General features: G+C 40.0%; 4 protein-coding genes and 1 long non-coding RNA gene across 5 annotated transcripts; 4 read left to right on the plus strand and 1 right to left on the minus strand.

Annotated features, from left to right (window-relative positions):
• Window positions 1-4,751: 4,751 nt before the first annotated feature.
• Window positions 4,752-7,657, plus strand: tbx3b (T-box transcription factor 3b). Its single transcript, XM_037778304.1, has 4 exons — window positions 4,752-5,163; window positions 6,019-6,286; window positions 6,869-7,015; window positions 7,168-7,657. Exons 1-4 carry the CDS (start codon window positions 4,961-4,963, stop codon window positions 7,282-7,284), a joined length of 735 nt encoding a protein of 244 aa, XP_037634232.1. The 5' UTR covers window positions 4,752-4,960; the 3' UTR covers window positions 7,285-7,657.
• Window positions 7,658-10,167: 2,510 nt separating this feature from the next.
• Window positions 10,168-14,919, plus strand: LOC119493199. Its single transcript, XM_037778349.1, has 3 exons — window positions 10,168-11,073; window positions 11,180-11,637; window positions 14,459-14,919. Exons 1-3 carry the CDS (start codon window positions 10,998-11,000, stop codon window positions 14,759-14,761), a joined length of 837 nt encoding a protein of 278 aa, XP_037634277.1. The 5' UTR covers window positions 10,168-10,997; the 3' UTR covers window positions 14,762-14,919.
• Window positions 14,920-15,867: 948 nt separating this feature from the next.
• On the plus strand, window positions 15,868-16,783 carry LOC119493472. The gene is made up of 2 exons (XR_005207972.1): window positions 15,868-16,466; window positions 16,566-16,783. It is a non-coding gene; the product is annotated as an uncharacterized LOC119493472 (long non-coding RNA).
• A 1,548-nt stretch (window positions 16,784-18,331) lies between these two features.
• Window positions 18,332-24,426, plus strand: tm2d2 (TM2 domain containing 2). The gene is made up of 4 exons (XM_037778308.1): window positions 18,332-18,728; window positions 20,523-20,610; window positions 20,687-20,802; window positions 21,769-24,426. Exons 1-4 carry the CDS (start codon window positions 18,472-18,474, stop codon window positions 21,980-21,982), a joined length of 675 nt encoding a protein of 224 aa, XP_037634236.1. The 5' UTR covers window positions 18,332-18,471; the 3' UTR covers window positions 21,983-24,426.
• Window positions 24,427-25,925: 1,499 nt separating this feature from the next.
• Window positions 25,926-32,305, minus strand: htra4 (HtrA serine peptidase 4). Its single transcript, XM_037778382.1, is given in 9 exon segments — window positions 25,926-25,958; window positions 27,845-27,914; window positions 28,139-28,221; window positions 28,224-28,289; window positions 29,328-29,360; window positions 31,915-32,001; window positions 32,004-32,072; window positions 32,075-32,121; window positions 32,224-32,305. Coding segments are annotated over 9 exon segments (570 nt in total).
• Window positions 32,306-72,089: the final 39,784 nt, after the last annotated feature.

The raw sequence follows: 72,089 nt of genomic DNA on the forward strand, positions 1-72,089 counted from the left end.
AACTGTGAGATTGTTTGTATTTCCCTACTTAGATCCCACTCATATTTTCTACTTCAATAAAATTACAATGAATACTTGTAGTAATACAATATGATACTCCAGAATGATTTAATTAGTTCAGAGGAAATCTCCTGAAGGGAGTTATGATATAACACACTGCAGTCTGATGGTGACTTTCTCATGGCTTGTCTTGCAGTCTTCAGTCTCTTCACCCCGAGACATGTGGCCGCTGTGTGTGTGTGTGTGTGTTTAATATCATCTCTTTTAACACCTCTGCTCTGCTGTTAAACTACATTCCTCCCACCTCCGAAGCCCAACTATGTTCACTCACACTAACCTGTTACCGTTAGGCCATTCATCAACGTTCAACTGTCCAAACATGAGAGGTGTTAGGGAGACAGTGCGGCCAGAGCGGTTTGGAAGTTTTCCAGTGACCCCGACGGTGGAGAAGATTTCTAGTCGGAGGACATAAAGTGCTGCAGGAACACGACAGGGAGACTTGATCAGAGGTGCGTTACATTAATGTCAAAGAGATTGTGAATAAGTTGTGCTCGATACTACAGTTGACTCAAGTTATTTTGGATGCACTGACTAAAAAGTATTAACGGTATCAAAAGGGGAAAAGTTGCCAGCACGCCACAACGCAGCGCCTCTGACTTCCTGATGGACTGAAACATTTGCTAATGTTTGTCTTTTTGAGTTTTGTTTTCATCTTTCAACATTTTGTTTTCCTCTTCACTCTCATCTTTTTTTATTTCCTTTTGGACTTGGTAGCCTCAGTGGCTGCAGGTCCATTTGTTGTTTTAATATTCTCATGATCTCACAACAGTGTTCTCAATGCAGTGGACTCATGAAGATCACTTGTCACTCTATTTAGATTAAACCCTGATGGGCAGGTTGGCACCTTGCATGGGAGCCTCTGCCATCAAAGCGCTCTGAGTGGTCGGAAGACTAGAAAGGCGCAGTATAAGTGCAAGTCCATTTACCATATTTTAAAGGGACTATTTGTAACTTTCAGAAATGTTTGTTAACAGCGACACCTGTGGCCCTTAAGTCAACGAAAGTCAACGTCGGGCTCGCGCTCAAAACAGTGAGGCGACACACGTCATCTAAAACCACAATATCATTCTATATTTCACCTGCTTGGCAGTAATGTTAGCTGACCAGACGAAGGTCTCTCCATTAATCACTGCTGATCCTAGTGTTAGCTTTTCCTGCTTCAACAAAAGCGGGTCGGTGTCGGGGCTGAAGCAGGAAGAGAAACTTTATCGTCTCCGACCACGCCCGCAGGGAGACACCGGCACCCGGTCGGAGACGATAACGTTTCTCGCTGTGGAGCTCCGTCACTTCACAAGACACGGAAAACCTCTGTTGGTCTGGAGGAGCTGCAGCATTTATTTCTGCACAAACGTCCACTGTACATTCACTAGATATTCTCAGAGCTAAACTAACTCTTCTGCAGTGTGGAGTGAGCGCTCGTTCACGTCTAGAGGTGGAGCGAGACAGCGAGAACGCGCGCTGTGTGAGTGAAGGCAAGCAGGCAGAGGAGTAGTGACTCCGGCCACACGCGAGCGTGCATATGCGAGCGCGACCCGGTACATTTATACACTTAAAAAGTTACAAACAGTCCCTTTAAGTAAAGAAACCAAGCATTTAACAAAGCAGGGACTGATAGCTGCTCCAGCCTTATGGATCATATCCCCACACCCAAAACGGGCCGTCCAGTAATGGGAAGGTTTTATGGGAGTGTGTTACTGGGCAGTGACCCAGTGGAGATCTGCGGGTTTATCCTCAGTGACAGGTTTCACACGCAGCTTGTGGGCCAAACCCACAAATAACAGCCAGGCGTCTTGTTTGCCATCATTCTCGTTCCTGTTTCAGATTACTGACTGGCTCTTTGAAGTTGGCTGATGGACAGGCAGGGTTTTCCCCTGCTCCTCTGCCAGAAAAAGATTGGGTCATCAACAGCTCCGCCACCCACTGCATATCTTGAATGACCTCCGAATAAGACGTGTGCTTACTTAGGCATCTGATCAGAGAGCCGTCGGGAAACTATAACAAAAGGTCCAAGTGTGAGGTATTTCCTGATTTCACAGCAAAGTCCTCGCTGAAATACAAGCCTCGGTGTGATACTTTTAGAAAAACTGCTGTTACCCCTTACCATTGTTTCATCAAAGGCCACGACTTAGAAGTTATAACAAGCTATAAATAAGTGGACAGACATTGACACTGGACTTAAACACAGTGACTGCAGCTCTTGTATTTAATAAGGAGACTAATAACTACTAAATAAAACTATTTTCATCATCAGAAGTCATTGAGAGTCCTTTTTAAAAAAAGCATCACACATCCATGTCAAAGATGGCCGATTGAAATCATCCCAATCACACTTAATGCTTTTCGGTTAAATACAATCAAGTGAAGACACATTATGAGTGAAACTAGAAGTACTTAATAATTTGATCCTATTAGACATTTCTGTGAAGTTGTATAATTAGCATATGAATTCTTGTGTTATGGCCAAAAATGTGTTTTGTGAGGTCACAGTGACCTTTGACCACAAAAATCGAGTCAGTTCATCCTTGAGTCCACGTGGACGTTTGTGTCAAATTTGAAGAAATTCCCTCAAGGTGTCCCTTAGATATCCCGAGAAGGGAACGGACATGAGGTCACAGCGACCTTGACGTTTGACCTTTGACCACCAATATCTGATCAGTTCATCCTTGAAACCAGGTGGACGTTGCCAAACGTGTTGAATTTGGCGACAGGCATTCCTGGGATTTTGCGTTAAAAAGAATGGTCGAACGTATGGACAACCTGAAAACATAATGCCTCTGGCCACGCCTGTCGCCGGTGTGGAGGCATAAAAAAATATATATATATTTCTGGGGTTCCCGTGTAGCAAGCAGATATCAGGGCCAAAACACGATAAGATAAGATACTTTATTATCCTAAGGGGAATTTTTTTCTTGGACAATATACAATCAGCTTAAAATACCAAAGCCAACAAGACATTACAGTGGTACACCAAAGACACTGTAGAAAAATATATCAAATATATCACATTTTTTTAGATAAAAAAAAAAAGCCATTAGACATAATACATTAGACTCTTCACAGTGCCTCCTTCCTGTGAACTACAGAACCAACGATCCACCTGTTTTCTTGTTGAGTAGTGTTATAGACATTGGGAGAAAAGAAGCTTGAAGCGGTTTCTTATACATGTGCTGCTCTGTAACGTCTCTCTGAAGGTTATGATTCATATTCAGAGAACAGAATGTGTGACGGGTCCTTCAGACTTCTTCTGTGTGTGACAACAGGACTCTCGTAGACCATGTTGAAGGGACGGATAGTCATTCTGTCACTTTCAGTGCTGCTTTCACCATGTTATTGATTCTTGATTTTAACTGTGAGGGTGCCGTACCATGATGCCATACCATATGTGCTTCATCATATTCCATCCATTTCTATTCAGCATCTTAGTCCAGTGTTGGATCCGTGGGGGGGTATTTACCACACAACTTTGCTCCGTAACCACGACCTTTCCTTCATCATTAGATGGAGATGAATGAAGCCAATGAAGTCCGCAGCAAAGCAAAACAAGATTTCAGATTGTTTTTTGTATTAAAACGTGTGCGTAATTGTCTTTTTCCACACTATGGTTTTATGTGACTTCATATTGAGCAACATCTTCTCATGTTGACATAATGTAGAGCGCCTGCAGTGCTTCACATCACGGGTGGCACATATGTATTCTGAACCTGCCGCCCTCACTCACACAAAGTCTTCCCTAGGACGTTCCTACGCTGTCATGGACCATTGAGCAATAAAAAAGCCTGTAACCAAACCCAGAGCTTAATCCAGCCGGGACAATTGCTGGCAGAGGCTACAACCTCCACAGATCTGAATCCCTGCAGACTGTCCTCCCATGCAGCGCTGCATGGGAGGAGAGACCACAGCAGTGGAGCTAATCAAACCACAAGTCGCTGGAATGGTGTAGGAGGACAGAAAGTCAGTGTCTGTACCATAATGTTGGGTTGATGGATTGATGGTGCTCATCACAGTGTTTATGGGGGACCCTCAGATGGGGCAACACACAGAAGAGTCCATTATATGTTGAACTGATGGGGAACAAAGTTAGAGATGCTCATTTCTGTGTCTGATAGAGTCAGAACCAAACATGCAGAAGCAGCGTTCAGTTTTTATGCACCAAATATTTGGAACAAGCTCCCAGAAAACTGCAGGACCGCTACAACTCTGAGTTCTTTTAAATCAAAGCTTAAAACTTTCCTGTTTGCTGCTGCCTTTTATTAAACCAGATAATGATCTTGTACTGCACTAGAGCTTTTTATTCTATTTTAGCTTCTATGCTAGCTTTTATTTTTAGCCTGTTTTTATTTTCTAATCTTTAATGTTTTTATAACTGTTTTAATTATGTCTTAATGTTCTTTTGCACTTTGTCGCAATGTTCTTGAATGTTTATGTAAAGCACTTTGAATTGCCCTGTTGCTGAAATGTGCTCTACAAATAAAGCTGCCTTGCCTTGCCTTGATAAAGTGTTCTATGTGCAGAATTGGTGCAGGTTTGGTGTGTGGCTTTATGATTAATAAAACTGGAATGTAATCCCAAATTGTCACAAACAGCTCCATCAGCCACGTGAAGAAACTTAAGGCAGCATTTTTCCTGCAACATAAAGTGCAATACAAGGGAAACTCCACCCACTGCTGGGCGTCATACTCCAGTCCAAACGTGTCAAGGAGCAAATCAGCTTGGACACATGCAGGCTGGGAGGCATCTGACCACACTGGACAAAACATCCAGAGAAAAAAAACACAGTATTGATGCTGCTACCTTTCAGTGACTTTACACATATGCAGAAACGTGTATCCTGCAGGTATCACCAAGTGTAACCCGACAAGAGTCGTGCGTAAAAGTTTCCTTTTTTTTCCCTTTGCAGACCATGCGCAGCTTCTCGGAGCCGTGCACAAGAGTCGGAGATGCAGCCCTTCACGGGACTATCTTGGCCGGACCCTCGCTGTCTCATGAAATTCAGGAGGAAGGGGAGATGACAGAGGATGAGCCGAAAGTTTATTTGGAAGCCAGCGACCTTTGGACACAGTTCCACAGATGTGGCACTGAAATGGTCATTACAAAATCTGGAAGGTAAAGTAAAATGTTTAAGAATTACGCACGGTGGGGGAGTTTTTACTAAATGCACACTGTTAAGAATTTCCCAGTAAAATAACAGTAAAGAACTGGCAGCAGGGTTGCCTTTATGTTACTGTAAAATTAACATTATTATAATGTCGCTGAAATTTACAGCTTTGTACTGTTAATGAAAAATACAGTTCGAACTGGTTGTTTTTTTATTAATTTCACAGTATTTTACAGTTAATTTACTGTTTAAAGATACATTATATAGCTGTTTTTCACCTTTCTTTTACATTATCTTACTGATTTGTTTTAATGCACTATTTATTTTGTACATACATTTTAATAAACATTATTTTTTTGCCTAGATGAATAGACTTAGCAGGTTACAGACATAGGAATAGTCACAGTAAATACAATTAAAGGCACTTGTTAGGAAAAAGGCTATAATAGACTTGTTGACACTTTTCCCAAAATGTCTGTAGCTGGCTACAAGCACAGAATGCAAACCAGAACAACATGTGAGTGAAGAACAATAAAGCTAATTCACTGATTTTACAATCATGTACAATGTACAAGCCTCACATGTGCAGATCAGGTCCCAGAATTAAAAAAATACTGCATGAAACTGTTACTGATGATACTTTAGACAGTTGATCAGCAGTAAAGTGATGTTTCTTAAGAATGCATTATAGTTCAGTTAAAAAACGGCCTTTGAGCGTAATTTAACAGGTTTTCTTTTGTATTAACAGTAAAGCACTGTTTTTTTAGCAATAACAGGTTAATACTGTTGAAATCCTGCTGTAAATTAACAGCAATTGTTTACAGTGCAGCATCACACCGTTATCTCTTCTGTCCTCCCTGCAGGCGCATGTTTCCGCCGCTCAAGGCCAGCTGCAGCGGGATGGACAGACAAGCCAAGTATATAGTCCTGATGGACATCGTGGCGGCTGATGACTGCAGATATAAGTTTCACAACTCCCGCTGGATGGTGGCCGGCAAGGCGGACCCGGAGATGCCCAAACGCATGTACATCCACCCGGACAGCCCGGCCACCGGCGAGCAGTGGATGTCCAAAGTGGTCAACTTCCACAAACTGAAACTCACCAACAACATGTCCGATAAGCATGGATTTGTATGTTTGGATTTTACCTTTATAATAATAATAATAATGATAATGATAATGATAATAATAATAATAATAATAATAATAATAATAATAATGATAATAATAATAATAATTATAATTATAATTATAATTATAACCAAGATGCTGTCAGGCAATCTGTTTAAGGCCCGTTGAGGGCCTTTGTGGTATTTTCTAGTGTTTCTCAAACATTGCAATAGATTTGCTGTAATGCAGTAATCGTGTTGAATTTAATATGATGTTGATGTTTTCTTGCTCATGTCTTCACCATAACCGTTTAGTTCATTTTTAAAATCATGAAACAAGACTAATAAGCTTTTATTTCCCAAAACATTTTTTTTTTGTGATCAATTTTTTATTGGTATTTAAGCATAATTATATAGGGTGGGGTTACAAATTGATAGATCACCAATAGAGTAAAACAAATATAATCACGAATGTCCATGTGCTAATCAATACAAAATTGGCAAGCAGCTACAGAAAACGAAAAGAAAAAACAAACAAATAAACAGGAAGAAGAAAAAGAACAAAATATGTTTTTATAACTTCATTATCATTTTTATTTTGCAGACAATTCTCAACTCGATGCACAAATACCAGCCAAGATTTCACATAGTGAAGACAAATGACATCGTGAAGCTGCCGTACAGCACCTTTAGGACATATGTCTTCTGTGAGACAGAATTCATCGCAGTGACAGCTTACCAAAACGACCAGGTACAGTAAGAGGTGCTGCATGCGCTCAACTTTACAAAGAAAAAGACGCTCCTATTTACATTTTTTTTTAAAAACAATTTATATAATTCTGATCAACCAGATATATAATCAGTGATGTACTTTATCTTGCCTTCCCTTTGTCCAATTTTCAGATAACGCAGCTGAAAATAGACAACAATCCTTTCGCGAAGGGATTCAGAGACACTGGCAACGGGAGAAGAGAGAAGAGGCGAGTTAAGAGTCATTCATTCACTCACATCACAACATAAGAACTAATAGATATCACCGTGAAACTTCCCAAGGTGAAAACTTAAATTAAGAAGATCATTTTTTGTCTTACAAGTTTTCTGAAATAATATTTTTTTAAATATGCAAATTATGCATTATCTTATTAAATATGTGCTAATTTGCATTAATTTCCAGCACAGAAATCTGAACATCGGATAAAACCAGGTTCAAAATTATTGTTTAATTTTGTTGACATATTAGAATCAAAGGTTTTTATAGAGAGAATTTGGGATATCTCTTTTTTTTTTTATCACTCCATAAATCACACAATACTGTCAACAGCCATAAAACATCAATTTTCTCCATGTTTTTAAGGAATCAAATGTTGTATAAATCAGGCTATGAATGACATATGAACAAACCCCTCTCTAAAAACCTTCAGAATATAGATAGGAATGAAACTGGAAAGTGTGTTGGATGTAAGTGCTGCTGAAGTGGAGATTTGTAGCTCAGTGTCTGAGAGAAAACGGCCTTTAAAGATGATTCCACACATTTTGAAGACACTGCAGGTACATACACTGTTAAGAATTTCCCAATAAAATGTGACATACTCAAGTTTTTCTTTTCCTATCAGGAGTATGGATAACGTAAATTGTTAAGAATTTCCCAGTAAAATAACAGTAAAGAACTGGCAGCAGGGTTGCCTTTATGTTACTGTAAAATTAACATTATTATACTGTCGCTGAAATTTACAGCTTTGTACTGTTAATGAAAAATACAGTTTGAACTGTTTTTTTTTAATTAATTTCACAGTATTTTACAGTTAATTTACTGTTTAAAGATACATTATATAGCTGTTTTTCACCTTTCTTTTACATTATCTTACTGATTTGTTTTAATGCACTATTTAGGTTGTATTTTTTACATACATTTTAATAAACCTTATTTTTTGCCTAGATGAATAGACTTAGCAGGTTACACACATAGGAATAGGCACACTAAATACAATTAAAGGATTTGATGCGCGTGTGCGTAAAGTTTGTTTGGAGCGCCCGCAGCGCGGCGCGCTCTGCTCCTGTTTACCTGCTGTATTACCTCAGGTAACCAGATCGGCTTGTGCGTGCGCGAATGTTGGTTTGAGGGAAAGGACAACGCATTTGGGCTTTACAGGGTAAGTTAAGAAAGAAAACGTAAACAGAAAACTGTTCTCCAACTTTTCATTGTGAAAGAGCAACAATGAGTCATGATCATTGGTCGTTGACCAGAACTGTTACTTCATCATTCACTCACTCAATCCGGCCGACCAGTCCTGAGACTAACCAGGCTCTCTCTAAAGAGGAGGTCTGAACCTGGTCCCCGCGGCTCCTGTTGCGAGAAGGGCTGATAGTCCTCATGTAGCTCAGAGGAGAGCCGGTCCGAGCCTCTACTCCAGACTGACCCTCTAGTCAGAAAGGAGCTGTCCTCTAGGCTGACCTTCAGTGACCTTCAGTCAGCCTACAGCAGAGGTTCCGGCCGGATCTGCTCCGGACAACCTAGCTTTTCAGCAATCTCCTAGGTAGGAAATTTGAACCTGATCGCAGCGCGGGTCCTATAAGTAAACTTTTCGAGCGAGGACTGTGACGTCAGTCATGACGTCTGTGTTGTCATAAAGTCAGTCATAACATCAAAGCCGATGATCTCCGATCAACCAATCAGTGAGCTAAATGCGATAGTTTATTCAACGTCAGCATAAACATTATTTAATGATATCATGAATAGCTCTGACCCAGAATCAGGGTTATTAAATGACCGTATTCCAATGATGAAATCTAGTCATTTAAATGCTGTTGAAACAACAGTTATACTGGATGTAACCTGGACATTTAATAACAACATGTTGTGTGGAATCAGGTCGGAATGTCATAGCCCTTTAACATTGTACGTAGTAATGTGCAGAAATTGTCAGGAAATAACAGTAAATTAAGATGAGCAAAATCAATATAATGACAAGTTGTAGTATACTATTGGGTAATTATAGAGTCAAATCAAAACAAAATCTCTTTATGACTTTATGACAGCTGCTAAATCAGGCCATGTGGCAGACGGATGCTTTGGATAAAAATATAATCAAAAATGGGTGTAAGGTGATCAACATTCAAGTATAGTATTGATACAATTCTGCATGAGTCAAGGTTTACCTATATACCACTTTTTGTAATAACGTTTACACATCTGGCAAAGTGTGCTGGCAAAAAGCAGAGATATCATACATGCTGTTATTACTCATATCTTGGGCGGGGGGGGGGGGGGCTGCCTGTTCTGGGAGGCCGGTGACGTCACACACACACATATATATTTATATATATATATATATATACATTTATATTTATATATATATACCAGCTTCAGATCTCCTATGGAGAGAGAGCCTGGTTAGACACAGTACTGGTCGGCTGACGTGAGTGAGTGAATGAGTGACTAAGTTAATGTGACATACTCAAGTTTTTCTTTTTGTATGGATAATGTAAATTGTTAAGAATTTTAATGGCATTTTAATGTTGCAATTGGTTCATAGTGGAGCTATTTTTATTGCTGCTGGGTAGTTTTTAATTTACATCATTGCTTATACATTCATTATATGTTTGTATGTAAAACCTTCATCTGTAAAGACTGATAACTCAAGCTGTCAGATAAATGTAGCAGAGTAAAATGTACATTTCCCTCTGCAATATAGTAGAGTAGAAATGGAAATACTCTATTAAAGTACCACAAAATGATACTTAGCCACAGTACTTCAGTAAATGTTACTTAACACTCCCTTATAGACTGTGTACTTTTTTCGATTCAGTCCGGTGGCACTTACTATATTACTACTTCATTTTGTTGTTTAGTTGTGTGCAGGGCCGTAGCCAGGATCCTTTAAAATACTGATCCTCCAGTGCACCCCACAAAAAAAAATCTGTCCCGACACCAAAAGACATAAAAGTCTAGAAAGTGTCTAAATAAATTATAGATTTATCAAATTTTTTTTTTTAAGTTCAGCCATATTCCCTGTAAATCTTTATACAACATGAAGGTTGAAATGTTTTTTTCCTCTGTGCCAGGAATAAAATTCTAATAGGGAAATATACTGACTAATTTATTTATTGTACTAAAAGTTTAAATACACTCTTGAGTCTAAAAACACAAATCAGCCTATAAAATAACTACGAATAATAATCAATTCATCATTATCACTGAATCTGCTGATATTTCTCCTGTTGAAATTTTTAATGATCTGATTTATAACGTAACAGAAAATGGTGAAAATGCCCACCGTAGTTTCCCAAAGCCTGAAGATGTATCCAAGAGAGTCCATCCTAAAAACATACAAAGACGATCAGTTTAGAATGATATAAAACAGAGAAAAGGCAGCAAATGCTCATATTGGAGGAGCTGCGACCACCGTTGGTTGGAGTTTTTGCTAAGAAAAATGGTAAAACAACAGGGGAAAGGCCATGGATGTGTAAAGAGAAAGGCAGTGGGAGCGAGAGGGATGGTAAATCTGGAGGGGGGGGGGGGGAGGGGGGGATCTGTTTGAGTGTTAATTTCAAATATCAACAATCTTTATCCAGAATCGGTGACTCCACCTTTAACGAGATGGTGAATATGCAGCACAAATGATCCTCTCAATTGTATGTATCATTATTGATCATTTTTATTATCATCAGTCATTTCTTTTCTTTTCTTTTGTTACATCAGGAAACTACAACATCCATCACAAAAGTCTAAAGAGATGCGGATGACTGACATGAAATCTGATCCCGTGAAAGAATCATCTGCACAATATTCAGACGATTCAAAATCTTCAGGTATGGAAAACCTGTATAATGCTAATTTTGTCAATATGTGACATTTGGTGAGTCCGCAAACATGAATCCAAAACTAACATTCTCATCTTTCTTTATTTTTTTCAAGATGCTCAAGAAAGTGACAGTGACATAGGTGATAATGTCGATGACAATCCTGGACAAGAGGTGCGTGAAACCAAACCTAAGCCAAAGGTTTCCATAGCAGAGAGGACAGTACAGACTCCATGTGGGGAACAGAAAGAAATGGACCGGAGACAAAGCCACGTCATCAGCGTATTAACTGATGGAGCAGGTTGCTGTGAGCCACAGGACTCAGAGAAGGAACAATTTGGCAAATTATGCAGCGGTGTTGCACACAGCTGTGTTCATCCACCGGAATCAAACAGACATCTGCGGGATCAGAGTATCCCCAACAGTCTTCTCCAGTCTGCTCATGTAAACACCTGGAACATCTGTGCCACCATGGACAGAGCAGTGCCGTATGGACTGAGCCTGGCAGCACCTGTCAGGACTCCGGGAACTCCAGGGTTTCCCATTGGCCTTCAACAGCACGCACCAGTACAGGTATACACAGACGGCACACAAACCAGTGAAACGCTTTTAAAACACATGAAATACTTATAGAACACATCATTTTTACATTTCATTATTACTCAGAAAAAAGTTGTTGTCACAAGTGGAAGAATAATTCAGATCATATTGTAAAATTAGCAATACCATTTTATAGGAATATCCCAATATAATTAAAATCCTTCATTCAAAATCTTACTTAAAGGTCCCATATTATAAAAAAGTGAGATTTTGAGTGAAGTTTTTTTATTATAAATCATGCATTAGTCCTATATAAATACTGTGAAAGTATCGAAACACTCAATCCACAGAGAGATACACACAGCCCGTATTCAGAAACTCTGCATTTGAAACCAATTTGTGATGTCACGAATTTACAATATTTAGACCCTTGACACATTTTGAAACGTAAACATTCTAAATGTGTCCCAGTTTATTTCCTGGTTGCAGTGTATGTGAATGTTATCAACTGACAGGAAGTACACATGGACCCAAGCTGTTGCCTAGCAACGCAATTCTGCTGCAATTCCGTCAAAATGCGCTAAAACGGAGCATTTCAGACAGAGGGTAAATACAGGCATATTCAGGCAGACAGTATGAGGAAAATAAAGGGTTTTTTTGAACATTACAGCATGTAAACATGTTCTAGTAGAAACACAAAATACAAGTATGAACCTGAAAATGAGCATGATATGGGACCTTTAAGTTTAAAGTTCCTAAGAGAGAGTGCAGGGGCAGAATATGTTAGTCCAGTCAGCCTGACTCATTGATCCTTTATCTGACTGAGGTTTGTGCAAGTTACAATCTCTGACCCCGACCACGGCTCTGAAATATCAGCAGCCTAACTCCGCTGTGTATTGATGAATCCACGACGCTGTCCGTGGTGCTGAAGTAGCAGACAGATTTGTAATAGCGACTTTTTCTCTGAGTCCCGCCCTCCTGTCAGTTTTGTTTTGTATCTCTAATGTTCTCTTTAGTGCACTACATAATAATGTGTAAGCAGCATTTTGAGGTTGTAGCCAGTCAACGTGGAGCTAATTTCAACTCACCATTTTATATACTATAAATATGAAGTGAAAAGTAAAGTACAAGTACTCTACACCAGGGGTTCTCAACCTTTCGTAACAGGAGGCCCACTCCTGATTATTAAAAAGTTTCTGGGAACTAGCTTCCCAAATAGATGACAAACTGGGCTATAATATGTGTGATACCACCGTCAAGTGTAATGACCCACATCAATATTCATCTCACCCTCACACATCACTCCCTGCCGTTATGAATCTAAAGTATTCAGGGTCATATTTCTTCACCACGCGCTTTGGAGCTTTTACTGGTGCAGGGTTGTCTCCAACATTACAAAACATTCCATTTTATGTCACTGCATCCGAGACATGCATGTCTATAAGGGGGAGACTCGTGGGTACCCATAGAACCCATTTTCATTCACATATCTTGAGGTCAGAGGTCAAGGGACCCCTTTGAAAATGGCCATACCAGTTTTTCCTCACCAAAATTTTGCGTAAGTCTTTATAGTGTTACTGATTCTCCTTCCCGACAAGCAAATATGACATGGTTTGTACCAATGGATTCCTTAGGTTTTGTAGTTTCATACCAGTATACCAGTATCTTCACTCTAGCTCTAAAACTGAGCCCGCTACAACCTCTGAAATACAGAATAGCAGGTTAATCTAACCATTTGGCAGTACCTTCACGGCCCACTAGGTGGCGCTCTGAGGCCCACCAGTGGGGCCCGGCCCAGTGGTTGAGAATAGCTGCTCTACATTCCAAAGTTTAATTGAAGATAGTGTGGGGTTTAAGCCGTCTGAGTTACACAAAAGTGGGTATCGTCCGATGTCTTTTTACTTCAGAAGGACATTTTGTGCTAAAAAGACTTAACTTAACTACTTTAAGATTTTTACTTGATTCATCCAACTGTCTGCTGAAGCCTCCGATTAACTTTGGGATACATTTTTACACTGAACGAGGACTGTGGATTTTGACCTCCATTATTTTACATGTATATTAGGGTGCTGCACGGTGTTGCAGTGGTTAGTGATGTCGCCTCACAGCAAAAGGGTTGCAGGTTCAAATCCAACCCATCTGTGTGGAGTTTGCATGTTCTCCCCGTGTTCGCATGGGTTTTCTCCGGGTTCTCCGGTTTCCTCCTACAGTCCAAAGACATGCAGGTTAGGTTCATTGTTGACTCTAAACAATTCACCCGTATGTGTGAATGGTTGTCTGTCTCTATGTGTCAGCTCTGTGATAGTCTGGTGACCTGTCCAGGGTGTACCCCACCTTTGCCCAATGTCAGCTGGGATCAGTTCCAGCCCCCCCTCGTGACCCTGAATAGGATAAGCGGTTACAGATAATGGATGGATACTTTTATTGGAAGTGCATCAGGAAGGGATCTTTGTCCGGCATGGACAGGAAGAATGATTACAGCAATACAAACCTGTTTAAATCTTCCTTTTTGTATTGGACCTGACTATTTATGTAAGACAGACTTGTCGTGAAACTATTCTTTAATGTGAAAGTAGCATTTTAATGCTACAGTTCAATGTGGAGCTAATTTGAACTCATTGTTAAGTATTTTATAAACTTGTCATATTTTATCTTAATTTGCAAGGTCACAACGGTTGTCAAACAAATATAGAAAGTACAATATTTTCCTCTGAAATGTGGAGGTGTATAGTAGAAAGTAACATAAAGTAAAGGGCAAGTACCTTAATATCATACTTAAATGTAGCACTTGTCAGTTGTATTCATTAAAGAACAACTGATAATCTGTTGTATGTATTTTTCCCCTTGCCAACAGGACCTGGTGAGCCTCTCACACTTTGGAGGCTTTCTGTTTTATCCCTACTCCAGCTTCTCTGCAGCATCAGCCCAATACCTCATTCCACCAGCGCGGTCCAGAGTGGATTTCAGAGCCTATCCAGGCGTCCTCAGCCGGGACTACTTCACCTCTCCCATGATGTCTTCACCTGTTCCTGCTTTGGGCGGTGGCGGATTGAAATATCTCGCCCCTGATTTGCTGATGCTACCCAAAACAGACCAGCAGGACTCAGTGGACGAAGCTGAAATTGACTGCAGTCAAGATGAGTCACAAACACGGTGAAAATACTGAACCTGAGAGCAGTTACTGCTGAATTAAAGTGTTCTTGCCGCCTGCATGTGGTCTGCCCACTACCCATCTACAGAAACCAATGGCTGTTCTCTCGTGGGAATGACACTGGACTTATTTCAAAATGAAAGTTGCGTATTGTTAAAGTCTCATACATCTGCATCTTATTGCCTACATGACTTAAGACGGAATCACTGTGTGTCAAAAAGCATTTTGTTTCAACAAATGTAACTTCATTTATAAATGACGTATGAAGTTGTGATTTTATTGAAATTGGATGCTGCTTCGTGAAATATGAAGACGCTGATTTAACAGCTCTTTTAAGTTCAGAAAATGTCTTATACCTTTGAACCCAGAAACATTAAATTGACAAATTTCAGAATGAATTTTGGCATACAAATTATGAATAGGCCTAAGGAAATTAAACAAATAACTCAATGCATAAAACTAAAAAAAAAAAAAAAGTTATAAACCAACTTTTGTACTGTTAACACACACAAATTAATATCTTAAAAACATGTCAGCTTTCTTTACATTTAAAGAATCGACCTATTCGTCCATGTGATTGTGTAGTTTTTCTTTTCTCAAAGACTGAAATCCAATAAATGATGAAAAATGACATTATACAAAGAGTCCCTTTGTGTAAATTTGGCTTCAAGTATTTTTATATAACATTAAATATATCAAAAAAATATCTTTTAGGTATATTTATCAGTCAAGAGTGGATTGAACAGATTTGATTGGCAGTGACCACCAACCCATTAAAGCTGCAGTGGGTAGAAATGGAGCAAATAGATAAAAAAAAAGTTATTTTTATAAAATGGTCACTATATCCTGACAGTAGTGCATGAGATCTGAAAAAAAAATCATGTTTCTCTGTGTCCTCCAGTGTCCTCCGGTGTCCTCCGGTGTCCTCCGGTGTGTGTCCTCCGGTGCTCCTAATGGCATCAGCAAGGCTGATCAAATATGAATCAATATTGTGTTACTGTAATGCCTATTTCTCTCCTCAAATGTTTTCAGAAACATCTTGTAGTGTACTGTTTAGCTGTAAAATGAGAACGTCTGTGACCCGGCAGCCATGTTGAGGTCGGTTGAGGAAATACCAAGCACCGCCCACCAGCTGCAGCAAACTCTCTCAATATAATATCTGTAAAACATGATATGAGATCATTACAATACAAGTGAGAACATGACTACCACAAATACTTTTACACTGAATACCTTGTAAGCAATTTGATTCTGCTGGCAAAATATTATTTACACAAATGTAGATCTCTTCCTGATTCTGAAGCATTTAAAGCATTTTATAATCCTTTAGACGTTAATTCATTAAAACTACTTGACTCCCTCGAATTGTATTTCTCTCTCACTTTTATAAGACAGGTTGTCCTTTTTATCATTTATTTTGATTATTTTACTTCCTAATTTAAATGATTTTGTGACGGCTCCCTTACGTTCCCCACTCTTCATGTGTCTTCCATGTCCCCAGTTTGCCTCTCTGTGTTTCCCTTTCATGTCGTTGTCTCTCTGTGGTTGTGTGTGTTGTTCCTGTCTCCACTCTCCCGGCTCCCTGATTGCTGCTGAGCTGTTTCACCTGCTCCAAACCAAACACCTGCAATACATCAACTCATCAGCCCTGCAGCATATCAACCCTGGCTTTCCTACCAGTCCTCGTCACATCGTCCCATCAGCTGTGGTGGTAGTTCTACGTTTCTGGCTGCGCCTAGTGTTCTAGTTTTGTGCTCAATCTCCTTATTTGTTTGTTGCCCTGCTTAATCCAGTTTTCCTTGTGCTTCAGGATCATCATCTACAGCCTGCCACCTCATCATCCTGCCTGCTCTCTCACCTTGCATTCCAAGTCAGCAAACCTCGCCTTTCCCTCCTCGTTCCCTCACCTCACCATCTCCAAATATTGCTCAACGCTCCCTGCCCTCTGCCTCAAACAGCTACCTCCTCGTGCATTCCACCTCCATTCCCCCCTTATCCCCTTAAAATAAATCCCTTTTACTTCACCGACCTCTGTTTCAGTGTCCTGTGTTTGAGGTCACCTGTACCACACCGCAACAGATTGATTTTTATCAGTATGTGTGGCAGTCATGTTCTCAGTTGTATTGTAATGTGTTGGTTGGAACTTTTGTATTCAATAAAGTGGGAAAAAAGTTGATTAAAAAGAAACAACTTAATGTTACAGGACCCTTGCAGCAATGTGCACAGCAGCCACTTAATCCCATTGCAGCCCTGTCTCTCCCTGGGATCCCTTTTATGGAGTTTGCTTTAGCTCAGTTTAAATGAAGATCAAATTACATTAGGCTATAGAGTGTTGTGTGCAGTGTATGATGTATTAGAATATACAGTATGCCATACACAAGGTCCAGTGAAATTAAAGAGTGAATATTTATTTTGAAGTAAAGAGATGTAGATTAACAGGCCTGTCAAAAAGTTGAAAATGATCATGTGATTGCTAATTGAAATAACAAAGAAGGCTAAAAAGCTTTCCAAGCTATTTGTTTTCAAAAGCAACAACAGACAGGATGAACATGGTGTTTACTGGCTGCATTAGTTAACCTAAACAACTTGAGCTGTAAAGTGCTCTACATGACAAAATGAAAAGGCATACAAGGCCGGGGTAAAACACTTGAGGTCATACATTAACTGAACAATGAAGTAATACAGTAAATAAGGTAAATAAATGTATTTTCTATATGTCTGTATGTAAAGCGTACTATTATACATACATTTAAATGGAGGAATACATTTTAAAACCATAAATGAAATTGATCCTTCAAATGAATTCATCAGAACAGGGCTTAAATTTGATGTAGATTGTCACCTCTTTGCTACATGTTCACAAAGTAGCTGTTTTATGCTTGTGAAACGATTCAAAGCGTCTATGCATATAAATCCTTGCAAGATTGGCTGAACCCCAAATCCATAAATATAGATACCCTCTATACTTCAAAACTATCCATTAAGGAGTAATCATGTAAATGTATATAAAAAAAGAGATCAAAAGCACCCATGCCATTTTATGTTATTTGGTTATTGCAATCCTTTTTATTTATTTATTTTTTCTCTCTCTATGTTCAATAATATCTAGTTTATTACTATATCCTAAGTAGGCTAATTGGTGTTCTTAGTTTAGGAGGTGTGATTCTGTTTTGAACAGGAATCCTTACTAGAACTGTACAGCATTGAGTCTGTCACTGTACTGATTGCTTTAAATAAAGTTGCAGGAAAGAACACACCAAAAAAGGACATACAGGTCTTAACCATACATTATATAGAATAGGCAAGCACCCAACTGGGAAATGCACACATTGAACCAGAAACTGTTGAACATGTACTGATACACTGCAGGAATTACAGTATACAGAGGAATCACCCTTTACAGTCACTAAGGAAGGCAAAACATCAGGAGATATTATTAATATTAATATTATTTATTTTTTTATTTTGTTTCTGCACAATCTCCTGTTCCACTCCAGTAGTCCAGATGGTGGCGGTAATGCGCCTTTAAGATGGTTTGCCATCCGTCAATAAACCAAAGCAGAAGAAGAACACACCAAAAACACCAGCCTCCAGGCGGATGTTGATGACGTCATACACACGCAACCCAAACACAGCTTGTTGGTAGCTAGTTAAATGTCGCCGTTAACCATGAGTGGCTCTGTTATCATAATGAATGTAGTATTTTGAGAGCGACCATGATTTCAGTGAGCTACATTCTGCTGTGCGGACAGCTGCTGCTGCTGCTGACGGTGATTCTGTTACAATGTCTGGAAGGGATTCACTCCCAGAACTCCTCATCCGCCACGGAGGCCCCTGCTGCCGCTGCTACCGGCAGTCAGGGAGCCACCGGGCTGCCGTTCAGCGAGCAGCCGCCGGAGATAGTCAGTACTAGTAACTATACAGAACCCTACGTGTACAAACCCCCGTCACCTGTCGTCCTCTGCAGCTACCTGTGAGTAACATGAATGCTAGCTAATGTGCAGCCAAGGCCTATGGAAAGAAGGCTAGGTAATGCGTCATATCTAAAGGGGTATTGCGCATGCGCGGTAAAATCGGGTGGAAATTGAGCCAATCAAAACGCAGCTTGAGTTACACTGCGCATGCGTTGAACCCTATTCAACAAGAGCCGTGACCCAGCCTCCTTCTATAGGCCTTGATGCTGCTGGTTGCTGTTGTTGTGAGACTGATAAAACGCTCTCAGAAACACTCTGTCATTTATTTAAATGACTCAAAAGAAGGTCTGACACTGATATTATCTGTCTGCCGAATGTACTGTAAAGTCATAATAAACCTGTCCATACCAGAGGGGTGTACTATGAAGCGAGATTAGCGAGGTGTGTTGAGCCTAAAGCCAGCAGAGTTTTCAATGTTATGAAGGGATGTGGGTCTCTTTAACCTGGCTAGATCACCATGGTAACTCTGCTGCGAGCTAACGTTAACCTGGCTAGATCACCATGGTAACTCTGCTGCGAGCTAACCTGGTCTGGACCAGGTGATGTTGAAAAAACTGACTCTATCTGGATGTAAATGGGTTCTATGGGTACCCACGAGTCTCCCCTTTACAGACATGCCCCTTTATGATAATCACATGCAGTTTTTTAAATGCAGTAGTATAAATGTGTTATTGTCTCCTATTCTAAAATGGTGTGTTTGAATATTTCTGCATACTGGGGTCCCTAAACAGTCTTGAATTACATACATTGGGTATTACTGTAAAAGTGGAGACTTGTGGATCCAATGAGCCCAACTGTATTCATGTGTGATGATGTGAGACCATTTTTTGAAACGTGACCTCAAAATGAGCTATGGTGATCTCTAGGATGATCACAGCCTCATAAAAATGTACAGCCACAAACTACAAACCTCGAGCATTCAGGGATGGATTGCTTAATGTGGTATTTTGGAGGGATTATTGATCATTTTTATCAATTCTCCAGTGGTAAAAAAATTAAATTAATTAAATTAAATTTAGCACCAAATCTGCTTCACAAATGGTATTAACCCCAAATTGCTGCAACAACTTGAGAAATAAGTGAGCATGAGAATGACCATCATATACTTCCATCATAATGTTCCAAACTCTTATACACTTTAACTTTTTATTTTAATTAATTAATTAATAATTCATTAATTTGTGTTTTTGATTTATGACTGGACCAACTTGACACACAGTTCTGAGATATGACTTGCACAGTATTCTTGCTCACTTTTTTTGCCTGAGTGATGTCTCGTGGCAAATAACGGCCACACGATAAATACAGTAAGAGCTACTTTAATTACAAGGCTTCGTTCGGTGGCATAATTACTAATTTACTTTTGCAAGAATGGTGACACCATTTCCAGAGGAGTTCATTAGTAAAATGCGCTTTTTGTTGCCAATTTCAAAACCGAAATCTGAACATAATCTCCTCCGGAGCAGGTTAGGTGTACAGCATGAGATACCATGGGGATCATGCCAGATTAAAAGAGAACCACCTTTGTGACATTGAAAACTCTGATTTGAGGCTCAACATACCTAACCCATTACTCTCGTTTTGTAGAACACCCCTCAGCATACATTTTTGCCAATAATTTAGAAGATTGCAAACAGATGTTATGAATAAAGTTTGGCTTCTGTTCTCTACTTAAAGGAGGTAATGGAATCTATAGATTTCTGTTGTGGGTTCAGTCATCAGTCATATTCACAGCAGTGGCAAACTAGCTCACATCCCTCACTCTTTGTCTTTCTTTATGATGTATGATGAAGACCAGAGGAGTTCATCTACTGTCAAGATCCTGTAGATCATGCAAATAACCACAGTGCCCTTCTGGAGATGGGCCATGGTTGTGTTGGGGTAAGTGTTGTTTTTTAAGAACATATTATGTTGTTAATCACCCAGCACTTAATTCATTTACTGTTTCTGTCTTTAGTGGGGTGGCCAGACTCAAAAAGAGGTGAACCAAACACAGGTCATCTGCACTGCACTCGACGGTATCGAGTGTGCTGGACCCAAAGAATTCCTCAGAGGAAACGTACCCTGCATCAAGTAAGAGATACGCTGCTGAACAATGGCAGTTGTGCAATCTACCTGTGCCAAAACTGTCACCCAAAACGTCATGCAAAACAGTATTGAGTTAATGTGTTAATTATTATTCTTAAAAGGAATGAAGAGAATGAGAGACTGAATACAGTATACATTAGATAAGACTGACACATGAGCACCGAGGCTAATACACACACACTCACTAAACATATTGGTAGAGCAACTCAGACAAATTACAGATTTACATTCAAAACACATGTAGTGTTCACTGTTAGAAATGCTTCTACCCATGCAATATGCACCGTTCAAAACTAATGATCCAGTTCATTCAGGTGAACATCTGTGGTGTGCCACTAGAGGGCAATGTTTACAAATGTCTGGAAGCACCACTTCCCTGTTTGTTTGGCCATGTTTTCACAGTACACCATGTCCTCCCAGCATCTCTCTGCATTCATCAGCACATGAGCTTAATCTCTGTAGTATCTGCATACAGATCAGAGAGGTGCGGCTGCTGGACACAATCAAAGCAGCACCTGTACAAAGACACCTCTGCTATCTGGTACTTGGATAAATGCTACCTTTGTGAAGCTTATAATAATCACTTTCTGTTCAGACTGTGTCCTCCCATTATGTCGTACAGAACAGGTGTTGCTTTTATTGTGTCCGCTCATTGTAGATCAGAACTGCAGGTGTTTTTTCTAGCTTCTTTTAAAGTCTTGTGGTTTGTTTCATCATTATCATATTAATATTTCCATTATTTCTGCTTGAATATTGGCATCATTATTCTGCACTATATTCAATTTTACACTGGACACCCTGCAGCTTCAGAAATTGTACAAATAATTGAGGTTCAAGGTGTTAAATGGTGTTGAAATGAAATGTAACATTAAATGTTAATGATTTATTTTATTTGGACATTTAAATTACCTTAAATGTTCCTTTGTAACTTTTGCTGTTGGTTTTGCACAGATACACCGGGCACTATTTCATCACCACGCTGCTGTACTCCTTCTTCCTTGGATGTTTTGGGGTCGATCGTTTCTGCCTGGGTCATACCGGCACCGCTGTTGGGAAGCTGCTCACCCTGGGAGGCCTGGGAATCTGGTGGTTTGTGGACTTGATCCTGCTCATCACCGGTGGCCTGATGCCCAGCGACTACAGCAACTGGTGCACCTACTACTGAGTGTGCTACTGAGGACTCAGTCAGACATTATCAGTTAAATATTGAGAACTCCAGTGACGTGGCCACGGCCGTCATAGTTATGAATCTGTGGGCTGGCTTGCTCTGAGGGGATTTACTGCTCTGCTGTGCAAAGTGGAGTCCAGGGAGGTCCTGAGGACTCCTACAGGGCTCCCAGGAAAAAAATGAGGAATCATTTAATTTCATTCTAATTTAATCCGCTTGAAATTTCCCTACAGAACGCATAAGAATGACTATTGTACTCACAGCTTTCACCAGAGCGACAGTGATTGCAATACTACTTTTTAGTACTAAATTGTCGACTAAGGTCTCTTTCACACCTGTAGATCAGTTCATATGGTCTGGACCGAGGACATGTTGTTGCTTTTTACTTCTGGTCTGCTTCATGATGACACTGACTTGACTGATACATGGAGTAGGACACAAGTACAACACACCTCTGTTTTAAGTGATGTATTGAGGAAAAATAACTGCACTCATATGGTGGCACGCAGGTGGCTTTCACACCACAATCTAACCGCACCAGAGTTTGCTTGGAATCAGACTGAGACCGCCTGAAAAAGGAGGGTCTCAGACCAGTTGTTTAGTCTGCGCTGGAAAGGATCAAAACAAGGGAGGTTAATATGTGGTGTGAAAGCAAACCAACCAACCAACCAACCACAGGATCTTACGATAGTAAATGTGTAATTTTAGCAGGAATAAAAAACATAGTACAGGACACCCCTTGGTTCTCCCTCTGTTCTCGTTTGTCACTGTGATAAACAAGGTCCAGTTTCAGTCTATACTAGTTAATAGTCATTATCAGTTATTTCTTATTAGCTCTTTGTTACACCAGAGAACATAAATAAACACAACTTAACTGTCATTTTTCAAACCGTTCCACATGTAGCAATAATGACACACGGATGACATCGCTAAAAAATGTAAAGAGTTACCTTTCAGTCCATATGACTTCATGTTTACAGCTCCAGTGTGACCATGAACCATGTTCTGACTAAATGAGCTGAACTACAGGTGTGAAAGTGACCTGCAATCGCACAATCTGTTCTGAAAAGTGAAGCACATCAGGGTCTGTGGAACCAGTTTGTCCTGGATAGTTTGGGGATTTGATGGTTACCTGGCATAAAATGATAGAACATACAATTTACTCTTGATCCACATTTTCTGCAGCTATAGTCCCACTCCATAATTTTGTGATATAGTCTAGTAAGACAGTCGCTGTTCGTATACTTAATATTGTATACTGACCAAGGAGTCTCCATTCCAGTTAAATTCTGAGCAATGATCTTAGAAATATCCTGTCACATCCTACACAAGAGTTCTCACCCAGAGTAGCTTTCCTTCTTCAGATTACCCAACAGCTGAGCTTTAACCCTTTCGCTGTCCTCTTCTATACTCGAGGCGTTCTGACTTCTGGACTTTCTCTGCTGCTTTAATGTGCTCCTACTGTACTTGGATTGATTAACATTACAGCCTCGAGCAAGTTGGAACACAAAACTCAAGATGGACAGCGTGTTCACAGAAAGTCAAGTTGACGGAGGTGATGATTTAGTGTTTTCCAGTATTGGCTCGAGGAACGTTTTGAGACGGGGCAAGCACTAAAAATCCTTTACCTAGAAAAAAACTAAATGTGTGCTGTGTGGGAGCATTTCCCTCCCGTCTGACCCTGTTCAAATGTCTTTTGACATTTTATAGTTGTTTTTTCTTTCTCCAGCCAGACTCAGGCCTCACATTAAATATTAAAATCTTCATCTTCCACTTTGTTAATTTTTTTTTCTTTCATCTTCCACTTTGTTAATTTTTTTTTCTTTAAGGTTTATGTGCTCTTTCATAGATAGAGCAGGTTTCATTATGCAAGGATCCATAAAACTCTGTTAGATCATAAAAAGTTGAAGAAGACATGATCGTCAACGTGTCGACTCTTCTCATCCAGCAGCACTAATATGCTTTTAGTAGCCAGGTAATATATTTTCAGCTGGCTAAACATCTTTTTGCGGGAGGGAAACCTCAAGACACTGCTTTAATTCACTCAATATGGCAATTGATATGCTGTCTTATACACACATGTAAACATATATACAGGGTTGTTCATACATAAGATCTGAATGTAATTCTCTCTCTGTAGAAAAATGAATACTGAAACATAGTGTGTTCATGCCACTTCGAAAACATTTATGTTCTGGTGTCTGTTGGCCTTGTAAGATATTGTATATAATATTGATCCACCCAACAGAAGCTTCGCTTGGAAAGGGTTTTATATTCTTTAACTTTAATCCACTGTTGTATTTCTGTATTTGCCTGATGTGTTTAATGTGTTGAGTCAGAAAAGACATGTTCCTGGAAACGTTCTTGATGTTGATTTGACCATGTTTCCTTGCTTGTTTCTCCTGAAATAATAAAAAAATAAAACTTAAAAAAGGAAAACATTATAGATCTTTTCTGTGCGCCTCTACTTTTTAATTAAAGTTATACACGCGCTCCTAGAAAACCCAACTCCCCCTGTTGTGATGACGAGAAGCAATCCAAAGTGTCTCATGTTGTATTTGTCACTGTTCACAGTCATGACTCAATAAAGAGGCTCTGGTACAGTGTATTCTCTTAGTTTTCTGATTAGATTTAATGGGCTGTGGGGAGAATGTCAATAAAAGAGATTGTTGTCTCTACTCAGTACTTCAAAATATTGACACGGGTTACAAGATGGGATGGATTGAGCACCTCGAGTTCCTCTAGCGATGCAGCATATGATGAACATTTTGAACAAAACTAATTACATTAAGTGAAGAACATAACAAATGTCAAGGTATATTTAGGTTGATATTTCTGTGTAATTGACATCACGGAGTATGTCTACTTGATGACTCTTCTCTTGTTATGTTTTAGCATTTACCATCATATTGTAATTGGCCATAGAGGTTGCTGTTCAGCATTGTCTCACTTTAAAGGGGAACAAACACATAAAAGACTGTTTACAGGTGTTGAGGAGTACAACTGTACATATGACAAACAGTTGTATAAAGCCTTTTGTGTCTCCAGAGGGAGCTGTGTGAAGTCTGATAGATATCCTCCAGTGATGTCACCTAACCATTCATCTGCCTCAGGGGTCTGCAACCTGTGGCTCCGGCTCTTTAGTCCCTCTCCAGTGGCTCCCTGTGGATTTTTAAAAAAGGAAATGAATAACTGTTTTTTGTTTAAATTTTCATTTTATTTATCATTGTTGTAGGTCTATGGTACGACGGTACGACGGAGTATTAGGGGCACATTGAGGAAAAATAAATAAATCTGGGATTTTGAGGGTAGAGTCATAATACTACGAGAATAAAGTCATAGGTTTACGAGAAAAAAAGTCGTAATATTATGAAAATAAAGTCAAAGGTTTACAAGAAAAAAGTAATATTATGAGAATAAAGTCATAATGTAATAAAGTCATTTTACGTGATATGACTTTATTCTCGAAATATTGCGACTTTTTTTCTCGTAATATTATAACTTTATTCTGGAAATCTCTGATTTTTTTCCCCTCAATGTGTCTCTAATACTCCGTAGTACATTTGCACTTTGGCCCTCACTGCATTAGACTTATATACTACTGTATATACTTCGACTATAAACTGTTACCTTCATCACAATGCTCAAATGTTTTGCGGCTCCAGACAGATTTTTTTTTTTGTTGCCTAAAATGGCTCTTTTGATTGCAAAGGTTGCTGAACTATTCTAAAATATTTAAATGATTGACCACTAATTTAGACATCAGGGTCTTTAGCAAAGGCTCTTGGGTATACCACCAGACCGGAGAACATTCTGGTTGCACCAGACGATAGGGAGAGATGCAGGGAGTATAGTGTGGCGGACAAATTCAGCATTGTCATGGTGAACTGAAATCCTCTGCTGAACTGGTTGTGTACACTGCTGTGTGCTGTTCAAAGCTTCAGGCTTCAATGTCACGGGAGGCGGTGTCGGACTATTAAGAATATAGAGAGTCTAAAGAGTCAGAGAGAGATCCTGTCTTCACCCAGAGAAAGATGTCAGAGCTTTGCCTGTGGGAAGCACAAGTATAATGAGCAACCAGACCACAGTTCACTCTGCAGCCTCGCTGAGAACTGCAGGGATGCTCTTATTCCACGGCTTGAAAAAATATCTAGAGGCCTCGAAAATGCCAGTTCACAGCACTGCTGTTGCATTTTGTAAAAGCTAGAGCCTAAACAAGCTGTAACTGTCCATCACACTGATTAGCTCCAAGTAACACTTTCTAAAAATAAAAAAAACAGCTCAACTGAGGTGAGGTATGTTGCTTTGAAACTTGACAAAGATACATCTTTTATGCAAGAACTAACATGTTAGGTTGACATTGACGAATACCATTGATGATTACGTGCATGTATCAATTAGTGACTCCTGTTTTTTTAAGGCCTAGGTGATGCTGATATGTTTTGGACTGAAACTACTGGAACAAAAGAAATACAGAAACCTGTACAGATTTGTTTATTCCTAAATATTCCATTATATGTACAACACTGACTACTGGAATCCAGTGTACAAACTGATTGTTATATTAAAGTTGCACTAGTCAACATTTTCATATTAGCAAAGGATCAAATGACTAATGGCCTAATGTGAAAGCTGTCACTCTGAGTGTTGAATCCTACAGAGCGTTTTAGCGTCCTTTAGCTCAGGGGTTCTCAACCAGTGTGCCGCGGCACACTGGTTTGACAATCACAAGTGTGCCTTCAGTTGCAAAAGGTTGAGAACCCCTGCTTTAGCTCATTTGCTATAGTTTTTTACCTCCAAATCATTCACTCACACTAACCTTGTGTCCAGTCACGGCAGACAGCCAAAAACCTACGATGAACCCACTGTACACTGCATGCCCAGCACAGGTCAGTACACAGACAAAGTTAGTGACCAGCTGGTGAACATAGTGGAGCGTTTAGCAGCTACAGAGACAGATATGTTTCTCAGAAGTTGGTGGAGATCAAAGAAATAGAGTGAATACTCAACACATTCTCACTCCCCAACTCAACATACTGACACGTCAAACATAATGACGCTCTAGGTAACACTCAGGCGTCAGTTTTGGACGTGTCAGGGATGGCGTGTCAGTTTCCGTATGTTACGTGCATAGTGTCTTTCCAAAATAAACTCCCAACAAAGGTTTACATAGTTTTTACATTTACTTATGCAACAAAACTAGGTTTAGGCAACAGAAGTACTTGGTTAGGTTTAGGCAACAGAAGTACTTGGTTAGGCTGAAACGATTGTGGTTTGTTACAGAAAATAACTACATTTGTTATGTAACTGGCGTTAGTAAAGTATGGAAGTTATGAAACAAAACTAAGGTAAAATAAGTCAACATCAACTTGGTCACCAGCTAGTGGCTAACTTTCTGTCTGCCGTTTGGTGCTGAGCAGGTAGTATCCAGTGCTTTTTTTCAGACCTTTTTTAGCTGAAAACAGCTGCTTGCTACAGCAGGAAACAAGGCAGATGAAAGCAGTGAGACTGAACCAGTCAAAAAACAATCTTATATTGTGTTAGCGTGGGTTTTCTCCGGGTTCTCCGGCTTCCTTCCACAGTCCAAAGACATGCAGGTTAGGTTCATTGTTGACTCTAAATTGCCCGTAGGTGTGAATGTGAGTGTGAATGGTTTTTCTCTCTCTATGTGTCAGCCCTGTGATAGTCTGGTGACCTCTCCATGGTGTAGGCTACCTCACCTTCGCCCAATGTCGCCTAATGTCAGCTGGCCTTCGCCCAATGTCAGCTGGGATCGGCTCCAGCCCCTTATCCCCCTGCGACCCTGAATAGCGGTTACAGATGATTGATGGATGGATATTTTGCTGTTACAGCTATTACCTCATAAATGTAAACACCTGAGCTCACATCTGGAAATCCACCCTCACACTCCTTGAGATCCTGGATCAAACTGGACAAATGGAGACAAAGATGGATTAGAGAAATTTAGAAGCAGTCTGTTCCAACTGAAACAACTCCAATTGGATCAAAATGTTGTTCAAAAAGACACATGCTGATTGCAAGATTATTCAGCCATATATATTACACATTATGATATGGTTAGCCTACGTATATCCAGTATTGCGCAAGTTACTGAAAATTCACAGCTACATATAGTAATTCCTAGAGACTGACTATATCCACAACACCAGCATTAGATCCTGCTCACCGTTGACTTGTCTGTTGTAGGAATCAGCAAGGAAGTGGCGTATTCTGTCCACATGGGGATGGCAAAAGGGATTCCTGCTGCCACTTTCAGAGCATTTATGCCTATTACGTCTCCGGCCTGTTAAACACAGATTAGAAGGAGAGCCTTGAGACTAAGTGCATTTCCATCCACCTGTTTTTAATGCACATTTTCAAATTGTGCATAAAACAACCCGAAAATCTATCACATTAAAGTTTTTACACTTAGCCGAGGTGTAAAAGTTGGTGTATCGATAAATGGAAACAGATTTAGCGAATAAATGACATACATGAAGCATGTGACTTCAACGTCCACCGAGTCCAAGTCTCCTCATCGCTCCACACAGATCTGATGTAACCCTCCTCACATTAACACATGAAACACACAGAAATGTGGAGTTTTCTACATTGTTTTTCACCGTTTGAGGTTCGACGGCCGGTCTTTTAGCTACGCCATCTTGTTGCACCCTCTTCTTCTGCAATGGAATAACAGTTTTTTCCGACTGGAGAAATGGAAAATAGAAAATTTGCGATACATTTGGATGGAAACCTGGCTATTGTGGTCTCAAGTGTTTCATTGATTTAATAGCTTTGCAGAGAAACAAAACGGCAGCATGAGTGGTATGCCTCTTTTTCTTCCAATGCACATACTCATAGCTCATAGTCTATTCAATGTTCCTTTTACCTAATACAAAAACCATCAGTCTTATTGTAGTAACTTTGGATGATGCTGGGTTTTCATAGTGAAGGACGATTTATAAAATACATCGTTGGTATGGCAACTGTTCTCTTTAGAAAGAACTGCATTTTTAGGGAGAGGAAGCTGGAGGCAGCAACCTTGATAAATGAATGTACCGTCTGTATGATTTTATTCCACAGTAACAATGCAAAGGCCTCCACAATCAGGTGTTGTCCTAAAGTACTGTGAGGGAGGTGTAATCTTGAACCTGAAGGAGCGGACTGGAGACTAATACCCTGGAGACTGGGTAGTAAATAAAACAAAATCATGACCTTAGTCCTCACTGTCATGAATAAAACAAGAAAGATTGCCTACATAGCAGGAAGCATAACAAATACGCAAATGATGAATAATGGTATTATCACTTTTCAGGCGATATAGCACTATAAATCCTCTTACCAAGTTGACAAGCGGCCCACCAGAGTTACCATACTGTGAATTAACAGAGCAACAAAAACATTTTCTTAATCATTGTTAAAGTGGAACAAAAATTGTCAAGACAGATCAAATGAAATGCAGGAAAGAACCCAGAAAGGAAAAGGACTGTGTTTGTCATGCCTATTGTGGTATCACTGACATAAATGATGGTTTGAGGACTGGCCGAGACGAAGCACAGGCAGGGGACTCTGCATTAAGACACAAAAGGACGTGACGACCCACAGAGAAGGATAACAATCTATTTTATAAACGGAACAGGAACACATGTTGGCTGATATAATGTCATTATTTCATTAATTAGCTGACCATGGTATTGTAAGATTGCTTAAGGTCAGCAGCAACCCTAGTTGTATAAGCACAGGCGGAGCCCTCTACTGGACCTTTTTGGGTACTACTCTCCTCCAATCACACGCACACGTTTGCCCACTGAGATTGCATAAACATAGCCGGCCAATCAGGACGTGCCTACCGAATATGTGCGTCCCACAGTATATAAGGCGGCGTCCAGTGCCGCCTGGCATCCCACGCCCTCTTCAGGAGCAGCAGATCCCCCTTAGTAGAGGGCTCCACCTGTGCTTATAGAACTAGGGTTACAATATAGTAACCTTCGTTCGGTCTCACAAAGGCTCCGCCCTCTACTGGACTCTATGGGTACAGTGGGTGGAGTCCAAAGGATGTACGCCTTGACACGCCACCACATCAACCTAACCACGCTGATCCAGACCGGCTAAGGACTAGACACTGCAGCCCGCCTACTTCTTTATAACCTAGGCCCTAGATCTGATTCTTCAAGACATTTTGCTGTCTTCCCGGAAAATGTCTTTGCCGACCAATATTCAGAATTGAAGTAAGCCATATAGAGCAGGTGCAGTTGCCTTTGACTTAGCACCTTTAGATAAAACTTTGTGGTGACAAATTAGTTTTAGGACTACAAACTGTAACGGTTAACGACACTGGTTGTTTAACCCTACCCATTAAAGGCTGACTCCAGCCATTTTACACACCAAAGTGGGTTTCCAGGTTTTGGGGAGTACTACTGCATATGTGTAAAAAAGTGGTATATAAAGCCTTGTGTCTCCAGAGGGAGCGGCGTGAATTGTCCTCAAATGATGTCACTTGAGTCAGTGTTGTTTGGGTCTGAAGACAACAAGTTTGAAGTGAGTTTACCAGACCCCCTGCTCATCTCCGCTTGAGGCTATAGCAGCTCAAGGCTACACTAGTACTCGCAAAACACCCCTAAATCTAAGACCGAAGTGTCGGCACAGTCAAGGTAGATTAGGGGTAATTCAGGTGGCAGGTTTTGACAAGAAAGAAGAATGGATTGAATAAAAAATATAAAATAGCTTTGGTTCTGCTGCATTTATTTTATTCTTTTTTTTATACTGTCCATCTTGAGTCCAACAGCGTTATAGGATTGCAATCCTAAATCTGTGGAGTGCTCTTTTAACAAGGTTTTCTTTCATCACTGAAATGATTTCTGCCTGCAGCTCGGCCTCTGACAAAAGATTGTGGAACTTTGACTGGAATTTGAATCAGAAAATAATGCTCTGCTTTTCTCGGAAGTCAAATCATTTTCAAGTTTCCAGGGTGGTGCATGTGTAACCACTAAACTTCAGGCATCAAAACAAAGCAATCTCTGGTTATAAGCAATTTTGTTATTATTAATTACAAGTTTCCTTCTTAGCCTTGATTGCTTAATTTTAAGCTGAATCTGTGCCCTTGGTAATAACAGCTGCTCTGTTGAATCTTTGCCTATGTCCCTGAGACTGAGCTGGACATGTTTGTTTTATAAGCACCAGTCTCAACATGGGATCTGTTGAGTATACAAAAACTAAACTAAGCTTGTCTCTTCCTGCCTCCTCAAGGCTGCTGCCATTTGTCTCCGGGGCGTCTTGTAATGCTTAGCCAAATTTACAGCCACATCTCCTCGGGCATGGAGTCTTATGTCATCACAAATTTGCCTTTTAGGCAAGCTTTCGAACTCCCTCTACAATGAATGTAACACAGAGGAGTTATAGCATTGTATAGCTGTCACCACTCCCCTGATTGTGTTCAGACAAACTCCTTCACCTATAAAGCAGTCAAATACAGCGATTCCTCTGGCTTACTCTGTGGGATCTTGAGGTATTCTTGTATTCAGATCAGTACTAAAAATGTTAATCATGTGCTTCATGCTGAGTGGAGTCTGACTGAGGAGGAGTAGAGTAGAGTCCCCTCTACCATACAAAGCAGCTGCTTGTGTAAGAGCATGTCTGAGCAGTGACATGTTTTATTCAGAACAGCACTTGCCAATACACAAAAAATCGGAGGCTTTGAATTTACGAGACAAAATACCACCCCGGAGGAACTTACACAACAAATTGACCAAGTTAAGAAATAGAGTTTAATTTCGGTGGGCAGAGGCCACTTTTGGTGGTTAGACTTTCTCAATGGAATTGAGTGCAGGATTAATTACCACTTTGATGTTAGCTGCTAGGCCAGAGGAAAACACAAGATAGAATTTAGTCTAAGGCCCTTGGGGAGCTGAGGGGAAACACTGGGCGCTCACTTCTGTTTCAGTTTTGATGAGTGCAATGTCCATCTTCTGGTCCACATCCTTGACTGTAGCGTCGTACCGCGAATCACTTTCCAGCTCTATACTTTTATCCGGCGCTTGTTGTTGAATACGTGAGCACTTGTGACGATCCAGCCGTCCTCTGACACTATACAAACCCAGAGCCACTTGACACGGAGACCTCCTCACTGGAAAACGGCACTCTGGCAAAAGAGAAGAGCCAAAAGGAAAACATCATTTTTATCTGTAGGTATATGACAGTTGAAGGTGATAATTTGAATGTTCTTACTTTGTTAGTTTTACTTTTGGAAAAGCTCCAAAAATGCACCACAGCTGGGACGATCGTATTCGCCACATCTGCAATGAAGTTGAACTTGTAGCGCATACTTCCTTGATGTTGTATTCCTTTGAGGACACAGGATAATAGAAGACAGATTAGGCCACTCGAGGTATGAATGTGTCTAAACCAACCATGTCGATCCATCTGATATTTGTTGAGGCATTTCACTATGCAGCATTCTGCATATTGAGTTGGTTTATTGTCATGATCCGCCCCGCTCCTAGGTTTAGTCTTTCCTTGTTTCATGTTATTCATTCATGTTTTAGTGTTTCCTGTTTCATGTTGTTACTCACCTCTCCTCTCATTTCAGATCACTTCACTTCCTGCCTTTGTGTGTTTTCCCGCCAGTTTTGATTGTCTGCCCCGCCCTGATTAGTTTCACCTGTCCTTCGTTAGTCCTACACTCACCAGACCTCGTGCTCACCTGTTCTCACGTCAATCAGTCAGTCACTGTTTAAACCAGCACAGTTCCTTTGTTCCTTGACAGTTTGTCATTGTTATTCACACCCCAGTGTGTCACCTTTCAGCCTTGTTTCTAGTTTCTAGTTTTCCCCAGTATGTAGAGTTCTTTGTTCTTTCTCTGTTTATCGTTTTTTGGATTAACCTGTCGCCTACCTGCCGGACCTGATGCCTTATTTGGACTGTAAGTTTATTTATTCAATACATCTTTGAACTCTTCCTGCTGTTTCTTCTTTGGCTCGTCTGTGTTTGCTTTCAATCCTGCAATTCCTGAATCGTAACATTTTTATGATTGTGTTTCTTGCAAGCCATGTGAGCTGGGCATAATTGCACACGCAATACATCTTCATGACTTGAATGAATTTCCCCTGATTTTACCATCTATATTGCCACCAGCAGGTTGACATTTTGGTTCGGAGTAAATAATGTTAGCTGCTGGTCTAAGTATAGCCTCAATGTCTACAATGAGATCTTCTTAAAGGGGAATTCAACAGATTTACTTAAGTCTGTTTACAGGACATAATGGAGTTCTACTATGAATGTGAAAAACGTTTTTATAAATCTTTTTGAGTATCCAAAGGGATCTGTGTAAATGTCCTCAGGTGATTTCACTTGAGTCAGCGTTTGTTGGGGCTGAAGACTACAAAGTTTAAAAAGTAAAAAAGAAAATCTTGGGATGTGGAGTTGGAGTGAAGTGAGCTTCAGTCCATCAGCCATCATTACCTTCACCTGTACACCTGTTCCTCCTAATCCGTTCCCCAACATACTGTGTATACCGGCCACTTTCCCTTATAGTTCCCCACAGACCATCTACTGTGTATTTGTCTGGCCTTCTTCTTACTTGTTTTGTCTTTGAGTTGTGAATTTAAGTCCACTGCTTAAAGACTTAAGAGTCTTTACAATCACAGTGCAGCTAGTGTGACTGTGATTAATTTAATGTGGATAAACTTTTTCATATATTCTCTCCTTCGTCCACTTTAAAATGTATTAATAGGATATGAATTGGCAAATATGCTATAGTAAGTACAGCTGTTTTAGCAAGAGTAAATAGGCTTTTACTTTTCTACTTTTTTTCTTTTTCCTGTTTTACTTCTCAGGCAAGCAATGGCACATCATTGCTCTGCTGCTTTTTATTATCAGCTTTTATTGGTGTTAATTTAATTGAGATCATGGACTTCTGCACAAACCTCTTCATAAAAAAACAAAGATCAGATTATAGAATAGTACCTGCCAAAGCCATCTATTCTTCTCTGCTGCCTTGCTGCCACCACTTTACTTATAGAGTTTATTAGCTGTTTTCAGATGTGATAAGAGTTGAAGGCTTGAGTGCCCACGAGAGGAAATGGAAGGTCAAACCTCAACAGTTTAAAAGGCTTGTTAACGGGTTGGGTTTCATTTAAAATGCAATCTGCTGTGGACACCTGTGTTTGTGTCACCTAAGGGCAGTGCAATCTCTTCCCTGATATCTCCAAAAACTCTCTTCTACTCTACTCTCTAAGCAAACACACAATCCCTGTTCTGGAGCCACCACATTCTGACTGATGCTGTTATTTACAGAGTTGCACAAATGAACTTGTCTCTGCAGAAACAACCTTCAATGCAAATGCCAATGTGTCTATTGCCAAGAGCTACTTTGGCACCAACTATTTTTTGTCTGTCAGAGAGCTCTACTAACAAATCAACAGTATGCTCCCTGTTGGCAGCGAGATCCTGTAGCTTTCACTATCCTCTCAATTACACTGTACAGCTATGCCAACTTGTGCAATTGTGGCTCATCCATCAGATGAATACCACTTATACCTGACAAGTCATCTAATCTGCTGTTGAGTCTCCAAATTGTAAAACAATTGTAGATCTACTTATAGGACATCATGCAGCTCACACATCCCAGATGTGTCATTTCAAAAAAGGGTTACATGTTTTAACCCATTGATGGTCTTCTCAAACATAGAGCACATTTTTAGTTGTGATACCTTGTTGAAAGATTTGTTGTACTTTAAGGTACTCCGTAGAGTGCTTGGCTACTAATAGTGCTATCGAGCAATATTTGAGTGGGTCCCCATTTCATTGCACACGTACACGCTCAAGTGGGTGTCGTGATTCACATTGCAGTCGGTTTAACACTATAACCACTGGTAGACTTGCAAATGTTTAAAGAAGGAAATGCATCCAACACCTTTATTAGACCTCAAAGATACACACAGTGCATTTCTGTGAGTGATACTGAATGTGAACATAACTTGTTTGTTTACAAGAAAAGGTGCTTCCTTCTAGGAAGTTATAGCGACATAGGAGTAGATCTTGGCACGTGGCATGTTTATGGAGGAGGTAACTATATTTTTAGCCATGGTGATGTCAGTCTGTAGGTTGGTCGGTCTGTCCACCACTTACAGTAGTTCCAGATTTTTGATCTCACAACTACTGGCGTGATGAGAGGTGAGATGTGGTGGAGACATACATGGTGCCCAGAGGTGACTTTTTCCTCTAGTGCCACCAGCAGGTAAAGTCTTCATTAACCCTGTACTAATAGATGGATTGGCATACAATTGTATACTGCATATGCCCGTGCTCGTCTGGTGGGAGGGGCTTAGGACAGCGAGAGGAGCGCTGCAGGAGATGGGCTGTATTTTTTTTTTTTTTTGCCTTTTCCAGAAAACTGCCTACCCCAGCTTTAAGATTAGTTTTTCGCATTTAACCACAAGATTAGAGCCTATTCATGGCCTATTCAATCATTTTTGCAATGACCATTTTTACAAATATAATATATTTTCCAGTAAAATGAGTGAATTGAGAGTGCTTTTATTCCAGCTCTTATCGACTATGCAGAGGACAAGGACCTAAAAAAAAAGCTGGACTATATATGCTACAATTCCCTATATTCCACGAATAAAGCTGGAATATAGTGAATTGAAGCATACATATTGTTTAACAAAGATGGATGAACTGGTCAACTTTCAACACAAGTAAATAGCTACTAAATGCCCATATCTAACAAATTCTTTACAAGGTTTTCAGAATATTGAAATTAAGACAATTCCCTCTGATTGCAATGAAAATATATCCGTTCATAGGAATGAGCAAAACAGCCAATGGGAACACAATCGTTCTCAAGGTATGAGCAATTTCTGATTAGTATTACTGTGGATGCCGAGGAGCATACGTTACTGGTGGATGATCTTTCTATCTCACACGGACACACACGTCTTGCATCAAGGAGTCAGAGCAGCTGTAGATATGCCAACATTTTTGGTTTATCTGTTTCCTGATCAACTAGGTTCCTGAGTGGCAGTGGCAGGGGATGAAATGTACTGACAGGCTTCTTGACATACACACTGCTATCTGCAAGTCCCAGCTCCTCAGCGTGCCTTCTCTACACTGCAGCATGGGTAACATAGATTAGTGTTAATCCTGACATTTGTCGGTTCTGGTGGATTTGGTGAGACCTGTGGAGGCTCATCAATTATGAAACATGTTATCAGCATGCATTCTGCTGGAAACAATTTGGCATGCTAACCAGCATGCTAAATCATACATGCATATATTATGGAACGATTATATTACATACAATGTGGTGACAGCAGGGAGTCCATAAGGATTTACAGTCTGGGGGTTTAGCTGTAGGACATTATCATAGTAAATAGCGTTAGTGTTGGCCAACAATATAGTCAACTGACAGCTGGTTTTGATTTGATTTGCATGACTGTAGAACGGAAAAGACTATATTTATAAAGACAGTAACTGTAATTACACCATGACAATGTACATCTTCATATCTTTATATGTTTTAGAAGCAGCCATATATATCGAGACTTACGGTCTTTAACGCCACAAGACACCCCCAGAACACCCAGGCACTTGTACTGCTGACACAATAAAACGGTGGTGATAGCCAGACCTCAACAATATTTTCATTGTTACATAAAACGCACAGTACTTCCTGCACTGACACTGAACTTTGGCATTGGAGATGGGTCCAATATTAAGTAATTCCTGGAGAGACTGGGCTCACCACTCTGTGGGTAACGAGTATCACAATTACACAACGTTTAACCACGACTATTACACAACGTTTAACCATGACTAGCTCGAAGTCCACAAAACCAGCCAGAAAATGAAGAAAATCTGAAACGATTAAAGAAGAGTCCATGGAGCAGAGCCAGTTGTCAGACCCTGGTCAGAGCTGGCACATGCTATGCTATGATTGGCCAGTCTGCGTTCGAGGGGCGGGACTTAGTAAGGGGTCAATTAAAGTTGCCTTGGCATATTGTAAAGGGAGAATATTACTTGATTGTGTCAGTAATCAAGAAATATTAATACTGCATTGGGTAGAAATGGAGCTAATGCGATTTAAAAAAATAAGTTATTTTTATAAAACGGTCACTATATCCTGACAGTAGTTCATGAGTCAGGTAATCTGAAAAAAATCCGGTTCCTCTGTGTCCTCCGATGCTCCTAACGGCATCTGCAAGATTTCACAGACTGGAGGGAAACAACCAATCAGAGCTGATCTGGAGTCTGCCGTCTATTAGCCGGCTGTCAATCACTCGCCAAATCCGATCAAAGGTCAAACTAGGCAGTGCAAATATGAATCAATATTCTGTTACGTTAATGCCTATTTCTCTCCTCAAATGTTTTCAGAAACATGTTCTAGTGTACTGTTTAGCTGTAAAATGAGAAAGTTTGTGACCCGGCAGCCATGTTGAGATCAGTTGAGGAAATACAATCACTGCCCACAAGCCGATAGGAACGCTCTCTCTCTGAAATGACCTGTGATTGGTCAAAGTCTCCCGTCACGGGATAGATGTTTTAAAGCCTGAAAACAGAGCCATGAGGAGGTGCAGAAGTCTAGTTTTCTCTCAGATCACTTGAATTACAATATGCTGAAAGGTTATTATGTATTTTTTTTGCCCAAAAACGTTCTGCCTACTGCAGGTTTAAGGTGCCTCTAACTCTATATTATATGTCTGTGAGCTTTTGCATACATAGGAGAGCAGTGGGAAGTGGATGGCTATGATAAGAAACTGCACATTATGAAAATGGATAGAACAGGATGGGAAAATGAAGCGGATATTACACGGCAGTGTGGTGCCGGGATTCCTTCATTGGAGAACTTGTGACAGCATTTTGTCTTGTTGCTCTTCTGAGCATGACTATGCAGAACATTGGAGGCACACTATCAAACTATCAAGCATTTTACAGATGTATATCCTTTTCATCCAAAATGAGTCTGCACAGTCTTCAGAATGGAAAATGGAGCTGCTCAAGTCAAATTAAAGAGCACAAGTGATGCTGAGTGGGTTTTTTCAAGTACCACACACCAGAAAAAAAACATATTATCAACCTGTATTTGTCAAGAGAATGTTTCTGGAGTACAAGAGAAGGATGAAGAATAAGAGCTCTAAACCTGTTACTTTAAATGCATGTCGTGACGAGAACATGATGAATTAGTTTATATTGGATTACATAAATAATGTTTTTGAATTTCATTTAATAATAACAAAATCTTCAAAAGCTGTAGGGTCCATTTTGAAGACTTCTGTTGGAAACTGGGAGTACTTACAGCTTTTTACAGCATTAAAATGGTAAATGTATTCGTCAACAGGGTTTCGGGTGACAATAACTTAAAGGGACTGTTTGTAACTTTTTAAGCGTATAAATGTACCGGGTCGGGACACATGCGCGCTCGCATATGCTGTTGTTTTAGCTGACGTGTGTCGCCTCACTGTTTTGAGCGATGCTCGTTGAGGTAAATTTAGAGCGAGCAAGCGCAAGCTCGATGCTGACTTTCGTTGATTTCATGGCCACAGGTGTTGCTGTTAACAAGCATTTCTGAAAGCTACAAATAGTCCCTTTAACCCTTTTCTCACGGACACTTTCTTTTCTGTTCTGTACTTTGCATGCACTTGAGATCCAAGTCGGCTTCTTCAAAAGACACAGGCTTCATTCTACTTTACTCAGCCTGTAATCTTTTTTTTGTTTTAGATGCCATAATTAACTGTCTGCTCTCATTATTACTGAGAGAATAGCTATCTATTGATCAGAGGCTGGTATCTTTCTCACCAAAATTACACCTGTTGGAGGGCATTGTCTTTGTTTGATACACAGATGGAACTCATTTACTAACTCTAACTTCATTAACTCTGACTCATCCATGGCATCTTTAAGGGGCTTCTCTGAAAGATCCAAACCAAAGCAACCTTTGGTCTTATCCTGCAGCCTGGTAATGTAGACGGAAACTGGAATCAAAATCTAATTTAGGAACTACGGCTGTCATAACGCCCCTGAATGTTACTTTGAATGCGAAGACACAGCTGAGATTATCTTGTGAATAGTCAGTATGTCAGCAGATTATCTATAAACAGCAGGTTTTTTTGACCATTAGAATTCAATAAGAGATGCCAAGAAAATGTTTTTTATTTCATCATTTATTTTTTTAGTGTAACTGAAAATGGATCCAAATTGACAAACCAGGGGTCAACTGATATATGATGCTGATATTGGCCCTCTGATATGATGCAGTTTGATTGATTACATGTTAATTATATAACTGATCAATACACTGGTCATATACAGGAAGCCCTTATGATGAACTGATTCTAATGCAGCATGATGATAATTACCCCATAAGTATGTGATTAGTTTCATTATATTATTGTCTATTCTGATGATGTGCTTCAGTCCAAACTTCGTCTCCCACAGGACTAAAAATTAGACTTCTGGGAGTAGTTGCACCTTTTTGGAAGTTTTATGGCATGAAAATGATCAAATCTAACCAAACTACAGAATTCAATCTAACCTACTGACTATCTCTGTCCAAAACATTAACACCAGTACCAGTTTAACCTGGTCCTTGACCTCTTAATCTCTGCCCACATCTCACTCAAATAGGTCTGGTGTTGTCTCTCATTGAGAGCTCAGTGACAGCTTTGTACACGATAATGAATGGGGATGTCATCTTCCTGTTGCCAGAGCCAGAAAATTACATCCTTGAAAAATATATACGGAATAAATGAGGACAAGCATATACTGTATATGAGATCAATGAGCTGCACAAGTTGTTGTAGGTCAATAACTCCAGGCTGCAAACAAGCATGGGTTCAGAGAAGTTAGCGTAGCTGTTTTCCTCAATACTTGTATGGATTTTGAGTACTATATTTGCTTTTTGTTCTTTTACATTATGTACCCAGCCAACAGGAGTTGAATCAACCAGTCAGTTTGCTTGACACTCAGGATAGCGCGACAAGTTTGAAATTAGTTTTTATTAAAACAAATATTTAAATTTGATCAACAACATAATTATAAATTATGATCAAGTTTTCATTTTGCCTTAAAGTATTTTAATGACTACTTTAATGCATACTGAACTGATACATTTTCTGTCATTTCTATTGATGAGTTCAAAAACATTCACAGTGCCACATGGCCATATTGTGTGACCTGCCCTATTGAGGACTGTTTGTGTACTGTTAAGACAACATGCTGTTGTATTTATAAGTGGTATTAATATGTTGTGTGCTTGTTGTTCAAAATACAAATTCATTGTACTGTAAACTTCTTTGTTTTAGAGTCTTTTTTATAGTTGTGGTGGAATAATATTGTACTGTGTGTGGGAGTGGAATTGCAGATTATAAATTGACTCCCTACACTGTTTTTAAAATAATAAAAACAAATGATCATTTTAAATACAAATCAACTCAACAAAAGTTATATTGATAACATTTTTATATAGACAAATCATTTTTTTTATTAAATAATACATCCACAGAGCTTTTTGAAAGGTGCCGGATAAAGGAGGGAAGGGGTGGGGGGGTACACACGCATAATGTAGGCCTAGCTACATGTTGCAAAATGACTTTTACTTTACCAAGAAAGATTCATCACTTGACACATGACTGTCTGTCCGAGTCATTCCACACAACCATAAAATATGCAGTTTGAGTAACAAACTGGCAACTACATGTTGTGCAGTGAAAGCAATGGAACGGGGGAGGGACAATGTGTCATCTAGTGGCTGAATGTTATCAATATTATCAATTTTATCTCAAATTCAACCTGCAAGTTGCTCTTAAAGTACTTGAGTAAATAATGTACTTACTTTCCACCACTTGTAACTGATTGACAAGGGTTTAATAAAACAAATTACCACCCCCAAACATAAATCAGTTAACATGAACAAGTCAGACGAGTGAAATGAATAACCATATAAAATACTCTATAGTATATCTTAAAAGGATGTCTGACTACTGATTTTTCAAACCACTGATGTGTATATCAGTCATTGATAATATGGGACAGTCATTCAGGAAAATGCCTCCTATAGTGTCTTTAAAGCTAGTGGCTGCTGAAATGACATTTAATACTTTTCACCTCTTGTGAAGGTGAAATGAACTTTTAGGCCGTGACATTATCCAAGATATGAAACAGAGAGGTATAGTGTTGGTCGCTGAGTAGTTTTTCGATGGCTCTATTTGTTTTGTGTTGATTGGAAAACACAGATTGTCCATCTGTGTATTTGTTTTCTCATCGCTGTGGTCAGTGACACTGCGATCGCACACAGTGTGACTCCGCTCATTCTGCTCGGTAAGACAGATCCTGATAATAGCTCGATAGTGTCTGACAAGCAACCAGGCTCAGTATAGCAGTGTGAACGTCTCCGTGACAAATACTGTAATACATTTCACTGGTGGCTCTTTGATTCTACTCAGCATGATGTTAATGTGGAAAAGAGGGAATGAAATTGGACAAACAATATTTTTTTCCTAATGATTTAGTAAAGTGTATGCATAATGGTGTCAATAAATATATATACAGTATGTCATGACTAAAAATATGCTACAGTAGAAATGAATTATGGCTTCTACTTCTACTACTATTACTATGTCAAACATATAACATAATCCCAAAGTATCATGTCTCTGTCAAGGAAATAATCAGTGATTGTTGGGTTAGTGCATTATAATACAGCACTTTGTTTTCTGTGTTTTTTTATATTATGGAATTATTACAAATTATGGAAAAGATGATAACCAGTGAAATCTATTATTTGCTTGATGGTATAAATATATGAATGAAGAAAAAAACATTTAGATTATTGATAGGGCGATGCCTTCGCGTCGGGGTCTCTCATCACCCTGAAGGAGTTTATTTCACAACAATGACCCACTAGCTGTACGTTATCCCGCTTATTACACGGCCACTTACTTAAAAAATCAATAATTTGACACAAAAACGGTCTGCCAGAGTCCGACATCAGAACTGCAACCATAGCAACGGTCTGCTGTAAAGAAATAACAGACTATAAAACCCTGTGACTGACCAATCAGAATCAAGTATTCAGCAAAGCCATGTAATAGCCTTGTAGACCATTTCAACTTAATTACATTGCTATAGCAACAACTTGGGTTAACGTTTACTTCCTATTAGCTGATGTCATTCTGGAAAACGTCACTGCCGAGATGGCCAAGCTTTATTTTTTGCTCTTCAGAAACCTATGGGTGACGTCACGGAGACTATACGTCCATATTTTATACAGTCTTTGTCATATACGTGTAGAATTCTACCGGCTTTGCACCAATGTGAGTTCAGTGACATAATGTATATGACACATATCAAACAGTGCTTGCATATCCCTGAATACTGTTACTTTTGCTATTACCACTAGTACCACCACCAATAACAAACAACATGATAATATAGTACTACAATGCTTTCTTTATGGGAATATTACATCAAGTATGCCTGTCCATCAGCAGGGTATTGGTAATATTCCACCTGTATCTCTCCACTCCATCAGGTTTACAGGCTTTCTTTGTTCTATTCAGTATCATATCATGACAGTTTGTATTATTCTTTAATGTCACCTCTATGCACATCTATCTTAGATAGACCTCAGGGGGTTGACTCTGTGATAGTAATTGGACGGGCTGATTAAAACATATGGGGGAGCGTTCATTTTAACGAGGTCTTGATGATAACGCTAACAGTTTGGGTAAAAATAATGGTACTGGCATTACAAATGTCTCACCCTTTGGCTAGAGTTCAATTACATGGCGTTATACGATGTGTTGAATGCCTTCCAGCCTCCATTATATGGTGATGGAGAGCAGATGAACCAAAGAGTAGCATCTGCCAGGGTTCATTCTGCCTGTGACAGAGCTTTTTAGTTGTGCTGAAGACAGTTTCTGTCCGCATCGTGGTTTGAAAGAGACAAATGAAACCTTTTATTTTAGGTACATTCAGCCTCTGCAGCATATTGTCTGATTTCACAGTGAGGACTGTGACGACTGACATGGACCTTTCAAAGCAACGGCCCACATCACATTTCTCTTTGAGCCTTCTGGATAGTGGCTAAAGGGAGACTGTGGCGGAATTCAATTTCCTGATTATTTTGTTATGATTATAATTACAGTATGTCCACATGGTAAATGGATTACATTTAACATAGTGCAGTTAAGAACCTTCACATCAGAGGCAAAAGAAATGACCTGACATTTCCATAATGGCTGACTGTTACTGCGCGAGTCGTTTTTTTTCATTTATAGCGTCTGTCATTCTGGCTGCCCCCTCAGCATACAAATCCATTATTTCCCCCGGAAAACTCATAATTCATAAGCTCATTACAGAGGATGTGAATTGAAGAGGCTGCGCGCGTTCCTTTTGTGCAATTTCCTGATCAGGAGTGGCCTAGTTTTGAAAGTCAAGAACAGTTTCAAAAGCGTTTATTCTTCCAACTTCTAGGGATACTTTCAGTGACTTTGAAAGGAGTTGGTTTTGTGCTCATGTAATGGAAAGTTCAGATCACACAAAATGCTTATTTTCTCCACTTAACCATGACTTGTCACCCGGCTGTCATGAGCCGGGCCTTTTGTACGACTCGGCCTTCTCCACGGTACTGTCTTTTGCCACCAGTGAACCAATTGATCATCACCTTGTGCTGCTACTGTTGATCTCTGAAAGCAGTTGAGGGGGTTGAATGTTTTCTTCCTGCCAGTAGGGGGCAGAAGCGATCCATATTTCATGCTACGTCTAATCTAGTGCCTCCTATAAAATTTGGGGCAGGAGGTGCAGCAAGAAGAATGCCTTTTCAGCTCCACTGCCTCCATAGACCCAGATGCATGCAGGGAAGGTCTGCTGCTCCCAAGGTCAGCCATCTGAGGACCAGACCTGGCTGCAGCTCCTCTCCTCTTCCGCTGATGGCCGCTAGGACTAATTGGCGACGGGTTGCCTCTGCGATACTGAAAATGAAACTGAAGTGAAATGACAGCCCCTCTGGTCTTTCTGAGAAGCAGCTTTTTAAAGGTCCCATATGGCAATTGTCAAGAGCCGGGGTTGTTTGAAGGGAACTCTCCATGTCCTGTTTCATTAGCCCTGTCTGCTGTTGAGGATGGGATGTAATGTGGTGGCAAAGTGCATCTCAACATCCCTTCTCCGGTAGTAGCTGTCAGATCACTGCCAAGGCAAATAAGCTTAGTCATGGATATTGAGTTTACTCCCTCACTCTCTTTTGTGTGCTGATTGATGGCGCGTAATCTATTAAGAGGATTTGGGTTAGTTTGAAATTGAGGGCAGAAGTGTCTGAGAATTACCTTTTCTTAATGTCAAGATATTCTGGTCGGAAACTAACAGGAACAAGAGGCGAGGACAACTTCAGTGAAGAGCTGGGAAAACTCATTAGCTGTGAAAGCTGTTTAGTTGTTACTGCAGTCATGTCTCCGTAGATTTCACAGCACCACTTGGCACTGGAAAGCCCGGAGGAGACATTTTGCGTCATCGCCACGGCTTTGAAAGTAACAGATATTTTGTCACTCCCCAACCGTCGCTCTTAGGCAAATAAGAGTCGAAGGGAAACTTGAACTTCTGTATTCTGTTGCAGAAGTAAGGAAACCACATTCAAAACCACTTTGACATTTGTATAACACCTTATAATACAGCCTTGGTTTTACAGTGTATTTGCAGTATTAATCAGGTACCAGTTAAATACTTATTGATTCCTGATACTTAACTGTAGGTACAGTGGAAAAAACAAGACTGTCTGGGCCTGCAGAATATTAATGAATTCACCACTACAGGTTCAACCTGTTGAGCTCTCAGGATAGTATATTTATTCTGCTACTCACACTTTTGGAGTTTTAGAACGCAAGTTTTACCCGAAAAGTTTTGTCAGTGTACGAGTTGTTGTCAGCTCAGCTGTAGCATGCTTGTTGGTTTAGTCTGGTTAGACGGGTTAAAGCTGCACTGGGTAGAATTGGACCAAATATGATTATAAAAAAAAGTTATTTTTATAAAAAGGTCACTATATCCTGACTAAGTAGTGCATGAGACAGGTAAACTGAAAAAAATCATGTTGCTCTGTTTCCTCCGGTACTCTTAATAGTATCTGCAAGATTTCACAGACCGGAGGAAAACAACCAGTCAGAGTTGATCTGGAGTCTGCCGTCCATGAGCAGCTGCCAATCACTCGTGAACTCCGGTCAAACGGTCAAACTAGGCAACGCTGATCAAATATGAATCAATATTCTGTTACTGTGATGCCTATTTCTCGCATAAAATGTTTTCAGAAACATCTTGTAGTGTACTGTTTAGCTGTAAAATGAGAATGTTTCTGACCCGGCAGCCATGTTGAGATCTGTTGAGGAAATACCAAGCACCGCCAACCAGCCGGAGCAAACTTTCCTATTTCATCATCATCAGTTCGCGAGGGCAGTAGGCTAAGCAGGGAATTACAGACGTCCCTCTGCCCTGGAGGCATCCTGATCAGATGCCCGAACCACCTCAGCTGGCTCCTTTCTACTCCGAGCTCCCTCCGGATGTCTGAGCTCCTCACCCTATCTCTATGGCTGAGCCCAGCCACCCTACGGAAGAAGCTAATTTTGTCCGCTTGTATCCGTGATCTCATTCTTTTGGTCACCACCAAAGTTCATGACCATAGGTGAGGGTTGGAACGTAGATGAACTGGGAGAAGGTGCAAGGGTTCGAAATGATATAAATCCGAATGGGAAACCACTTTGCGGCGACATATTATGTTACCTTGACGACGCCAAAACACGTTGTGCACAATTGTGTAGTCTTCCAGGCTCTTGCCTTACGAGACTAGAGGTAAATGTCAAATAATGAATTCACTTGTTTTTGTCAAAACAGCATTAATAAGCAAACTTAAAAGAAATGGTTGATGAATAAACCAGGTGTTTAATATAGCCTATATTGCATTCCTCTGATTTGATGTGTTTTTTATGCACCGACTTAAATCCTTAATGTTAATGTCTCTGTGTAAATGTGCCGTCCTCTTTGTTTACCTTCTTTTTAACACCTCCATGCTTCCCCTGGGAGCCCTGTATTTAACATCACAAAACTATGAATTGTGGCTAATTCCCTCATGGAAAGTCAGTAGAAATGCGGACTTGTGCATAAAGGGCTCAAAATGTCTGTGAGAGAGCCCTCGTGCGTGACGATTTGACAGTGGGACAGCCCTAAACCCTCACGGATTTAACAGGAACTCGCCTCAAATCCGTGAGTCCATGAGTGTGGACATTGGGATTGAGCCATATACACACATAGTAATGAACACAATACAAAAATGGCTCCAACACATGGGCATGAAAGTAGTGGACAGAAAACCTTGTCAAGGTTCTCCTCTAAAACAACTACTATATCTCTCTCGCAGTTTCTGGCCGATGGAAACACGATTTTCAGTTGGGGCAACTTTATCTAATAACTGCAGTGAACCACATTCTGTTGAGTTAAGCTATATTCCAGTGCTGTTTTTTTCCCCGTAATTTGCATTATTACAAAAGTCAGTATGATTTTGAATGAGTCTTTAATAATAATAATAATAATAATTTTATTTGTAGAGCACTTTTCAAGCCCAAAGCACAACGTGCTTTCCAAGGAAATTCACATCATAGACAGCAGAATACTATGAAACATAAATAATGAAATAAAACACAATAGAATGGGGAAATAAATAAACAAGCATATACATATTCATACAATTACATATGCACATACATACCCATCAGCACACAAGCATACAAAAGAGTAAAATTCAGCTGATTTGGAAAAGCCATTCTATAAAAGTGAGTTTTAAGACGGGATTTAAAAGTCGTGACAGAGTCTGCTGATATAATGCTCAGTGGAAGACTGTTCCAGAGACGGGAAGCCAGTGTTTATAACTTATGGAAACCAACCTGGAAGTTCCAGTTTTGTTTGTGAAATGCTCTTTTCTACTAGAGGCAACAAAGGTGTACGGCTAGTTTTATTACTGCCAGCTGGTCTTGTAAATTGCAGCTGGCCTCCGGAAATTTACAAGAAAAACAGTGAGCCCCTTTTACAGAGAATTTATATCCAGAATCATTTTGATCAGACAAGTCTGAGAGAGGATTCATCTTTGTTGTTCTGCTTCTTATTGGATTTCACTTTGTTTTATGTGAAAGGGCTGTGAACTGTTGGCTTCCAAGAGTTGGTAGCCATTTGATAAGAGAGCAGCGTAATGATTTGGCGGTGCAATTACCCCTTGGGAGCGGGCAGCAGTGACAGCTGGGAAAGAGTGTGTGTTTCAGCGTGGGCATGGTGAATGTCAGGCAGATGTAGAGGGAAGCCGATCAAAGTGGGGCTGAATTACTTGTTATTTATGCTTTTCAATGAAATGTCCACAGAGACTTTAAGGACCTCTCCAACTTTTTTAAGAGTTTGGCCCTTTGGACAATCTGTGGCAACGAAAGGGGATTATTACTTTGATGATAAAAACCTTCAAGTAAAAGTAACGATTACATGGTTTTTGTTTTTAATTCCATCTCAAGGTTATTGCGGGTATAAAATGTGTCTTTTCATAAAGTTGTTGTGTGTTAAAATCGCTGCAGTGAACACAACTTAATTTGTGTTTATTTATGGTTTATTTGATAGGGAGATACAGTATGCATAGACAAACTGAAAACAGCTATCTGATGCGGGTATCAGACTGTGTCTAGTGCACGCTGTGCACCACAGAGCGCATTGGAGACACCTGGTGGATGTCACACATCAGCCGTCGGGAAACGGCACACGGTAACCTCTGTTGTTCTGGAAGAGCTGCAGCTTTTATTTCTGCACAAAATGCAACTTCCACTGAACATTCACCGATGTTCTCAGAGTTAAATTAACTCTGTCTTCTGCTCCACTCGCTCACTTGTTCGCTCACACACATTCGCCACTCACTTCTCACATACACACACACTCTACACCAGGGGTCTCCAACCTTTTTTCCTCTGAGAGCTAATTTGACAAAAGGAAAGTGGCCAAGAGCTACACATAGCGCCACCAAGTTGTTCATCACCAATAGCAGACATAATTACTTACTTCTTACTTTCATGGTCCTTTAATAACATTGCAGTCATCGTATCTATTACAATCCCGGAGGGCCCGAAGGTGAAGGGTTTTTTGTTTCGTTAGGATGTGCGCCACTTTAAACGAAGCCTCTGCTGCAGCATTGGCCTTCTTCGTCGGTTTGGTAAACAGAGATTGACGTCTTTTAAGCGTTGTTTTCAGCTCCTTTACCTTCTCTTTTCGTAGACTGCTACCAGACAGAAAGTCTCATGAAAACATGCTATAAACTTTGGTGAAGTGGCGCTCGACGTCACATCTTTTACCGACTGGCAGGCTTGCAGCGCAAATGAGACGCACACATTTGTCATCACCCATTCCTCATTAAAACAATATATTTTTTTGCTTTGTATTGGCCTGGCTGTTTTCTGCGGTCGATGTCAAATCTGGTGTACGCTTGCTGGTCTGCTAACATTGCCTAATGTTACTGCGTCGCTGATGTCATGAAATTTGAAGGCAGCGCAACTTGTTTAATTGTCGGCTGATTAGCAAATAATCATTTTGTGTCAGATGGGGGCGAAATGTCTGTGAATTTGATTGGATAGAAATTTAAACCGGTTTACAATGTGACTTTGTGTTATCAAATTATGTCTATATTCTTTTAACCTTTATTGAGCCACTCAGACACAAGAAACGAGCTACCAGTAGCTCGTGAGCTACTTGTTGGAGATCCTTGATCTACACACTGACTCTGCTATTCTCCAAATGACCTACGCTACTCAACAGCTCTAGAGAGGGACATTCATGTTTTTGCGTCGGCCACCGTAGTTCCCCTACACACTGGCTAACCCTAACCCTCCGGGAGAGGTTTAAATTGGTTGCAATCTGCAACCTCACCACTAGATATCAATAAATCCTACACACTAGTCCTTTAAGTTGACCTCCAACAACCCATACAGCTGCATTGATCTCAACCACACTTGTTGCTATTTTTCTGTAGCTTTCTGGCTCAAGAAGATGACGTCTCTATTACCGCCGTTTGCTGGGCTTGGCCATTTGCCAACAGGGGAAACAGCCATCAGTGAGCACAACACCAGACCTGTCTGAACTGCTGGAAAAAGTCTTTGATGTGTTTTGGGATTCAGAGGTCTGGAACCGGACAAGTTTGAAAGAAAAACCATTGCTTCTATGCAATTTAGTTTTTATCTTATTTCATTCATAGTCGTCATGGTGACCTACAGTACCCTGTTATATGGTATCATTATTATGTTCACAGGATTCTGTACCAATTAATGATAGTCATTAGCTGATTACTTAAAAAAAAATAATAATAATCATATATAAAACAATACCCATCATTGAGATTGAAATCAAACTATGGAGCTCACACATTTTTACTTGTATTATCCTGAGTGAGTTTTCTTAAGCTGCATGATTTCAGGAACTTTTTAAACCTGACAGTCTATTTTAGGGAACTGGAGGAATAAACACTAACGAAAAAACGTATACAAAAACAAATTACTTTTTTGTTCCCTTCAGAAAAATATAAATATGAATCAACTTTTCCAATTATTTAGATAAATATTGTATTATTATTTATATACAAGCCAAAAACAAAAAAGTGATCTTTATACTTTGAATATCTTTGCCTATGATTTGATCCTTTACTGTGTAGTTAACCACACACTGTATACTTGTATATGTTAGAGGCGATAGTGATAATAACTTATAAGGATAAAATTAAGACTACATAAGTCTACTATGATGTTGAAAGGATGTATTGGCAGCTCATTTTGCAATGCTACATTGATCCTTGACTAAAGAGCAGTTCTGTTTAAAGACAAAGGTCAGAGTCACCTGTCGAATAGGAAGGGATTCGATAGCTTTTGAATATGTAAATAAGGTAATTTACTCAAGAGTAAAAATGTGTAAGCATAGCGAAGCATCTGCAAAAACCCACTGAAATAGCTGCTGGCGAATGTTATCCATCGTTTTTTCGAGTGTTATTTGCTTTTACCTTGACCCTTGTGGAGAGGGCACTCGCAGCACAATCTGCCAGATAACTACCATCTGTTGTCAAGTGCATCTTTGGACTTACATTCAACCCCGCGGATCTCAGGAAGGTGCTTTAAATAGACATTTTAATATGGATTTCCTTTTTACGTATGCATTTACTGTGTCATAATTAAATGAAAAACATTAGGAGAACAATTATTTAGGTTCTTGTTCTTAATAACTGAATACATGTTTTTCATTGTGACATGCCACATTTAAATGAAATCACATCACTAAAAAAAAAGGGAGGAGTTGTATTGCATTTCAATTTTCTAATCATCGGACGGGGGCAGAACGATCGGCGGGGCTTATCAACGCTGTAGCGAGCTGATGGATGCTATGACAGACAGCCTTTCACATTGAATCATTTCCTGTCACTCTACATTTATTTATTTACATCTATCTATTACATTTATTTATTGACATTTGTGATTGACTGTTTGCAGTTTTAAGAGGAGAATGTGATTGACACATTATGTAATAACTTGACAGTGTAATCAATTTTCCCTCCATTATGTAATAACACCCACATTTTGTAATGAACAGTTTGAATGCAATATGTAATACATTTCCCTGCATTTTGTAATGAATTATCACATATTGCAGGGGTTATTTCAAGATATTTTAGGAAGACTAGGGAATATGGTGACACTCGATGTAGTTTTGGCTAATGAAAGATAATCTACTAATCTTCTGAACTAATTGTATCTTTTAAACATAATTTTGAGTCCGTATGATTCATGCTTGAATACATAAATAAACATTGTTGTTATAATGTTATATCGATTTCTATGAATGAACATATCTAATATGGTTGGTTATTACATAATGCATATATTATTACATTTTCATGAAAAAAAGTGCATATATCTAAGTATTGCATTTTGTAATAATTTATTACAGAATGCGGGGAAATTTATTAAATATTGTGTTCAGACTGTTTATTACAAAAAGAAGTGAAAATGTATTACATTTTATTTAATTACATGATGCGATGTTATTACATAATGTGTTGTTACAGTGTTGTACCTGTAAGTTAAAAAACAATTTGCCTTCTAAACTTTCTACTTTCATCAGTAATAGTACATTTCTATCTACCTTGCACACATTTATTAACATTACCTTATCCTCCTCTTTAAAAGTGTTTATTTTAAGCTAACACTATAGCTAAGACTAAATGGCTAAGCTGTAATCATATAGGCTATACTGATACTTCTGCCAAGAAGTGTCTGTTTGTACAGCTTCCTGCAGCAAAATCCATCTCTTAAAACTATAGAGACTCAATCACAAATGTAACTAAATGTACAGTTAATTGTTAGTGTCCTTCTGGCCATCTAGCAGTCAGTGTAAAAGGCTGTCTGTCATTGCTGCCATCTGCAGCACTAATGTTGCATCGGAGTTATCGTAATTGCGAGTTTTCGGCTTGTAAATAGTGTTCACGTAAACTTCCAAGTCTTAATTGCGACTGGAGATGGCAATTAATAGTACGGAAGTGCCTTAAAACCAAAGTATGGATGCCTCACATCAGCCAAAGACCATCAGTCAATATAATTAAACCCAAAGTGTAATGGATGTTGTTATTTTGTCAGTGCACAGCATTTTAATTCACACAAACCAACTCTCATCTCTTCCATCATTCCCATATGACGTTGTAAGCTGGTCCTGCCCCCAGGCTATCATTGGACAGTGGATTTTAGCATACATCACTATCACTAAATGCAGACATGAAAAGGAAACATGCATCTATTTATTTTCATCATTTAGGCATATCAGATCTTCCATACTATGCAGGTCTGTAGGTTAATGTAAACAGCAGGACAATGTGCTCATTTAAAATCAGAGGAACAAGCTAGTTTACGGGGATGTCTGGATCTTCCGGTGTGTGTCATGACTTTCCAAGAGACCTGTGAATGCTTCTTACACCAGAGCACAACAGGCTGTGAGGGGCTTTGCTGAAGGCTTTGCACTTCATGAATATTTCATAGTTTATACCTTTACTTTTTACTGGTCTCTGACTGCGTAGCCCGCTGGTTACCTTCCCCTTGCCACATGCAAAGTGCAGATACACAAGAAGGAGGTGTTTGACAGTTTGTTTGTATGGGGACATCATAAGGACAATCCAGCCTGCCTCAGCATGACTGTAATACGCGAAGAGCCACGCTGACGGTGTGGCGCAGAGAAGGCGATTCCAAAGAGTCGGCATGCTGTTTATCAGCAATAAAAAGGGAAATAAGGGTGTCGGCCAGCTAGTCCCAAAGCACAGAAACAGATGCTGTACAGACAAAAGAATCATGGTTGTCTGAGTGTCCTCCTCCAGCTTTCTCAGCATGCGTTTTGGAAGGTGAAAGGAGAAGATCACTACATGCTGAGTTTAGTGGTGTGAGAGCTGAAAACCAAGACAATTAGGTGCTTCAAAATCCTCAACTTATTTAAGAAATAATGACACAGTTCATCTAGTTTCCAATCAAACCTCCAGTTACAGTTTTTGACACGCAGAGCCTTTGCACATGTGCAATAGCTTGAAATCTGAATGTGCTCCACTTTTGCTTCTGTTCTGTTGTTCTGTTGTGTTCACAGTAAGCACTAAGCAAATTTTGGCCTCGCTTTATGCTTGATTTATGCTTGCCGCATCCACAAGGGTCGTAAGTGTCCCACGGGGGTTCCATGCGGCAGGTTTTCGCCTGCCTGCGCACATCCATTTTTCTAGCTATGCGGACATGGATGGGTGAAGAAAATGGAAAACTTTGAGGAACTTTGAGAAGTTGCAGTCTCCTGTCACGAGGAGAAATCCGCATGGAGTAAAAGATTCAAACGCTTCTTCATCACGATTCCACGTTAGCTCATGTACGTGCGGCCGTCCTTGTGGAAAGTATAACCGAAGGTAGCTCTAGGTGCCTGCAAACAGCCACAGTAACTTTGTCTCCATCTCTGATTTAACAAAGTCAGGACGTCGTTTGACGACAGCAGGAGAATCTGAACGCTGATAGGCATTCGCGACCAAGCGTCACGCAAATTTCTCGCTCCAGTTGAAAAATGTCAAGTTGTGCGAATAGGCGAATGACGCAAATGACACGAATTCTGCGTGTTTGAGTTGCGTCATTCACGTCGCCCGGCACGAATGACGTAATGCACACACAGAATTCGTGTCATTCGCCTCTTTGCATCGATTTTGTATGTAATCGTGCCGCGCGAATAGTTCGCTTCGCACTTTGTGTGAACGCACCATAAGAATCTTTATGTATTAATGAGTAGGATGCATTATTGTATTTTCTATTTTGTAATTTTTGCTTTGCAATTTTTGCTTTTTTACATTTATTTTGTAAACAATGGCGTGAAAGAGATTTAAAAAGCAATACAAGGGAACTTTGGCTTGTGTCTTGAGGAGTTGTAGCATTTATTCACTGACAGTCTAAACTGTACACACACTGCACTGCTATGTTCACAGCTAGAACGTGACTTCATACTCCCCATCAGTCCGTCACACACACACGCTCCCTCGCTTTCTCTGTCTGTCTCTCAACCACACACCGACACTCGCTAACATTGAACACACAACCTGCACACTGAGTTATTTATTAAATTAATTTGCTACTTGTATACCACAATTAAGTCTAAAAAACATCTTAATAATACATAATTTCCTGATGCTTAGGCCCGGCAGGGAGTCAACTTAGGGCTGGGCTGGGGGCGGGCCGGCAGGCCGGCGGGCTTGCAATACACTGGTACACTGGCGGAAACCCTTGGGCTTTGCATTTACACCTGGTAATAACAAATATTCTCTTTATCTGCTATCCTAAAAAGTATGATATTAAGACCCGCGTTTTAATGAACCAGACTTACTCTCTATACGCGGAGATGAATGCCATTTTCCCCTAGCGTTCACCAAGTAAAAAAACTGAGAGGAACAGTGTTTTGCTGTTGTGAAAAGTATTTTGTATTGTTTACCAGCTACACAATGACATTACAGTTAGTTTCATGCAGGAGACTCCTATTTACCATCCTTCCCCTCCTGACTAAATGTAGCACGAGGCAGCAGATGAGCAGATGTCATCTTTATCCAGCCATATATCCTTTTGCATGTCCCTCTCATTAATAATTAGCCTGCGATGGTGCAGAAGGCCTTAATCATGAGAGAGCGAGTGAGGGTAACAGATTGTGATTGATGGGTGGTGTGTCTGCTGAGACGTGGGTGGAGGAGAAAGTAATGGCACAGACAGCGCGTCAGCAGATGGTTGGTGATATAGAGCCGCAGCCTCGCTCCAGATAGGTTAATTAGCCTGATAAGTAAAAAATGTGTTGGATTTGGCACCTTGTCTGCAACTGGCCGATATTTACTTCATATGGGTACCACTCTTGCAACGTTCAGCCTGCAGATGAGCCTTCCTCTGTACTAACGTGAGAGCGAAACTGTCAGTGCTGTGCAAGTAGGTGATGTCAGCTCCCTCCTGTCTATTAACAGATCAGGCATTTCACTAGCAGGCGTCATTCAAAACAGAGAAGAGATGTAGCCTGAAACATGAATGTTAGATGATTCTCTTCTTGTGTGTACTGCATCACATGGTAGTGCAACACTGTATCTCATAAAATATGTTTATGTGGTAAACATTTTCGACCAAATATCTTTTGGAGGAGATGGAATAGCAGCCTAGCAACAGTTTTTATGATCCAAGAATTATGACACTTATACTGCATAGAAGATACAGGAAGCAGGTTATACGTATCCTCATACAACAGTTCGTATTGTATCTTACAAAGTCATTTCTCATTTTTAATTCTCCTACGAATGTCCAGCAACACGTCAATTTCCGCATGTTAGATGTGTAGACCTACAGTTTTTTTTCAAAATAAACATCCGTCTTCACAGGAAAGATCGTGGTTTGGGTTAAAAATGACTGCGAAAGTGGCATTACTTAAGTACGGAAGTCACATGACAAATAAATCGTTGACCAAACGTTGACTTCTGGTTTCACACGGGACACAAACAGCGGTCTCCCGGGTCTGGTCTGGTGTTTTTGGACCCACCCACCATATACATCCTGGTTCACGATTAAATGGATTACATATGTATTTATTTTGTGTTATGAACAGTGTATGAGAACAGCCTGATTGAGGTCAATGGCTGAGATAAGAAGCACAGGACTTTAATACTAGTGGAAGGGATTTATGTTGCTTTCCAAATTTTGTCAGATTTGGGCTGCTTAACATTTGGAAAGGTTAGAGAATGCCATTGCTTAATTGGGGGAGTTGTTGTGTTAGCAATCAATCGCCTATTTACACAACCAGAAGATACGGAGCAACAGTTGGAGATATGTTTATGGACAAGTTCAATACAAACTAAGTTCAATAGTCTCTCTCCTTTAGCTCTGTTTTTGGTCTCCACCCACTACTGCGGGAAATAAGAGCCATCATTGGTGTTTTAACAATGTTTCTCTTGTGAGGTATTGATCTGGCAATATTTTTCCAACTTTACTGAACTGTCCAAGTTAGCAAAAGCTTCTGCTAACACTGTTCAGATGCTTTGTTGGGCCGATATCCAATGGGATGCCTTGAATGAGCAACGTCATGACAACAACTACGACTAGTCATAATGAGGTTTGAGATATAACTGTTATTTAGGATAGTCAAAACTGAATTACAGATATCTCTAACTGTCGTTTTGACTAGTCACAATGACGTTATAGATGTCTAGAATAAGGATTTTGACTAGTCACAATGTAATTGTGGATATCTCTAATGTTAATTCCGTATAGTCAAGCTTAGCAATTAAAGGTTAATGGCTTGCCATATGATCTGGTGTGGATGCAGCCTTAACGGAGGTCATTTCCAAATAGGCGTATCAGTTGCTTGCTTTGACATAACCACCGGCGTTATAAAGTAGAGCATCGATTTAATTAGTGGAGGTATTTTACTAGCAGTAATGGTATTATTGTTATAAGTTAGTCTTACTCCAGGGAAATGCAGTCTTACTGTGGGGGGAAAAAACACATCCGCGGCTTACACATGGCCACACCGGTGAAATACACTCTTGTTTGATTCTGCATCCAGTTGGCTATCCAACTCCAGGGAGGTGAAGAAGAGTTCAGTTGTAAAATCAACTGCAGTCAATGAGCTGTTGCCGTTTGGAGCGCGTGCCCGTTCGGAACGGGCCGATTGCTTGGCTCCCGGAAGCCTCCTGGTGTTGCTGCTTGCAGCGTTGACAGGTCAGCCCGCTGCAGAAGACATCATCTATGTATTAAGAGAACTGGATACAGCATTGGAGGCGGGGCCCCCGTTCATTCCTATGAAAGTTGCGCAGTGGTGCATGATGCCAAAGTGGCTCGACTTCCAAGTGCAAAAGTACCCGTATCTTCCGGCGATCTTCGGCTTCCATTGGGCCCATGGAACAGGCGCAGTAGCGTCCGCTCGGTCACGTGACTCGGTCAGGGGGTCACAGCCGTCACGCTGTCGTCACAGCTTGCTAACCCCGCCTCCCAGCCCTCGCTCCAGCCTCGGTCTGGGGCTCATTCACATGAACGGAGGAAGGGAAATAACTCTGGATTCAGCTATTAGTGAATTTTACAACTTTTAGGACCTAATGATTTAAATAAGGGCCATCAGAATGTTCATACTGGGAAGTTGATTCACCTCAAAGAAAATTATCCACTGAGTTACAGACGTCTCTTTGACAATGTAAGTCTATGGGAAAAAGTACTTTTTGGGCCCAATGGCATCATGAGACGGACACGGAAGTTGTAGTACCGCCGTTTGGCCACTACGAAAATTGGCATCAACGACCGGCGCTCTTTATGGTGGCTTGGACGACATGCTAGTCTCAGTTTGCCTCCCTGAAGCCCATCCCCTGCTGCTGCACAGAGCGCTGTGTGCTTGTTTCTTAAAAGTGTATTAATATTGAACGTGTTCAAATCGCACAAAATTCTACACTATAGTGTGACGTCTATCGTACAAGTGTTTTTTGAGATAAGCGAAGGACACACAGACAGACAGAAAGGCAGACAGAGATTCTTTACTTTATAGCTAGATAATATTAAGTGCATGTAAATATTAAGTGTAATAAGTTATAGAGCTCCAGGCAGGTATAAGAAAGTCATGTTTGGGAGACAGTAGGGTTGGGCAGTAACATAGCAGCAGCATCTGTTGCAGAGTATCATGTTCTCAGTTGTTGTTTTCTGCAGTTTAAAATTTCCTCTGTGCCCCCGCTGGCATCACATCAAATCCTGCCAGAGCCTCCGCTGCTGCCCTCTCTGCCTTCCTACTGCTGCAGGAAAAAAAAACAGCAGACTCTCTCTGCTCCTTTTAAACAAATTTGTTAAAGGTGAGCAAGCAACATTAAAACTAGAATTGACCCACTTTGTGCTGAATAGCGAGCAGCTACTGTGGCCAGCAAGCAGAAGGTATTTCATTAAGATGTGCTTATTTCCTAATACCTGCTGGCAACATGCTATCACCACCAGCTTCCAATTTGCATATAAATGTAATATATTTTTATTGGTGTATTGTGAGAAGGCTTTATTGTGAGCAGTTCCGCATACAGATTTAAACACGGTCAGATTCTATTATGGCATTGCTCTCATCTAAAATGGGTCTCTATTATTAAGACCTCAACCACTAGAGCCTAAACACAGACCTGAATAACAGATTAGGCAGCTTGGTTTGATGGTGCTATAAGACACTTCAAACATTTACTTGAGTCTGATGTAAACAAAATGCTGCTTGTTCAAAAAGGATATCAGGGAAGGAGAAACCTGTTCATGGAGCTGAATAATGCAAGATGTTGAGAATGATCACAGCCTGCACAAAACTCTAAACATATTCCGCTGTGTACTGCCGGCGTGCCCTCGGATCGACATGCCCCGTTTTTTGTTTGTAAGATTTTTATTACTTCTTGTAAAAAGAAAAATAACAAGGTGCAGTCGTTGAACCCTGTGTTGTTGAAAGGATCAAAAAGATAAGATGTCATAAGAATATTACATGCCCCACCCATGGCTTTGTGAACCCATCTTTCTTCGGTTTCAGAGCTGACAAACGTGATATTAAGTTTACAACATGCAGTACATGCAGGTCAGAAACCCTGACAAGACTTTAAAACATGTTTTATTGAATATCTTTGTATTAAATAAAGGCAGGAAATATCATGGTGAACAAAACTTTGCAGAGGTTGCAGTCATAAACAGGATAACCTGCTAGCAAACCCCAGGACCAAACAAGTTTACAAAACATTAGTTGCAATTTAATTTAAAGGGACTGTTTGTAACTTTTTACACGTATAAATCTAGCGGGTCGGGATCGCATATGCGCGTTCGCATATGCGCGCTCGCGTGTGGCCGGAGTCTCTGCGTGTGGCCGGAATCGCCTTCACTTACACACTGCGCGCGTTTTTGCTGTCTTGCTCCACCTCTAGACGTGAACGCGCGCTCACCGCACACTGCAGGAGAGCTAGTTTAGCTCTGAGAATATCTAGTGAATGTACAGTAGGCGTTTGTGCAGAAATAACTGCTGCAGCTCCTACAGACCAACAGAGATTTCCCGTGTCTTGTGAAGTGACGGGGCTCCGCAGCGAGAAACGTTATCTTCTCCGACCGGGTGCCGGTGTCTCCCTGCGGGCGCAGTCGGAAGACGATAACATTTCTCTTCTTGCTTCAGCCCCGGCCAACACTAGGATCAGCATTGATTCAGATAGAGACCTTCGTCTGGTCAGCTAACATTACTGCCAAGCAGGTGAAATATAGAGTGATATTGTGGTTTTAGCTGACGTGTGTCGCCTCACTGTTTTGAGCGATGCTCGTTCATGTCTATTTAGAACGAGCAAGCGCGAACCCGACGCTGACTTTCGTTGATTTAACGGCCACAGGTGTCGCTGTTAACAAGCAATTCTGAAAGTTACAAACAGTCCCTTTTAAAGGTGCACAATATGAAATGTTGCATGCATGTTTTTCTTCTTTACTTTTGGCATGTTTGTATGCAATGCTTTGTTTTGTGTCTGTCTGACATTTTGTAGATTGATTGATTGAGATGGTCAGAAGTGACAGCCCTTATGTATAAGTGTATTTTCATACTGTATGTTAGTATGTATGCAAATATCCCCTGCTGACCACACTATGAAATGCAATGAAAATTCAAGGTACACATGGTTCTAACATTTTCAAAAACACTGGTATGGTCCCTTTTTTTAAATGAAAATAAATTGTAAACAGCAGGAATATGCTAATCTGATTGTCTTGTTTTTTTATTGACAATGTTATGTTAGAAAATAAATCATCACGTCATCTTGCTAAAAAGACAGAATGCTGTATTGACTGCAGGTGTAGGCGCACAGCATGCAGCTGACTTTAATACCAGCATATAGTTAAAAGATCCACTCATCAAAGTCATTCTCCGTGCGGTGCTGCTGAGCCTGGTGTCGTCTAACTGTCGCCTGATGGGGGAAATGATATTCTTGGGCACAAGCCTGGGTCACAGATCAATACCAGCGTCCAGTGAATCTTCTCCGATGAATCAGCAGCAGCAGCAGCAGCTCTCAGGGATGTATTACGTTGCTCAGCTTGGGCATCTGTGGCGCTGATGGACGGGACAGACGCACAACAACTGCTCTTTTGGGTCATCAGACACTGGAGGTAATGGCCAGCCTGGAGTGCAGGGCAATAACCTCCCTCTCGGCCATATTTAAACTTGTCCTGATCCCTCCTGTTCGATGTTCCACATAGGTGCAAATTACAAGGGTGGGTATTGATAGGTGATTTGTCAAGCTGCCATGTGGGGATTGGTTATGTATTCCAGAGGGAGCACTATGTAACTGTTCGGGATCTGAACACTCACAATGCCACAATGGGTTGGAGTTTGCCTGTCAAAGTGTCAGCCCAGTGAGCAGTCGTTGGGCGGGTTTCACCCAAGTCTAGAAATTCATTGTGGAATGAAAAATATTGCAGAGAAAGATTTGGACCTGGTAACAGAGTTACTCTGTGCAGCTGATGTCCCAAGTTTCTCAGCATAGTTTTAAAGTAAAACAAATAAAAATACAAGATCCCAACCCAAGTCTGTAAGAGTTCAGTTCAGGCATAGTGGGGAAGTATTCATGGTTCCATTTGGGTTTGGTTTTCAGGAGGACAGCTGCACCTCCAGCATGAAAATGTGTTAAATTAGTACAATTTCTGTTATTTTGCTTGTTCCTTGTCTGTTCTTATGGCCTGCTCAGTTGTAAGGCATATTAACTAACTGCCTCATGAAATGACATGAAAGTGGTATCAATCTTTTCATCTGAGTCTCAGCAAGAGCGCAAATATGAGTAAAATGTAAGCACTGTACTTGATTGCATTTAGGAATCACCTGGTCACCTGGTCCTAGTTTTAACGGGAGTAAAGGAGGAAGTCAGGTGACATACAAAGAGCGATAAAGTCAAAAAGGGAGGAGGTTGGGGCGGGTCAAAAAACAATGGACTTTCACCCAGAAGACCGCAGTTCGTGTCCCGTGTGAAAGCAAGTCAACACTGACTTATTTAAAGTTACGTTTGTAAGTTAATTTATGAAATGTTACGTAAATCATTTAACTTACATACTTACATAACCTAGCCTACAAACGTACTTATTTTAACACAAACCATGATCTTTTCCTGAAAGTAACCAAGTAGTTTCGTTGCCTAAACTTAACAAAGTTGTTTCCTGTGAACATGGAAGTTTATTTTGAAAAGACAGTGTATGTTTTACGGGTCCCAGAGTGTGGTACCGCAGCAAAGTACGAATCTGTAAAATACAGATAGTGCAGCAGCAATGAAGACACGGAAGCGCTCAGTTCGTCATCCAGATTGCATCTGAGGCGTGGGCGGAAGGTCCCATCTGAGACAACCTGGGGCGCAACGACTCCCATGACAAAAGTTCCACCTGGGTGCTGCTTACATTCATCATGTTTTTTCCACAATACATAAAAAATAAAATCACGTGATCGTCACATATATTCTTAGGGACATTATTTTAACCCTGGAAATAAAAAGAAAATACCTTTTCATCTAATTAAATTAAATTAACACAAAAGTAGTTGCACAATTTTTGTGTGTACCACATATGCATGTAAAAAGTGAAAATTGACACGGGTAAAACCAACGCTAGAGGGGTACGTAGAGCGCCATAGTTTGACACATAGGACCATATGACGAGCTTGGAGTGAGAACATGTTGTAGCTGGATGTGTAAATGAGCAACTGTTTTGCTATCACATTTGCCACGTGACAACTTGGTGATACATGTCAGATGTTGTTTTTAAGGCTTGTTGTGTTGCTTCATGGTGGCGTAAAAACAAAATCCAGCAATGCAGCTTTAAAAATTCATTTTAGATACAGTACTGTAGCTGTTGTCATGTTGTTGGAAGCGAGAACACGTACCCAGTCACCACAAACAGCACAGACAAGCTCGTGATCTCCCACTTTCTCTGGATGGCTGGGTTTCCTACCAAAGCAACCTGAATGTTGCACTCTAAAAAAAGCAGAACTGACAATGAAATCAGGCAATTTAACAGTGAGTGGACTGTGAAGTATGTGTTTGGGCCTTTTGGACCAATAGCCTTGTGTGTTTATTCTGTAGTAAGAGCACCTCAGTGAAAAGGGAATATAATGGAGCATTTGAAGAGAGCACACTCAAACTTTGACATTTCCAGTGGGCTGTGAGGCTTGTGGTTTTTAATTTCAAACTTTCTTATATAGATTTATACTGTTACTGGATTAACTATTTGCTAAATGGTTAATTGTAAAGATAATTCAGGCTTGTTACTGTCGCTGAACAGATTATATGGTCCCTCTTTAGATTTTAATGTAGCCCCCATTTAATGATAATAGAATCTGTAATTTCTGACACTGACCCAGGCTTCCTCTGCTGTACACACATCCAATCGGGCCTTTTAATTGGCTAAGATACATCAGAAATCTTCATACATTAGGTCTACTAATTCCATACATAATGTATAGTGATATTTCTTGGCAAGAAGCCGGCACTTCTCTCACCTGAAGCACATCTTAAAGATTTCCTCTTCAAGCAACATTTACCCTGATCAGACACATCTGGCTTCAATTGAAACATCCACTTGTCTTTTGCATGTCATATATGCAATGAGACATAAAATGACTTTGAGATAAAAAAAAAATCCTTTTCAAAATCTATATCCATCACGGTTTGGCTTGCCCTCTTTTATCACAGGACGCTCAGGGCAATGGTAAAACTCTACTTGAATTTCACAGACTCAGATTTCCATTGATCTGACAGAGCCCACAAGCTTGATGGACTGCAACGATTTGGGTGTTGTGAGCACTGCAACATCTTACATGATGATGATGACAGCATTATTGTTATGATTGTTAGCTGTATTCTGCAATATTAGCATTATCAGCATTAGCTTTAACAATCAAAAATGACATGACGGTATTCCTCCTTACTTCTTAGCAAAGTGGAATATAAATTGACAAACAATTAAGACTGAAAGTCTTCTTTGGTATAAAACCTCTGCAGAGTGCGGTGTGTGTAAACTGAGGTGGAATAATTGTGGGAGATAAATTCAAACTTGATTCTTGATTCCTTTTATTTTAACTCAAAGAAACAATTCACAGATGTATAGTACTGAGAAAACATACTTTACTTCTGCCTCAAAAGGAATTTCCTTGTGTTTTATCCTGAAAAGAATAGGGCCTTTGATTGTCATTACACAACGAACAAACTCAAAAGTTAATGTGAGCAGTGAACAATCATACAAAGTTGCATTTTTTTTTTTTTTTGCCTGAGCTGGTAATGTAGTTGCAAGCATGGGTTGATTAGAAAAATCACAGCCTGTACAACATTGTCATAATATCACCTTTTTAAAGAGGATATGAACCTGTTAGCAAACAGATTAACACAACCAGCACACAATGAGGAAAATTAGCATTTATTTGGAGTCATGCTTCTGGCCACATGATGAATGTAAACCCAAAATACATTTTCCTTTTAGCTCTGCTTTGGTTTCCACCAGCTCTTAAGAAAAATATCTGTCTCTTGAGCTGCTAAATGCTCCACTATGTTCCCCAGCTAGTCGCTAACTGCGTCTGCCGTTTGGTCCTGGGCAGGGTTGGGGCAGATTACTTCAAAATGTATGCAGTTAATGAATACAAATTACATCTCAATTTTTGTAATTAGTAACGTAATCCATTGGATTACAAAATAAATTTAATTTAATCTGAATACTTACTTCAAAATAGGGATGTGGGATTAGTCCATTAAACGTTGCTACCCTCACTAGTCGGCACTAGAAATACTAGTCGGGCCGCTATTCTGTATTTCAGAGACTGTAGCTGGCCGTAGCTTGAGTGAAGCTGCTGGTATCATACGAAACTAGCACCACAAACAATTTTGAGAATGTGCATGTTTTCCTCTCCTTGAAGATCATACGGAACTAGAACACCTCAGGAATCCAATGATACCATTTCATGTCATTACCTTCGAAGCTTTGACTAAGGTTTTCGAATGAAGCTTTGAATGTCTGTCAACATATTTTATGACGTTATCACTCTAAAAAATGGCGAAAATATGATTTTGTGTTATTGTGGTTACATAAATGTAATTTATGGTGCTGTTATGTTGGACAACACTGTTAAGACAGGTGCCTACAAGTGCGTGCGGGAGAGTAAACGGCGAAAAAGTTGGTTTTCGAATGCTAAACGCCAACAAATATGGATTGAAGTAGAATAATTCGAATTAATGTAATATGTTTTAAATTTTGGAAATTATTACATATTTTTCCATCATATTTTATAGACTTTTTTATAGAGATAGAATTTTATAGACTGCGACAATTACATTGTAACAATGTTACAGGGCTGAGCGCTGCGTCACTTGCTCTGTGTGTTTGAGAGAGCGAGTTTAGTTGAGCAATCTGAAGACAATACAGCGGTCAGCAGTAAGGCAGCAGTCTTCACAGGAAGACGTGTCAGGAGGACCACTGACCTGACAGCTTCATTACCAGCTGACACAACTTCAGTGTAAAATAAATCCCTTTACTCTGATGAGGACTTCATCTGGACAGTTTACCTAAAAGTTAAAGTTTCTACTTCATGCATTATGTATGCCAGATTTATGTTTCGTTTTCATCGTCTATGAATAAAGTGCTTTATTTTTAGGGAGCATTCAGGTTTAAATTCAGTAGCACGGCCCCTCGGTGTTAGAGAAATATAACATTTTCTTTCACAAAGGCTCTATGTAATTACACTGTTTAAACAGCGGATATGAAACACTTTTTGATTTCATGCATGTAGAAGGGTATACTGGACCATTTAACATCCAGACTATGAAAATGTAATCCTTAACTACAGGTAGTAAATACTGACTGGAAGCAACACAACACATTTCTCTGTTTCACAGTCAAACTTTATGAGAATAGACAGATGACAATATGAATTACACAATATTTTAGACAGAATCTTTGAAAGGGTATCACACAGATAGTCTGCAGTTTTGACAAACATTTCACAGCATAAATATGGCAGTAACTGTCTGACAAGTAAAATGTGAAAACATCGGAGTTATCCTGTGAATCAATCCTGTTTTTATAAAGAAGTTACTTTATAAGATCAGCAATTCCACCTTCAGTTATGTTGAGGTGGTACAGGATAAACACAAGTTGCTGCCTCATTATGTTAAGAGTCATTGGTCTGATGTAACTGTAATAGTCAGGATAACACATGACAGTAATCAGTAATGACTCTACTTTTACTTTGATTACTTTCATATGTTTATCAGGTGTCTTTTTTTTACCAAAAGTAGTTACTTGAAATACGGTTTCACATTTTCTATTGTTTTATATCATACTTTCCACTCCCACATCTTACTGTAAGTGTTTACATTATATACAGTGCTACATGCTAATACGTCACCTCTGTATCGCTTCACGACGAAGGCTTTCTTCTTCTCTGGGCTCTCATAAATGTACTGGTAGAGACAAACTTCACAGAGTGTATGTTTACGATTTATAGAGTTTTCGCATGAATACAAAGCTAATATTATGTGACGGAGACATATAAAGAAAGCCTTAGATGAGAAGAAAGCAGTATTTACCGAAGCCAAACGTCCTGTAAAACCTGTAATCTTGGCTGCCGATGTTGTTAATTTCTCCCCGATTTTTGGATCCGATTCCCGCTGGAACATGTCCAGTTGTGAAGTTTTTGGTTTAGAAGCGGTTACTGTGGCGATATTCATGGTAGAAGTGCAGCTAAACTCTGTTTAAAACCGCGGTTCCTCAGCTGCAAAGACGCCGGCAGACCTGATGCGGAAGACCGGAAACACTGCCTTAAAGAGACAGGTGCTAAAACGCAGCATTTCAGACTGAAGGTGAGAACAGGTGCAGCAGCCATGGGCAGTGTGAGGAAAAATAATGTGTTTTTTGAACATTACAGCATGTAAACATGCTCTGGTAGGAACCGGTGGGTAGAAACCCCAAAAAGTATGATCCTGAAATTGAGCGTGATATGTCTCCTTTAAGTCGTGGATGTCTCAGTGACAGCACCACACTGGCAAACAAAAAAAAGTTAAGGATGATAATAAGATAATACTGAAGTAGTTATAATGTTCAACATGCCTCAAACCCTGATGCTTTAGTTTAGACGGTGGGGGCTGTTTGTTCTGTTTCTCTCATTTCATAGAGAAACAAAGATCTGCAGCACAGCTCAGGGCAGAGACAGCTGTGCTTTAAAAGAAAAATCCACACCTTAACACTTAAGCACTGTTAAAAACACCTACCGGCTATGTACCTTGCATTTCCTCGTTCTGGGGTGTTGTTGAGTGCTGGATATTTCTTATTGTCACAGGTAACTGCTAAACAGATGGTGTGATTTCATGTTAAGATATTTCCAGCAGCTCAGAGGAACATTTTCAGCTGAATAAAACAGCAGTAATCATCAAGTTTTCAATTTCAACAGTTGTACAGGGAGAAGTCATTCAAACAGGAGGTAGAAAGTTCAGTTTCTCTATATACACGCTGGCCAAACAGACCATAGATTCTTGATTTTACACACACACACACACACCGCAGCCTTCAACACCTGGACATGTTTAAGTTTAAATAGAAGTCCATAGCCTCTCGCTGGACTCTGTAGTTTGTAAGAGGGTCTCGTGCTTCATGTCGGTGTTGGCCATTTCTATATTTAACTAAGTGTAGCCTAAAAGGCGGGTGACGTTTCCCGGAGACAAGTCAGCTAATGTTAGTTTCTGTCTGATCTAGTGCAGCTTCCTCGCTAGGTAGGAAAGAACATGGGAGAGATAACACTTTCATGGTAGATTTTATATTTTAAATCATCTCAGCAGTAGTGGGTGCACTCCTGTGTAAAGTCAGTGAGCAGAAAACCTCAGGGTGATTTTTAACAGTGACTTGACTTTTGAAGAGCAAGTAAAGAGGCAGGAGTGGAGTTCTGCTTTTCTGCAGTTGAGAGGCAAATCAAAAATCAAGTTGTTGTTTTTTTCTCTATCTCGCTCAGTTTTCTTTTTTTGTATCTGCTCTTTCAGCCTCAGTCAGCCACTTTAAACTGTGTGGCTCCTTTAGCAGCAGCACAATCACACTGAAGTACGGTGAACAGATCACAGACCTGCAATTAACATCTCTACACTAGTTAGCAGATATTGATTTTAGGGATGCTCCGATACCGATATCGGTGACAATGGAGCCGATCCATTCAATTCAACTCTATGTTTATACACGATATACATTATATACTGGAATTTAAATTCCTGTTTAAGTTTTGACCAATTATTTTTATTAATAAATAGAAATTCAGTACATTTATATCTATGTAATTTGGGATTACTAATTTTGGGGTTACTGAACAGAAGTGCTCGCCATCCAATTGCCCAAAAAATGCGTTTTTGATACCAAATCACAGCATGGCTTTTTCTATGGTGATCCTCAAGGTCTTGGTGTCTTAATGTGGTATTTTGGAGGGATTATTGATCATTTTTTATCAATTCTCCAGTGGTAAAAAATGGTTAAATTTACAGTAGGACCAAATCTGTGTAAAAACTGCTGCAACAACTTATGATACATAATAGAGCATGGGGATGGAACCATATGCTTCTATCATGATGTTCTTAACCCTTACACACCTTACACACCAATTTATTTTAAATAATGAATTAATGAATTCATGTTTATTTCTGATTTATGACTAGAACAACTTGACACACAGTGCTGAGCTGCATCTCACATTTAATCTTCGGGTTCCCAGCTTTCAGATGATGTACACCACTTCTATGTGACATCTACTGTTGTCAAAGCTTCTTCTATGATCTTCTGATCCAAGTTCTCCAAAGTGATGAAGTTCTTTGCATCCTCCTGCAGCTTCAACATTTCCTTTTTTTTTTTCTTTGATGAATTCTTGCTGCTGTTGTTCTCGCTGAATGGCAGCTTCGACCCGCTGGCGCTCAGCTCCCTCCTTTTCCTTCCTGACCCTCAACACCAAGAGTTTGAGACAAAAACGGGTCTATTGTGGGTCTCGGAGGGTTAAACATTGGTATTGGATCAGTGCTCTGTATCGGCTGATACCCAAAGCCCAGGTATTGCTATCGGTATTGGTGCATCTGCAATTTAATTTAACATTTTACTGAGGAGTCCATAAGGGAGTCCACTGATAAGGGCCCTGTTCTTCAAATAAGACCTAGCCTAGCTAATGTAAAGACTAACATGATGTTATCAGGCTAAAATGATCTCGATAATTGTCATCCAGCAAATTTGGTTCTTTGAACTCAGGTTAGAGGTTTGATTTGTTAATCTGAAGTTATCTTTAATAACAGTGAGCTCTGTCTTTTGAGACAAAGGCTACAAAGGTTCACACACCACCCAGCAATGTGTCCCATGTCGGAGAAATACATGCAACATGCACCATCATACTCACACCAGTTGTTGGCTCCTACATGCTGGTTTTAGGACCGACAGTATCAACAGACACGTTTGTGATGTGATGGAATCAGCCAGAATATTATTCATATATATTCATCTCCAGCAATCACATTGTGGGCAGTTGGAATGATTCGCTCCACAGTTATATCTTAATATCGACAATCTATTCATCTTGATGAGTCTAATGAAGAATCGACACCTGGCTGATGATGTAAAAATCAGTATTTAATATCACAACCTTGCATAACAAAAAATCTGAGAAACATGTTCCTTCCCTAAAAAATATAAAATGCTTAATGAATTCTTTATTATTGTATAACTCCTCTCTGCTTCTGAATGTGTGTTTATTTTACACTGTCACAGCCACTGATAGTAGCTGTGATGCTGTATGGCTGATCCCACTTATTTATCCTTTATGTTCGTGTTAAATAAAACTAAAAAAAGCATCTGAGCTCCATTGAGCACATGTATCTGTGTGAGCCACAGGACAGCCTCATTAACTTCCCTAATAAATGTCCAGGTTTTCAGTCTTAACAAGCAATTATACTCTCAAATGCCTCAAGTGTGTGAATGGGAGCAAATCCTAGTTATTTTATGGTAGTTCATTTTATATGTTTTAGTGTTCGAATGGCAAATTACCTTCATGTTGTCAAATTAAATGTTGCATGCTCTGATGGTCTTTTAACAGTCAGAAACTTTTAGTTAAGGCAATGTCTTTTTTAAAGTGTACACATTATGTTTTATTGTATATTTTATCCTATATAGGTACAGGTAACTCTTTATTCTGGAAATTTAATTGCAATAATGGCTTCAAAAATGTGTTAATTTCATGTTCTCATCCAAAATCATAACATTTTTTCATGATGCCTCTAGGAAAGCCTGTCATTTGTATCTGACAATTCATATATGGGTTCTCGGTTCTGAGAAGTGAAGCCAATGCTCTTAAACCTGCGTTCTTTCTAACAGCCAGCAGCGGGCGACTCCTCTGGTTGTATAGAAGTCTATGAGAAAAATGATCCTACCTCTCACTTGATTTGTTACCTCAGTAAACATTGTAAACATGAGTTTATTGTCTGAATCGCTAGTTTCAAGTCTTCGTCAATACAGCATGATGTTCATTTAGTAAATTATGGTCCCATTTAGAGTCAAATAGACCATAAAGCAGGGGATGCTTTAGGGCGGGGCTACCTTTTGATTGACAAGTCACAATCACGGCGTTATTCAGAGTTTAGTTGTTTTTTCTGGCATGTACATTATAAACAAGCCTGTTTTTCACTACCCAAAATTAGCATCCCAATAAATCACCATTAACGTGAATTACAGATGCACCATGGGCCTTCCAATTCACCAGCTCCACCCTCTCATCCAAATTATGGTCACTTCTGGCTCCGAATGACCAAGATGGCAACGGCCAAAATACCAAACTCGAGGCTTCAAAACGATAGTCCACAAACCAATGGGTGATGTCACAGTGACTATACGTCCACTGTCTATGGATTCACCCTAAGCAGTCTTGGTAATTATACAGTTTTCTGTTTCTCTTTTGTAGCTTTCTTTTACAGGTTTTGGACTTATATTTGTTCTGAAAACAGCGCCAGAACATTTTTAAGCAAAGCTTTCAAGAATCCAAATTTTGTCAAATCATCAACAATTGAATACAAGCTGATTCAGTTATCCACCAGCAGAGAACAGGGCCCAGCAGTCAGATGTAATATAAATCAAACCGATAAGTTATAATCACGCTTATTAACTGAAATAATTTTCCATGGCTGTTTTGGTGAATTAAAAGAAAAGCCACTATCTCTGATACAAGGGCTCTAATTCTTTTTACACTCTTGCTGTCGGATGATTTGTCAAAAATGTGAGAACACAGATTTCACACTTTGTGACCCACTGAGAGGCAGATCTGGAAAACTCAGCGAGCTGTTGATGCGGTAATAAAAATCAGTCCAGGAGGCAAATATATATTTTAATAGTGTGATTTTATAATCCCTTTTACTTTGGAATCTTAAAGACTTCCAGATTGTTCTTTGCAAATACATGCATGACTATCTAAGTGCAAGACACATACTTGATCCTTTGTTTTCTCATGCTGTCCTTTTATAATCCTCGTGATCCGTCTTGGCATTTTCTACAGGTAACCTGAAAGTGTCAGAGAATCTTCCCCCTGTTAATCCACTAACTCATTACTAATGCACAACCGAACCTCAAACACAGCCCCAGTGCCTTATAGCAGCTGCTTAATTCATCTGCACATCACACTCCATCCATTTTGCAGCGCGATGACAGATACTCCCTCGTTATTTTGCATTGATTGCTGTTGTAGAAACTCAAACAGTCACTCCACTTACCTTTACTCTTTGCTCGATATAATATTGCTGCTACGCCGTTCACATTTAATTAACCTGCTCACCCCCAGACGTAAATCAATATGGAGATCAGGAAATGCGGCAGCGTTTGGCTCGGGCATCTCCAAACGACGTCAGTTTACAGATGGTTATGCAGATCGGGCCGGTTCAGAGTGGAGAGGGGGGCCCTCGTTAGGACTGAACCACCGACACACGCATCGCATTTCCCATGTGACTCTCAAATTACTGTGGCTGCTTTCAACACAGCATGGATTTGTTCGTTTGCAAATAGGGAGCTGTCAAAAAGTGTTGCTCATGGCTGGTTGAACCTGCTAGGGGGTCCAACTGAAAGACATGTGCTACGGGCACCCTGCTGGCCGTACAGGTCTCATATTAACAGCTACAGGTTGTTTTGTAAGCCTATAGCATGTTCTGGAGCTGATGCCAGCAGCGGATTCATCTTTCAAAGGGGGAATCTCACTTTTTCAGTACATGTGCACATCATTTGGGTTTGTGGATTACCTACCAACCCACAAACTGTGAAATAAGACAAGCCAGGCAATTCTTTGTGGGCTGCCTAGATCAGAAAACATGTGATTCAACAAGCCGTTCAGATTTGGCTCCCCTACCTATCTACCTATCTACCTATCTACCTGTCTACCTGTCTACCTGTCTACCTGTCTACCTATCTACCTATCTACCTATCTACCTATCTACCTATCTACCTATCTACCTATCGTGTTTTTTGAATATTAAAGCATGTTCTAGTAGAAACCCAAAATACAAGTATGAACCTGAAAATGAGCATGATATGTCAGATGGGGTCAGCTCCAGCCCCCCGTGACCCTGAATAGAATAAGCGGTTACAGATAATGGATGGATGGATGAGCATGATATGTTCCCTTTAATACAACCTGAAGCTTCTCTTCAAGTCAATTGCAGAAATTTGGGAATGTGGTGACATCACTTAAAGGAAGTAACTTACTTAACCTGGAAGAGAACTCTAAAGTGAGCAGTAATATTATTACCCCTACTGTCTCGGTTGTAAAAAAATCCATGCCAAAATTCCCCATTTGTTCTTCGCTTCTTGATCCTTGTGTGACCTTGCTGAACAAAACGTGTATGTATCATAAATGGTTGTTTGCCATAGGGCCTATACTCTGCAATAATCCAATGGAAAACATTTTTGCCGAGAGAACCAGGGCGATGCTAACTTCCTGGTTGGCCTACAGAAATACATCCCTGCAGCTCTCTATAGTTGCTTCAGTGGCACTCAAAGTATAATTTTCTCTAAGTAAACCACTTATGCCCTTTTTGTTGTATTCAACGTGCATTGGAAGTCTTGCTGATTGCTATCAACTTACCTCAATGCAGTTGGCTGAATGGCTCATTCCCTAGAACTGAAAACCATCCAGGCTGGAGGCAAGATTCAATGACATATTCTAAACTCTGCTGACATCATTAATCAGCTATGACGTTAGGGAAGCAGTCCCCAAAGGTTTTAGGCTCAGTGAAGCAAAATAGTGCTTTAGAGGTCAGTGGATTGTTAGTCATGATTCAAATCTGTCAGACTCAGTTGTTACTGAGGTCGTATTGACCTTTTAACCTCTGGTGATGTCACAGCTGTAAGGGCTGAGACGCTTTTAACACCCTGATGATGTGTACCGTTTGTTATGTCCAGTCCATTAGAAAACATCGCCATAACAATGCAACCTCTCTTACTGTAGTTCCATTTTCGCTTGATATTTCTGGGAATGGCTCAAAGCTGCACTGCGTGGACAGTTC

This window comes from Sebastes umbrosus, chromosome 8 (assembly GCF_015220745.1).
Source record: "Sebastes umbrosus isolate fSebUmb1 chromosome 8, fSebUmb1.pri, whole genome shotgun sequence".
In the NCBI taxonomy this organism is placed as follows: Eukaryota; Metazoa; Chordata; class Actinopteri; order Perciformes; family Sebastidae; genus Sebastes; species Sebastes umbrosus.

Excerpts from the sequence above, each read along its gene's own strand:
- tbx3b (XM_037778304.1), top strand. The coding sequence starts at position 4,961 with ATGCGCAGCTTCTCGGAGCCGTGCACAAGAGTCGGAGATGCAGCCCTT. Across the intron at positions 5,164-6,018 it reads GTCATTACAAAATCTGGAAG|GCGCATGTTTCCGCCGCTCA; the intron begins GTAAAGTAAAAT and ends TCCTCCCTGCAG. Across the intron at positions 6,287-6,868 it reads TGTCCGATAAGCATGGATTT|ACAATTCTCAACTCGATGCA; the intron begins GTATGTTTGGAT and ends TTTATTTTGCAG.
- LOC119493199 (XM_037778349.1), top strand. The coding sequence starts at position 10,998 with ATGCGGATGACTGACATGAAATCTGATCCCGTGAAAGAATCATCTGCA. Across the intron at positions 11,074-11,179 it reads AGACGATTCAAAATCTTCAG|ATGCTCAAGAAAGTGACAGT; the intron begins GTATGGAAAACC and ends ATTTTTTTCAAG. Across the intron at positions 11,638-14,458 it reads AACAGCACGCACCAGTACAG|GACCTGGTGAGCCTCTCACA; the intron begins GTATACACAGAC and ends CCTTGCCAACAG.
- tm2d2 (XM_037778308.1), top strand. The coding sequence starts at position 18,472 with ATGATTTCAGTGAGCTACATTCTGCTGTGCGGACAGCTGCTGCTGCTG. Across the intron at positions 20,611-20,686 it reads TGGGCCATGGTTGTGTTGGG|TGGGGTGGCCAGACTCAAAA; the intron begins GTAAGTGTTGTT and ends TTCTGTCTTTAG. Across the intron at positions 20,803-21,768 it reads GGAAACGTACCCTGCATCAA|ATACACCGGGCACTATTTCA; the intron begins GTAAGAGATACG and ends GGTTTTGCACAG.